The sequence below is a fragment of the Triticum aestivum genome, chromosome 3B (genome assembly GCF_018294505.1).
Source record: "Triticum aestivum cultivar Chinese Spring chromosome 3B, IWGSC CS RefSeq v2.1, whole genome shotgun sequence".
Taxonomy (NCBI): Eukaryota; Viridiplantae; Streptophyta; class Magnoliopsida; order Poales; family Poaceae; genus Triticum; species Triticum aestivum.
In genome coordinates this window covers 746,978,031-747,050,119 of record NC_057801.1, presented here as the reverse complement: position 1 = coordinate 747,050,119, position 72,089 = coordinate 746,978,031, and the positions used below count along the sequence as shown (strand labels likewise).

The 72,089-nt window shown below is 45.6% G+C and overlaps 1 protein-coding gene across 1 annotated transcript; it reads left to right on the top strand.

The window, feature by feature from the left end:
* The first annotated feature begins 53,012 nt into the window (after positions 1–53,012).
* On the top strand, positions 53,013–55,942 carry LOC123072160 (uncharacterized). Its single transcript, XM_044495720.1, has one exon. It carries the CDS (start codon positions 53,052–53,054, stop codon positions 55,635–55,637), a length of 2,586 nt encoding a protein of 861 aa, XP_044351655.1. The 5' UTR covers positions 53,013–53,051; the 3' UTR covers positions 55,638–55,942.
* The last annotated feature ends 16,147 nt before the right edge of the window (positions 55,943–72,089 follow it).

Genomic DNA, 72,089 nt, shown 5'->3' with positions numbered 1-72,089 from the left:
ACGGCAATGGAGCCGAACACTTACCTTGTCCCGCATAAAGCTCATGACTCCGAGGTGCCGGACTCTCTGCCGGACTCCGAACCTCCTGCGCCCCTGCCGGTCGAATCCGACTGGGCGCCGATCATGGAATTCACTGTTGCAGACATCTTTCAGCACTCACCCTTTGGCGATATCTTAAATTCGCTGAAGCATCTCTCGCTATCCGGAGAGCCCTGGCCGAACTACAGCTAGGATGGTTGGGATGCAGACGACGAAGAAATTCAGGGCCCACCCACCACCCACTTCGTAGCCACCGTCGACGATCTAACCGACGTACTCGACTACGGCGACGGTATGGACGACGATGCCGGAGACTATCAAGAACCAGTGCCTACAGGACACTGGAAGACCACCTCGTCATACGACATATATATGGTGGACACCCCAAAAGATGGGGACGGCGAAGAAGCAACGGAGGCCGATTCCTTAAAGAAACAGCCCAAGCGCCGGCATCAGCGGTGCCGCTCTATATCCCACCACAGCAAGAATAGAGATTCCGGCACAGGAGATAATAACACCCCAGAAAGTGCCGAAGACAACCCCCTCCAGCACGATCCAGCGCAGGAGGAGGCAGAAGCAAGCCCTCACGAGAGGGCGGCAGACGAAGAGGTCGAGGATGATAATTACTTACCTCCCTCCGGAGACGAGGCAAGCCTCGACGACGACGAATTCGTCGTGCCTGAGGATCCCGTCGAACAAGAGCATTTCAGACGCAGGCTAATGGCCACGGCAAACAGCCTAAAGAAAAAGCAGCAACAGCTTCAAGCTGATCAAGACCTACTGGCCGACAGATGGACCGAGGTCCTCGCGGCCGAAGAGTATGAACTCGAATGCCCCTCCAAAAGTTACCCAAAATGCAAGTTGCTCCCCCGACTAGAGGAGGAAGCGTACAAACCTGCATCACAAGCGCACAATACGGCAGACCGACCACCTCGTGGCCGCGACAGAGAGGCGTGCAAGCCCTCCACCAAAACCGTACCCCGGCACCGCTCAAAAAGCATGAAGCCACGGGGGAACGCGCCGGACTTGCGGGATATATTGGAGGACAAGGCAAGACAATCCAGATCTATCTATGGATCACGTGGGCGCCCTAAGACCCACAACGAATACCGTCGCGCCGGATACAGCTACTCCGGCCGGGCCGAACATAGCAGACAATGCTCTCTCGAGCTACGTCGCGATATTGCTCAATACAGAGGCGCCGCACACCCACTATGCTTCACTGACGAAGTAATGGACCATCAAATCCCTGAAGGGTTTAAACCCGTTAATATCGAATCCTACGATGGCACAACAGACCGCGCGGTTTGGATTGAGGATTATCTCCTCCATATACATATGGCCCGCGGCGACGATCTTCACGCCATCAAATATCTCCCGCTCAAGCTTAAAGGACCAGCTCGGCATTGGCTTAACAGCCTGCCCGCAGAGTCAATTGGATGCTGGGAAGACCTAGAAGCCACATTCCTCGACAACTTCTAGGGCACGTATGTGCAACCACCGGACGCAGATGACCTAAGCCACATAATCCAGCAGCCATACGAATCGGCCAGGCTTTCTGGACACGGTTCTTAACAAAGAAAAATCAAATCGTCGACTGTCCGGATGCAGAGGCCCTCGCGGCCTTCAAACATAACATCCGCGACGAGTGGCTGGCCCGGCACCTAGGACAGGAAAAGCCGAAATCCATGGCAGCCCTCACATCACTCATGACCCGCTTCTGTGCGGGAGAGGATAGCTAGCTAGCTCACAGCAACAACCTCAGCAAAAACGCTGACAGTCCGGATACCAAGGACCGCAATGGTAGGTTGCGTCGAAACAAAAACAAACGCTGCATTAACGGCGATAGCAATGAGGATACGGCAGTCAACACCGGATTCCGAGGCTCCAAGCCCGGTCAACGGAAGAAGCCATTCAAAAGAACCACTCCGGGCCCGTCCAATTTGGACCGAATACTCGACCGCTCCTGTCAAATACATGGAACCCCCGAAAAGCCAGCTAACCACACCAACAGAGATTGTTGGGTATTCAAGCAGGCAGGCAAATTAATCGCCGAATACAATGACAAGAGGCTACACAGTGATGACGAGGAAGAGACCCGGCCGCCGAACAACAGAGGACAAAAGGGATTCCCCCCTCAAGTTCGGACGGAAAACATGATATACGCAACGCATATACCCAAGAGGGAGCGGAAGCGTGCACTAAGGGACGTATACGCGATAGAGCCAGTCGCCCCAAAATTCAACCCATGGTCCTCTTGCCCGATCACTTTCGATCGAAGAGACCATCCGACCAGTATCCGCCATGGCGGATTCGCCGCATTGGTTTTGGACCCAATCGTCGATGGATTTCACCTCACAAGAGTCCTGATGGATGGCGGCAGTAGCCTGAACCTGCTTTATCAGGATACAGTGCGCAAGATGGGCATAGACCCTTCAAGGATTAAACCTACAAAGACAACCTTCAAAGGCGTCATACCAGGTGTCGAGGCCAGTTGTACAGGCTCAGTCACACTGGAAGTGGTCTTCGGATCCCCGGATAATTTCCGAAGCGAGGAGTTAATCTTCGACATAGTCCCGTTCCGCAGTGGCTATCACGCTCTGCTCGGACGAACCGCGTTCGCAAAATTCAACTCGGTGCCGCATTATGCATACCTTAAGCTCAAGATGCCAGGCCCTCGTGGAGTCATCACGGTCAATGGAAACACGGAGCGCTCCCTCCGAACGGAGGAACATACAGCGGCTCTCGCGGCAGAAGTACAGAGCAGCCTTCTAAGGCAATTTTCGAGTCCGGCCGTTAAACGACCGGACACGGCCAAACGCGCCCGGAGCAACATCAACCAAGACCACCTGGCATGTTCCGAGCACGCGTAGCAATGCAGCCTCAACCCCAGCCCTCGCACAATTGTAAGACAAACTCTCCGCGTACATAATTACGCCCTGGAGATACCATGGGCATAGGGGGAGAGGCACAACCACAACAGACCCAGAGTGCGGTTCGACCACACCAGGGGCTCCCAAGTGTGTCGCTCTTTTTATCTTTTATTTCTCTCTTTTTTATACAGAACTCTGTCTGGCGGCGAACCGGCCGAACTCATGATGCAACAGCCAGGGAGGGACAAAAGCCGCGACGAACACTCAGGTGGTCTCCATTACGAGCATTAAATTTGTTAAATACACCATTCCGCGGCCTACCCCTGGAGGGAGACGCCTTTAATTCGTCCAATCCCTTGCTTTCCGCACTATTTGTATCATTCCGCACTCATAGCAGCTCTTCTCGAATAAAATGCAGCACTTTTTGCCCATAATTGCATTACCTTATATATATATATATATATGTGTGTGTGTTCATTTACGACATGTTGCATCCGTACATTTTGGTACGGCCAAATACACCAGGGGCTTATGTTCCCCACATTATGGTGTGATAAAGTCCGAACACTTTCACAAGTGCGGCACCCCGAACTTATAGCATTATATGAATCGGCTCCGAATCATGTCTTGGGTCAATAGTTGGGTTTGCCTGGCTCCCATGTTTGGCAGCTTACGTTCCGTTCTATCGGCTAAGGTAGCACTGGGAGAACCACTGCGATTGCGCCCCGGTTGAGCCAGGTTAACGCCTCAGTGGAGAAAGCTAAAACTGACTGTCATGATAAGGCGAGAGACTGGTCGCTGTTCGAGAGGTCCTTTCGGGTCCTTAAAGACCTACGCCGCTTCGAGCGAAGTTCCGGATAATGTCCGATGAAGGCGTGGATAGCGCCCCGAATTCGGTCTTCCGAATACTAGGGGCTTCGCCGAAATTTAAAATTATAGAATTCTATGGCTAAGTGAGAGTGTTCAAGTACTATAAGTCCGGTTGCCTTGTTCGTTGTGTTGAGCGCCTCCCTAGATGGACCCAAAAATGGGAACAAGAGTGCTCAAGTTTATCCCGAACACCCCAGCACTCGTGGCATGGGGGCTGAAGCCGACGACTTGCCATCTCTCAGATTTAATAAACGGCCGCACAGAAGGTAATATTTTAAATTAACAAGCGTTTCTTAGCGCATATGAACAAAGTTTTCAGCGCACAGGATAACACATTGCGAATTTACTCAATAATTACATCCCTGGGGCACTCATCCGCAATTTTGCGGGCACCCTTCAGGACAATCTTATAGTACATCTCGGGCGTACGATATTCCTTGCCCGCTGGTGGCGCGTCAGTGATTTGCTTCTCCGCATCCAGCTTGCCCCAATGCACCTTTGCGCGGGCAAGGGCCCGACGAGCACCTTCAATACAGGCGGAGCGCTTGATAACCTCCACCCAGGGGCACGCATCCACCAACCGTCGCACGCGACCGAAGTAGCTCCCAGGCATGGCCTCTCCAGGCCACAGCCGGACTATGAGGCCCTTCATGGCCTGCTCGGCCACCTTGTGGAGCTCGACCAGCTGCTTCAGCTGGTTGCTAGGGGACACCGGATGGCCGGCCTCAGCATACTGAGACCAGAAGACCTTCTCCGTTGAGCTCCCCTCCTTGGCTCGGTAGAATGCGGTGGCATCAGACACGCTGCGAGGCAGATCTGCAAACGCCCCTGGAGAGCTCTGAATTCGGGTAAGTAACACATAATTTACATTCACATGCTTGCTTTGCATGAAAAATGCCTTACCCGCCGCTATCTTCCTCACCAACTCAATCTCCTGAAGGGACTTATGGGCATCGGCCTTGGCAGTCTTGGCACTTTCGAGAGCCGAGGCAAGCTCGGACTCTCGAGTATTTGAGTCACGCTCCAAACTCTCATGCTTTTCCATGAGAGCCTGGAGCTCTTGCTGAACCACCGCCACCTGCGCCTCCTGCTTTTCTCGCTCTGCCCGTTCCGCGGCCGCATTGCGTTCGGCCGCAGACACGGCCTCCTATAGGGTCGCCACCTCGTTCGTGGCCCCTGCAGTACCCATGTTATCCTTGTTATTTTTTGTTGCAACCTAAATCCTTTTCTGTAAGGTACAAGTTCAAAGTGGTGTTACTCACCTTCTTTGTCCTGGAGCTGCTTCTTGGCGCGGCCGAGCTCTTGCTCGGACCGCTCGAGCTCCTGCTTCAAAGCATCGACCTCCGCAGTCAGTGCGGCAGAGGTCAGCAGCGCAGCCTGCAACCCATATTGACATAATTTTTTTTAGCAACCCTGCGTATATCTTCTTTTTTTCAGATCCTCAGTCCGGCTTTTCTTTCCGAACACCGAACCGAGCATCAGGGGCTACTGTCTATGCGGTATTACATTGCATATTTTTTAACTTCTTACCTCAAAGCCTGATAGAAGGCTACTACAGGCTTCGGTCAGCCCGCTCTTGGCAAGCTGTACCTTCTGAATCACCGCACTCATAATAGTGCGGTGTTCTTCCTTGATGGAAGCGCTCTGTAGCGCCTCCAACAAATTTTCCGGCGCCTCCGGTTGGACGGAAGCCGCCGGCGTCACGGTCTTGCCCTTCGTGCGAAGGGGCCGCCGGCAGGACTCCGGAACCACTGCGGGTTCTGATATGGAGTCCGGCGCAAAGTCCGGGAGGACGCCTTGTGGCGCCTCCGGAGCCTCCCCCTGATGGGTCCCTTCTTGGGATCCCACCTCGGCGTCCTTGGTGTCGCGAGGGGTGGAGGCAGTCGGGATAGAATCTACATCCGACGGAGCCAACGACCCGCTCGATGAAGCGGGGAGATCATCATTGGCTGGACTACAGGCAGCATGCGGCATCAGAATGACACTATGTGACACAGAAAAAGAAATTATAAATCACTCAGGAATCCGGATACTTACGATCTCACTGGAGGCCTGGCCCTTGAAGGCCATTCTTCCTCGCCAACGTTGATGTTGGCGGAGCTGTCCGGGGGAATAGTCCTTCCCCTCTTGGACCCTTCGGCCTCCCCTGTTGGGGAAGCCTTCCTCTTCCTCTGTCCCTCCTCTGGGAGAGAGTCCTCTTTCTCCTCCTCATTTTCGGGGGAGGAGTCCGCCCCGGAGTCGTCGGACACCTGAAAACGGGAACTCTTTCGAGCACCCGTGGCCTCCTTCTTGGCCTTCTTCTCCGGCACCACGTGCGGTGCCGGAACCAGCAGCCTCGCTAGACGGGCGTCTACTGGGTTTTCTGGCATGGGAGCCGGGTAGATAATCTGCTCCGCCTTCCTCATCCACTCCTGTCAAAGTAAAAGGGGAAATTAAAACCCGCATAGAGTCAAACTATGAAAAGCAAGTGTCCCGTAAAGGGGTAGAATCACTTACCTCGTCGGCTTGGCGCTGCGAGCGAAATCCGCGATCTTCAGTCAAGGATGCAGGGGCTTCGGCGCCCTTAAACAGCACCCTCCACACGCCTTCGTACGTCGTGTCGAAGAGCCCGCTCAGCGCCTGGTGCTGTTCCGGATTGAACTCCCACAGATTGAATGCCCGCTCTTGGCATGGGAGAATCCGGCGGACGAGCATGACTTGGACCATGTTAACCAGCCTGAGCTTCTTCACCAGCTTCTGGATACAGGCTTGGAGTCCCGTCAGCTCCTCCGAACTACCCCACAGCAAGCCCTTCTCTTTCCAGGAGGTGAGCTGCATGGGGATACCAGATCTGAACTCGGGGGCCGCCGCCCACGTAGGGTCGCGCGGCTCGGTGATATAGAACCACCCCGATTGCCACCCCTTGACGGATTCCACGAAGGCCCCTTCGAACCAAAGGACATTGGGCATCTTGCCCAACATGGCGCCTCCGCACTCCGCTTGAGTGCCCTTCACTACCTTCGGCTTGACATTGAAGGTCTTGAGCCACAAGCCGAAGTGGGGCTGGATGCAGAGGAAGGCCTCGCACACGATGATAAACACCGAGATGTTGAGGATGAAGTTTGGCGCCAGATCATGGAAATCCAGGCCGTAGTAGAACATGAGCCCCCGGACAAAGGGGTGAAGTGGAAAGCCCAGTCCGCGGAAGAAGTGGGCAAGAAAAACGACCCTCTCATGGGGCCTGGGGGTGGGGATGAGCTGCCCCTCATCGGGCAGCCGGTGCGCGATGTCGCCGGACAGGTAGCCGGCGCATGCGCAGTCTTTCGATGTGCTCCTCCGTAACGGAGGAGGTCATCCACTTGCCTCCCGCTCCAGACATGACTGGGGAAGGTTGAGACGAGATGTGCGGGCTTGGGCACTGGAGCTCGAGTGCGCGGAGATGGATAAGCAAAGGAGGAAGAAGGCGTAGGTGAAAAGGAGAATCCTTATCCCTTATATGGGGGGGGGGGCGAAGTCTACGCGTCCCCCACTGGCCTGGTAAAACTCGCTTATCCCCCAAGCGTCACCATCAATGGCGCTGTTGGGTTACCCACGCCCGTATTGATGAGAATCCCGGATTAAGGGGGAACACGATCTCTGCTTCGACAAGACGTGCCAAGGAAACCACTTCGCTAAATGCGCTGAGGTGGTAGAGTAAAAAACGATTCAAGTAATGGCTTGGTAGTGGCGTGACGTCATGCCGCAAAAAACGTCAGCAGATTGAACTTGTGTATATATTATTCTCTCTACGGTGGAATGTGGAATTTATTTTGTAGAGCCGGACACTATCCTGGTGTTCACAATCTTCTATCATTCGTAGGAGGAACCCGCCTTGCAATGCCAAGCAATATACGCACCGGACTTATCGTCATTGAAGCCTGGTTCAGGGGCTACTGAGGGAGTCCTGGACTAGGGGGTGTCCGGATAGCCGGACTACCATCATCAGCCGAACTATCATCAGCCGGACTATCATCATCGACCGGACTCCAAGACTATGAAGATACAAGATTGAAGACTTCGTCCCGTGTCCGGATGGGACTTTCCTTGGCGTGGGAAGGCAAGCTTGGTGATACGGATACGTAGATCTCCTACCATTGTAACCGACTCTATGTAACCCTAGCCCTCTTCGGTGTCTATATAAACCGGATGGCTCTAGTCCGTAGGACAACAACAACCATTACAATCATACCATAGGCTAGCTTCTAGGGTTTAGCCTCCTTGATCTCGTGGTAGATCCACTCTTGTAAACATCCACAATATCAATATCAATCAAGCAGGACGTGGGGTTTTACCTCCATCAAGAGGGCCCGAACCTGGGTAAAACATCGTGTCCCTTGTCTCCTGTTACCATCCGCCTAGACGCACAGTTCGGGACCCCCTACCCGAGATCCGCCGGTTTTGACACCGACACCGTTGTTCCTAATGATAAAGATGAATTGATCCCGCAAAGAATTATTACAGGCTATAGGATGGTAATTGATTTCCGTAAGTTAAATAAAGCTATTAAGAAAGATCATTACCCTTTACCTTTTATAGATCAAATGCTAGAAAGGCTATCCAAACACAGACATTTTTGCTTTCTAGATGGTTATTCTGGCTTCTCTCAAATACATGTGTCCGCGCGAGATCAATCTAAAACTACTTTTACTTGCCCTTTTGGTACTTTTGCTTATAGATGTATGCCTTTTGGTTTATGTAATGCACCTGCTACCTTTCAAAGATGCATGATGGCTATATTTTCTGATTTTTGTGAGAAGATTTGTGAGGTATTCATGGATGACTTCTCCGTCTATGGATCCTCTTTTGATGATTGTTTGAGCAACCTTGATCGAGTTTTGCAGAGATGCGAAGACACCAGTCTCGTCCTAAATTGGGAAAAGTGTCACTTTATGGTTAATGAAGGCATTGTTTTGGGGCACAAGATCTCCGAGAGAGGTATTGAAGTTGATAAAGCCAAAGTTGACGCTATTGAAAAAATGCCATGTCCCAAGGACATAAAAGGTATAAGAAGTTTTCTTGGTCATGCAGGTTTTTATAGGAGGTTCATTACGGACTTTTCTAAAATCTCTAGGCCTTTGACTAATTTATTGCAAAAAGATATCCCTTTTGTCTTTTATGATGATTGTGTAGAAGCATTTGAAACACTTAACAAAGCTTTGATCACTGCACCTATTGTTCAGCCACCTGATTGGAACTTACCTTTTGAAATTATGTGCGATGCTAGTGATTATGCTGTAGGTGCTGTTTTAGGGCAAAGAGTCGATATGAAATTGAATGTTATCCAGTATGCTAGTAAGACTCTTGATACTGCCCAAAGAAATTATGCTACTACTGAAAAAGAGTTCTTAGCAGTTGTGTTTGCATGTGATAAGTTTAGACCTTATATTGTTGATTCCAAAGTTACTATTCATACTGATCATGCTGCTATTAAATGTCTCATGGAAAATAAAGATGCTAAGCCTAGACTCATTAGATGGGTTCTCTTGCTCCAAGAATTTGACTTGAATATTATTGATAGAAAGGGAGCTGAGAACCCAGTTGCAGATAACTTGTCTAGGTTAGAGAATGTTCTTGATGACCCACTGCCTATTAATGATAGTTTTCCTGATGAACAATTAGCAGTTGCCAATGCTTCTCGTACTGCTCCTTGGTATGCTGATTATGCTAATTACATTGTTGCTAAATATATACCGCCTAGTTTCACATACCAGCAAAAGAAAAAGTTCTTTTATGATTTAAGACATTACTTCTGGGATGATCCGCACCTTTATAAAGAAGGAGTAGATGGTATTATTAGACGTTGTGTGCCTGAGCATGAACAGGAACAAATCCTATGCAAGTGTCACTCTGAATCTTATGGAGGACACCACGCGGGAGATAGAACTGCACACAAGGTACTATAATCTGGTTTTTATTGGCCTACTCTCTTCAAAGATGCTCGTAAGTTTGTTTTATCTTGTGATGAATGTGAAAGAATAGGTAACATTAGCAGACGTCAAGAAATGCCTATGAATTATTCTCTTGTTATTGAACCATTGATGTTTGGGGCTTTGATTATATGGGACCTTTTCCTGCCTCCAATGGTTGTACACATATTTTAGTTGCTGTTGATTACGTTAGTAAGTGGGTAGAAGCTATTCCAACTAGTAGTGCTGATCATAACACTTCTATTAAAATGCTTAAAGAAGTTATTTTTTCCGAGGTTTGGAGTCCCCAGATATCTTATGACCGATGGTGGTTCACACTTTATTCATGGTGCTTTCCGTAAGATGCTTGCTAAGTATGATGTCAATCATAGAATCTCATCTCCTTATCACCCGCAGTCTAGTGGTCAAGTAGAGTTGAGAAATAGAGAGCTCAAATTAATTTTGCAAAAGACTGTGAATAGATCTAGAAAGAATTGGTCCAAAAAACTTGATGATGCATTATGGGCCTATAGAACTGCATACAAAAATCCTATGGGTATGTCTCCATATAAGATGGTTTATGGAAAAGCATGTCATTTACCTCTTGAACTTGAACATAAAGCATATTGGGCTACTAAAGAGCTCAATTATGACTTCAAACTTGCCGATGAGAAGAGGTTGTTTGATAGTAGCTCACTTGATGAATGGAGAACCCAAGCATATGAGAATGCCAAGCTCTTCAAAGAAAAATTCAAACGCTGGCATGATAAGAGGATACAAAAGTGCGAGTTTAACGTAGGAGATTATGTGTTATTATTCAACTCTCGTTTAAGATTTTTTGCAGGAAAACTTCTCTCAAAATGGGAAGGTCCCTACTTTATCGAGGAGGTCTATCATTCCGGTGCTATAAAAATTAACAACTTCGAAGGCACAAATCCGAGGCTGGTTAATGGTCAAAGAATTAAGCATTATATTTCAGGTAATCCTATCAATGTTGGAACTAATATTATTGAAACCATAATCCCAGAGGAGTACATAAGAGACACTTTTCAGAATGTTCCAGACTCCGAAAAGGCATAGGTACGTGGTACGGTAAGTATACCGACTCCAAAACAACTCTAATGGCAATTTTTATCAGTTTTGGATTATTTAAGAATTTTAGGAAGAAAGAAGTAGTCCGAAAGGGACACGAGGCTCCCACGAGAGAGGAGGGTGCCCCCCCCCCTGTAGGGCGCGCCTCCCTGTCTCGTGGGCACCTCGTGTGCCTCCCGGACTTCGTTTTCTTGTATGTTATGTATTTTGGTTGGTAAAAATTCATTATATATACTCCCGAAGGTTTTGACCACCGTATCACACAATTATCCTCTGTTTTCGTTTCGAGCTGTTTCTGTTTCAGATCTAGAGCATCATGCCATCTCCAAGCACTCCCAAGGACAAGTTTTTTTGAGAGTGTTATCAACCCCTATATTGCGGAGGTGCTGCATCACCCTCAAACCATTGAGATACGTGAGGGGGTGCTGCACATCCGCGATGTGGAGGGACCAAGGCGTACCGGGAGCATGGAGACAAAGCTCGAAGCCATGGAGCAAGAAGGTTTCAAGTGTCAAGGGATGGTGGATCCTGGACTCAACGCCAACCAGATGATGATCACGGAGTTCACCAACAACCACAAGCTGGATGCCAAAGTCATCGGGGAGACCATCTTCAAGCTTCAAGAGAAAATCGAGCACCTCCAAGCCCAGATTTATGACCTGCAAAACCAGAACTGTGAGTATGAATATAGATTCAAGCGAATGAGTTTGGCTGCAGATTTAAGGATCCCGGAGACTCGATCATCCTTTTATGAGGAAAGCCTATGCCTTGGAAGACGGACGACAAGCCTACATCATCACCACCTCCATCACCTCCAAAGAAATAATCACATGGGTATGGGCACTCCTCTTGGCAACTGCCAAGCTTGGGGGAGGTGCCCCGGTATCGTATCACCTTCACACCCCTATCTTTACTGCTTTATTTAGTTCGATCCTTTTAGTAGTATCTTGATCTAGTAGATTGAAGTTTTGATATCAAGTAGTTTTGAGTTTTGCTTAGTGATATCTTTATGTAAGCGAGTCTGTGTGCTATCTATAATAAAGATTAGTGTTGAGTCAAGGGCTTTGCTATGTTGCTATGATCTTGAGAAGGTAGAAAGAACAAAAGAGTTCATATTGATCTTATGGATAGTGATAACTTCACACATAAAAAGTATGAGGCATAAAAATTGTTGAGAGTTGATGAACGTAGCCTTGGTCATCATTGCAATTAATAGGAAGTGATAAGGAAAGAGGGGTTCACATATAGATATATTATTTTGGACATCTTTTATGATTGTGAAGCACTCATTAAGTATGACATGCTAAAAGAGTTGATGTTGGACAAGGAAGACAACGTAATGGTTTATGTTTTCCGACATCTCAGTTAAAGTATATTGTCATTGACCTCCCAAACATGTTGAGCTTGTGTTTCCCCCTCTTGCTAGCCAAAATTCCTTGCACCAAGTAGAGATACTACTTGTGCTTCCAAATACCCTCAAACCCAGTTTTGCCATTAGAGTCCACCATACCTACCTATGGATTGAGTAAGATCCTTCAAGTAAGTTGTCATCGATGCAAGCAATAAAAATTGCTCTCTAAATATGTATGACTTATTAGTGCAGAGAAAATAAGCTTTGTACGAACTTGTTGTGGAAGTAATAAAAGCGACGGATTGCATAATAAAGGTCCACATACAAGGGGCAATATAAAGTGACGTCCTTTTGCATTAAGATTTCGTGCATCAACCCTAAACGCGCATGACAACCTCTGCTTCCCTCTGCGAAGGGCCTATCTTTTACTTTATGTTTTTACTTTATGCTTGAGTCGAGGTGATCCTCACCTTCCCACTTTTTCATTTTATCCTTTGGCAAGCTCCTCGTGTTTGAAAGATCATGATACATATATCCAATTGGATGTAAGTTGGCATAGGCTATTATTGTTGACATCACCTAAAGGTGAATACGTTGGGAGGCAACACAATAAGCCCCTATCTTTATCAGTGTCCAGCTGAAACTCTATAACCACAAGTATTGAGTGAGTGTTAACAATTATGGGAGACTACGAGATAGTTGAGTATGTGAGCTTGCTAAAAAGCTCCATTATTGACTCTTTCTGATGTTATGATAAATTGCAATTGCTTCAATGACTGAGATTATAGTTTGTTAGTTCCCAATGAAGTTTATGAACCATACTTGACATTGTGAATTGCTTATTACTTGAGTATAAGAAATCATATTACAAAGTCTATATATGTTGCTGTTATTAGAATGATCATGATGCCCTCACGTCCGTATTTTATTTTTATCGACACCTCTATCTCTAAACATGTGGACATATTTCTCGATCTCGGTTTCCGCTTGAGGACAAGCGAGGTCTAAACTTGGGGGAGTTGATACGTCCATTTTGCATCATGCTTTTATATCAATATTTATTGCATTATGGGCTGTCATTACACTTTATATCTCAATATTTATGGCTATTCTCTCTTATTTTACAAGGTTTACCATGAAGAGGGGGAATGCCGGCAGCTGGAATTTTGGCTGGAAAAGGAGCAAACATTGGAAACCTATTCTGTACAACTCCAAAAGTCCTGAAACTCCATGAAACAACTTTTTGGATTTATTAAGAATGTATGAGCGAAAGAAATAGGCCAGGGGGCCCACACCCTGTCCAGGAGACAGGGGGCGCCCCCCCTATAGGGCGCGCCCCTATCTCCTGGGCCCCCTGGTGGGACTCCGGCGTCCATCTTCTGCTATATCTTCACGTTTACCCTGGAAAAAATCATGGGCAAGCTTACAGGACGAAACTCCGCCGCCACGAGGCGGAACCTTGGCGGAATCAATCTAGGGCTCTGGTGGAGCTATTCTGCCGGGGACACTTCCGTCCGGGAGGGGGAAATCATCACCAACGTCATCACCAACTGTAATGCATCTAGTGCCACCCCTAGTTGGTTTTGGAGTATTGACGACAAAGTTGGTTGAGGGACTAATGCGTTTGTGAGAATTGCAAGATAACGCAGGTAGTGTCCCTCATTGATTGGGTTTACCTACCGGAGATGACCCCTAAAAATGTATGAAGACATTGAAGACAATGGTGGTATGAGAAGATATTCATATTGAAGACTATGACATGAGAAGACATTGCGTGAAGACTATGGAGCGCGAAGACTGTGTGGTTTCGTTGTTTCCTTTTCTTCTTTGTTGAGTCATAGGAACCACCATACTGTTAAGCGGGGTCCAAGTGAACTAAGTCAGAGTGACTGAAGTGATGCTCAACCCAAATCCTATGTCTTCGAGCGAAGACAATGAGAGCAAATCTTATCCAGAGCTGGATGAGTCAGCTTTGCTTGTAGCCCAAGTAAAGTTGTCGCGTGTGTTTGAAATCTGACCGTTGGAACACGTGTCAGTTCCTTAGTGACCCAGGGTCATTTCAGACAAATCAGGTCGGGTTGCCTTGTGGCTATAAATAGCCCACCCCCTACACCATAAATTGGTGGCTGCTCAGAGTTAGTATACGACTTTTGTCGTTTGAGAGCAACCCACCTCGAAGCATTTGAGAGAGATAAATCCTGGCGAGGACAAAGCCCAAACACCCAGAGCCAAAGAGTGTTAGGCATCACTAAAGTCTTTCTGTCTGTGTCACCTGAAGACTTATTACACTTTAGGACTGTGTATCCTCCAGCCGGTTAGGCGTCGCGTTCTGAGCATCCAAGAGTCATTGTGGATTGCCGGGTGAACGAAGTCTGTGAAGGTTTGGAAGTCTACCTTGAAGACTTACCAGAGTGATTGGGCGAGGACTAAGTGTCCTTAGCTTAAGGGGAATAAGGTGAAGACACGGTCTTCTGAGTTGAATCTCAGCCTCCCTAACCAGACGTACAGTTGTCACGGCAACTGGAACTGGTCCAACAAATCTTGTGTCTTCAACAAGTGACTGGTTCTATCTCTTCCCTCCTTTACTTTAAGTTTGTCTTCGTGAAGTCATTGCTTATCTGTCTTATCTGATTGACTTCATTGCTTGACTACTATTGTTGATTGGCTTCATACTATCTTCCATCCTGATCCTACTACCTAGCTGCTATTAGTCTTCGTACGTTAACACTATTGCATACTTGACTATGGCTTGCTTGTTGTAGTTTATCTTCCGCTGCATATCAATTAGGTCATTTCTATTGTATATCTTCAAAACTTCCACGTTTTGAAGACTTAGATAAAAATCGCCTATTCACCCCCCTTAGTCGATAACTAGCACTTTCAATTGGTATCAAAGCAAGGTACTCCCTTGTTCTATGTGATTCGGTTTAACCAACTAGAGTTTCAACTATGTCGACTGCAGGATTGAGGAATGTATCTTGCCCCACCTTTGACGGTCATGAGTATCCTCGGTGGAAAGCCATGATGAAGAAGCGACTCATGGCTATGGACAGCAAACTATGGACCGTCACCGAGATTGGTCTTACCGATCTATGCAAGATGGCGGAGGTTGATGACATTCGCAAGTACACTCTACTGAACCTCACAGCGAAGGATGTCATCTGCTCCTGCCTGTCCCGAAATCAGTTCAGGAACGTCATGCACCTCAATCACGTGAAGCTTTTGGGACCGGCTTTCTGAGGTCTATGAAAGTCATCTTAATTGTCATGATCCTTGGCTTGATGACTACAAGGTGTCTCTTAAAGAGATGACCTTTCCACCTGAACCGTCTTCATCTTCACCATGCCTCAAGGCAGGGGGTGCTAAGGTAACTGAATGCTATCTTTCTGAAACTAGTGATGATGAATCAGGTGATGAATTTGGCCCCAGCTATGTCAAACTTGCTTCCCTTGCCACTAAACAACAAAGAGCTTTGGAAAAGATTCAAAACATGCTTAGTAAGAGCGATGATATGTTGGGTGAAGAAATGGATCAGTCAAAAGCTTTGGCTGAGAGTCTTCAGAGACTTCATTCTAAGTTTGACGCCCTTCAAGATCAACATAATGCTCTCTTGTCTGATCATGAGAAACTTTCTTTTGAATGTCTTCAAAGAGAGCAAGATCTTGAAAAGATAAGGGTGGATTATGAAAATCTTCTGAGGAAGCACGATTCATTTCTTGTCAACAAATCAGCGCTGCTCAGGATGAATTTGAACCACCATGTCTAAAATGCATTGAGCGTGATAATGCTGCTTCTGTTGCTGAATGTTCCACTGCTGCTACTGTTGCTCTGTCTTCAACTTCTGATGTGGTAACTAACCCCTCTGCTGAGGATACCACTGCTATTGTTGATGAAAATGCTAGGTTGAAGACATTGCTTGAAACAGGGATGTATAAAAGTCTGAAAGGGCATCAGACACTTTGTGATGTCCTCAAAAAGCAGATTTTGAACCGAAACCCTACGAAAGAGGGTGTTGGGTTCGAGAGGAAAATGAATGCTGATGGTTCCTACTGGAAGCCTGAGCAGTATCCCAAAACCACATGGGTTGCTGCAAAGGAACCTTCAGTGGATCCATCCACTTTATCTGTATTTACCTGTGCTAATCCTATTATCATTGATGAATCCTTTGATGCAAACTATAAACTGTTCAAAAATCAGAATGGTGAAGTGTTTGCCAGGTATATTGGTACTAACTGCAGGAATGGACCTCCTATGAAGAAGATCTGGGTTCCCAAAAGCTGTCTTGAGAATCTTCCAGTGAATGTCATCATGACACCACCTGGGAAGAAGACAAACCCCAGACCAAAGGCATCATATGGTCCAACGGCTTCATATGAACACAGGACTCACTTGAGTCACCCTAACGCCAATGTTTTGCAGGGAAATCATACTCAGACTCATGAATATGAGCATGTGTCTTCAAACCGCTATGTTCATAGAACTAAGAACTTTTCTGCTTATTCACATGAGTATCATTCATCTTCTGCAAGGCTATTTGCTAGGGCTTCAAAGCCGAAATTCTCAGATGCTGCACTTAGACTCATTGCTTCTAAGCCACCCCTGAAAATGTGGGTGGTGAAGAAGAATTAACTCTCTTTTGCAGAATGTGGTCTCCAGCCAGCAATCAAAGGCGTCCGATATAATTGTTGGGGACCTAAAACACAAAGGGACGCATGATAAAATGACTTACTATGTATTCCACATATGAATCGCTTACCTGTCATACTGTGTGCTAACTTTGATCTAAGCTGTGATAATCCTAGTGTGCATCAAATGCTTATGCTTCACAACATACCTTGTGAAGCCTATCCTTCTAACTGCACTGTAGGGCATGTCACCAAAAGCTTCAGAATGGATTATTGACAGCGGATGCACTAATCATATGACTGGTGATCGAAGTCTTCTCATGGACTCAACCTTACGTCCATCCGACAAGAGTCAAATCACATTTGCTGACACTGGTAAAGGCAAGGTATTGGGTCTAGGTAGAGTTGCAATCTCAAAGGATCAACACATGGATAAAGTGATGATTGTTGAATCCCTTGGGTTCAACTTAATGTCTATCTCAATGCTTTGTGACTTAAACATGATTGTGATATTTGGAAAATATCGTTGCCTTGTACTAATGGAATCTGACAAGTCTCTAGTCTTTGAAGGGTATAGGAAAGGTGATCTATACATGGTAGATTTCTCAGCAGGTCCACAGCTTGCCGTATGTCTTCTTGCAAAAGCTTCAGAATGCTGGCTTTGGCATCGAAGGCTGGGGCATGCTGGCATGAGGAACTTACACACTCTCGTCAAGAAGAAGCATGTCATATGCATCGAAGGTGTCAAGTTCAAGAAAGATCATTTGTGTGGTGCCTGCGAAGCTGGGAAGATGACGAGGGCCAAGCACCCCTCGAAGACAATCATGACGACATCTCAACCCTTTGAGCTGTTGCACATAGACTTATTTGGTCCTACTCACTACTCCACCCTCACAACAACGGCGTGTCTCTATGGCTTCGTCATTGTTGATGACTACTCAAGATATACATGAGTGCACATAATTCTCTACAAGACTGAAGTACAAGATGTCTTCAGACGATTCGCCAATCAAGCAATGAACAACTATGGCATCAAGATCAAGCATATCAGAAGTGATAATAGCACTGAATTCAAGAACACCAGCCTTGATCTTTATCTGGATACAATGGGAATCACTCATGAATTTTCTGCTCCTTACACACCTCAGCAAAATGGCATTGTTGAGCGCAAGAATAGAACCCTCATTGAGATGGCTCGAACAATGCTCGACGAGTACAAGACACCAAGAAAGTTCTGGCCTGAAGCTATTGATACAGCTTGTCACATCATCAACCGTGTCTACATCCATAAGCTTCTGGGCAAAACATCCTATGAGCTCCTTACTGGCAAGAAGCCAAATGTCAGGTACTTCAGAGTCTTTGGTGCTAGATGCTGGATCAAGGATCCCCATCACAAGTCAAAATTTGAACCCAAAGCTCACGAAGGCTTCATGCTTGGCTATGGAAAGGATTCGCACTCCTACAGAGTCTTCAACCTCTTCCACTACAAAATCGTTGAAACAGTGGATGTGCGATTTGATGAAACCAATGGTTCACAACGAGAGCTCCTGCCAAGCACACTAGATGAAGATCCTTCCAGTGAATCTATCAAGCTGATGGGAGCTGGTGAAATCATGCCCTCTGAAGCACACCCTGAAGATGAACTTATCATTTATGCACCAAACCAACCTGAAGACAATGCTCAAACCGAAGACAATCCTCCCAATGATGACAATGATCAGCATGAGCAAGGTTTTTGTCCAGTTCATCCTCGTGTTGCAAATGAAGTACAAATCGAGAAGATAATTGACAGCATCAATGCACCTGGTCTGCTTACTTGCTCAACAGCAACACAGTTAGCAAACTTCTGTGGGCACTTTTCATTTGTGTCAATATCAGAACCCAAGAAAGTTGCTGAAGCTTTTATGGAACCTAAATGGATTCAAGCCATGCAAGAAGAACTTCAACAGTTCAAGCTGAATAATGTTTGGGAACTTGTCAAGCGACCTGACCCTCGCAAGCATAACATTATTGGAACGAAATGGATATATCGAAACAAGCAAGATGAGCATGGTCAAGTCGTCAGAAACAAAGCACGTCTTGAGGCTCAAGGATATACTCAAGTTGAAGGAATTGACTTCGATGAAACATTTGCTCCTGTTGCTAGGCTTGAAGCTATTCGCATACTGCTAGCCTATGCTAATCATCACAACATCTTGCTATATCAAATGGATGTGAAGAGTGCATTTCTCAATGGCAAGATTGAAGAAGAAGTATATGTCGCTCAACCACCTGGCTTTGAAGATCCAAAACATCTGATATGGTGTACAAGCTAAACAAAGCACTGTATGGCCTCAAACAAGCTCCTCGCGCATGGTATGATACGATCAAAGACTTCCTGGAGAGCAAAGGCTTCAAACCAGGATCCCTCGATCCCACACTCTTCACGAAGACATATGATGGCGAACTGTTTGTGTGCCAAATATATGCGGATGACATTATCTTCGGCTACACCAACCAGAAGTATAGTGATGAGTTTGGATACATGATGCAAGATCAATATCAGATGTCCATGATGGGAGAACTGAAGTTCTTCCTTGGTCTTCAAATACGTCAGTAAAGCAATGGCATCTTCATATCTCAAGAAAAATACCTCAAAGATTGTCTGAAGAAGTCTGGAATGGAAGACTGCAAAGGTTATACGACGCCAATGCCAGCCAAACACCACCTTGGTCCCGACGACAATGGTAAAGAGTTCGATCAAAAGGTATACTGCTCCATGATTGGTTCTTTACTTTATCTATGTGCATCTAGGCCAGATATTATGCTTAGTGTTTGCATGTGTGCTCGATTCCAAGCGGCACCAAAGGAATCACATCACTTAGCTGTGAAGCGAATTCTTCGATATTTGGCTTACACCCCAACACTCGGATTATGGTATCCCAAGGGCTTAAAATTTGATTTGGTTGGATTCTCGGATGCTGATTATGCTGGTGACAAGGTGGATCGCAAGTCAACATCAGGAACATGTCACTTTCTGGGACGATCACTTGTCTGTTGGTCTTCAAAGAAGCAGAACTGTGTATCACTCTCAACTGCTGAATCTGAATACATTGCTGTTGGATCTTGTTGTGCTCAGCTTCTATGGATGAAGCAAACTCTCAAGGACTATGGCATCAACCTGAAACAAGTACCTCTTTTCTGTGACAACGAGAGTGCCATCAAGATAGCCAACAATCCAGTCCAACACTCGAAGACAAAGCACATTGAAATTCGTCATCACTTTCTCAGAGATCATGTCATGAAGAAAGATATCGATATCATTCACGTCAACACTGAAGAGCAACTTGCAGATATCTTCACAAAGCCCTTGGATGAGAAAAGGTTTTGCAAGTTACGGTGTGAGCTAAATATCTTGGAATCCTCTAATGTCCTGTGATCAGGCACACATCCTAACACTTATGCATGTTGATGACTTAGATGTGCAACACACAAAGTAATGTATATCTTCAATCAATGAAGATTTACACTCTGAGTGTGAATACATTAACATGGAATTTGACTTCGGAGTGCCACGATAATTGTGCGCCGTGTCTGGGTCTAATACTTCCTATACGGTGGGTAACGCCACCACCAAATTTCTCTGTTTGAAGTGTTTCACTCATGGCGTTACTTTTGCAAAGACTTCGCATTTGGTTTGTCTTCAGTTTCAACTTATCTTCATGATTTTCTGCGCTATGATGATTTGATTGCATATATATATATATACTAGTGTTCTGTCCTCTACAGCATTCACTTATAGCTATGTCTTCAAGTTGAATCTTTTGAACTAAGTGAATGTGAGCGGACCCCAACCTCTCTATGCTTTCTATCTCAAACTCTATATGTCCAAATCATATGCATTCTATTGAAACTGTCGAATGTCTTCTCTGCGTAGTCAGCAGAAGACACAGAGACAAACATCAAGTCCTATTTAAATGATTCATCTTTATTGTCGATATCCGGAGAAGCCGGAACAACTCTCCAACATGCCTGACGGGCGTGGGAACGTGGGACAACTCTGAGTATATTGCATGCTTGCCACGTGTCCCACGGATGTGAACAGACAGGGCACCTGTGTAATTGCACAGTGCCGCACACCTACTTATAAATACGTGGCCCCTGCGGTCAAGAAAACCTTCTTCCACCTCTCCACCTCGTCAAAACCCTAGCGCCACCGCTAGCTCTCGACGACGCCGGCGACGAAGCGCTTAGCTGCCGCGACTTCTCCGACGCTGTCCTCACGCCGGCCGCGGACATCGTCCTCTCCGCCGTCGTCGTAGGTGTCCTCCATCGCCAAGTTAGAGCATGATGGGCTGAACTGCTCGGTCTCCTATTCATCCCATCTAGCAGTTCCTCGTGCGGTAATTATAACTCTATTTTTACCACCTTTTTGATCTTCATAGATTCATCCTATTTACCGAAAGTGGTTTCTACCTACTCAATGTTAGATCTATTCTGTCTGCATCTCATAATGCCTAGTCTATTCACTTAGATTTCCTATCTAGTTTGATTCCTCACTTGTACTTATTCACGGATTGGTACAAATCTGGAACCAACTCACCTCACATAAGTGAATGTCTTCGCATCATGAGGTCAATGTCTTCAAACTGATTTATCTTCAAAATCTTCTGAGAATGCATATGACCTCTTCCCTTTCCCTCGCATCTCTAATGCTGTCACAGGTACATGTCCGTGGGAGAATCCCTTGGTTCTCATAGTCTGCATTTGTTTGTAGAATACTTACAGCATCATATATTTCTCCAGAAGCCAGTTCCTGCTTGACCAGCAAGCGAAAGTCTCTAAAGCCATTGAACGTATTGAAGCCATTCAGTTTGAAGTTCATGGCTGCAGAAAAATCAGCAAGGAAGGGTGGCAGACAGCACCGAGAAGGAACATCCAAAGATCTGCCTGATGACCTAGCAGAGCTCTACAAGACAGATCCTGAAGAGACATATCATCAGCGCAAGACACGAATCCAATGGATTCGACGCTATTGGGCTAAAGAGTGGTTCAAGTACAAGTTTGTAACCAAGGAATATGCAGAGAAGAATGCAATCAAGAGTCCTTGGGGCGATATTCTCTATCGAGGTCTTCAACCCAAGAACAGAGTTGAAGCTATTGCACAAGATTTCTATCCTTGCATGGTCCATGGACCACAGCCTGAAGAAGCTGACCCATCATCATTGCTCTTGTGTCGTGATGACAATCTCTTAAAGCGCAACTTCCAGTTTGCTAAGGCTTCAGCAAAGGAAAACAAGAAGTCATGGGGATTAGACTTCAATCCTGGCCCCTCTGCTCCCCGTGATGATGGCACACGTGAAGCTGAAGAAAATAGAATTGGCCCCTTTGCAAACCTTGATGGCCTCATCTCCTACATCTTGGTACAAGGTGCCAAAGTGGACCATTCTGACAATGAGGCTGATTCTGATGAAGCCCCAGCTCCTCCTCTAAGGCCGCAGAAGCCAAAGAAGATTAAGGCTTCATCATCAGCTGCACCTCCAAAAGCTTCTCGTGTGAAGCCACTGGCCACTGCACCTCATGAAGCCAGTGTGCAGTCTGAAGATCAATCCCGCATCTCCAAGAAGACGGAGAAGAAAAAGCAACTTGTCAGGCATACTGGTAAAGCCTTGACTCCTGCCGCCATTCTGCGTGAAGAACCCATTGATCTGTCAAGTGATGAAGATCTTGCTGATGATGCCCTTGAGCAACTGATAAAGAGCAAGGAAGAAGCAGAAATCTTCAACAACTTGCCTCTCTTTGATGTGGCCATCATCCATAACTTCATTGATGAGTGGTTCGACACCCCCAATCTAAGCTTTGAAGATTTGCAGCTTCCCATTGGCCTCAGCGTCTCTTTCAATGGCGCCATTGCTTCTAAGCTGGCTCTTGCTCAGCGCATCATTGAGCTGAAGAACAAAATTGATTATGAGAAGGCTCAATTCAAGAAGCATGTGGCGAAGCTCAGTGTTCAAGACGTCAGAAACTTCAAGGTCATGTTGCATGAGCTTAAAGAAGCTTTTCTGAAGAAGCGCCAAGAAGCTCAAGGCTCTCGTGAGCGCATGAAGAGATTGGCTGATAAGTGTGTGCTTGCCTACAATGAGGCTGAGAAGCGCAAGTCACTTGGCCGTCCTGGCATTGACCCCAGGATGGCTGCAAAGAAAAAGAAGAAGCTTCCTGCTGACCAGCCTGCACCTTCAAGCCAAGAAGCCCCTCGCATTATCTTCCCAAGCAGCATGACTAGCTCGAAGCCAAAGGTCACCACAACCGCTTCAGAACAGAAGAAGACGAGGGCTGCCGAGGCTGAAGCCAGAAAGAGGAAAAATACTAAAGCCTCTGATGCCGCTCCCTCCAAGAAGAAGCGCAAGACCAAGAAGAGTCGGGCTGCTCCCACAGAGCCCCTTGTTGTTGAACCCATCTCAGTGGTTCGTCCCGCATCTGCATCCCAAGAACTTCGCATGACTATTCATGAGCCTGCTTCCACAGAGGCTCCTGAAACTGAGGAGATTCCAGCAGCTGAGCCCGCCGCTGCTGAAGACATTGGTCAAGATGACAATGTTGAAGATGATGAAGTTCTTCCTCAAATTGAATATAATGTGGTATCATCGCCTGTTCGTACGAACAGTGAAATCATCAGCATTGGTCGTTCTCTGACGCCAATTGCTCAGGATGCTTCATGGCTGATCGCCCGCAAGAACAAGACTCCCCAAGTACTCCCCAACAACAACAAACCACACCATCCGTACAAGTTGAAGAGGATGAGGACCTGCCCACTCCAGCTCAACAAGTGGAGCTTGAAAATCCTGAAGCTGCCACAACCAACGCAAGTGAAGCCGATGACGTTGTCATGGCTGACGCTAATGTGGAGCTTGAACCAACCACTGCACCTGAAGCTAATGAGGCCACTGCACCTGAAGCTAATGAGGCAACTGCTCCTGAAGCACCTGTTGTGCAGCCTGAAGCCTCAGCTGCTGCCACTGCTCCTGTTCCGCCACCAAGGCCCTATACAATCGAGCAAGCATACAACCACGGCGAGCTAATCACAGTAAGATGGCCCGTTCTGGTCCCTCCGCCTATTGTCTCTGGTCCTCAATTTGATTATCACATTGAGCATAGGCCTCAGGTCCAGAAGCCCAAGCCAAGACTGCCAAGGTTTCCTGGTACTGCCACATCTGTCGGGTCTTTCAATACAAATGGCTTCAAGAGCCACAACACATTCTTTGACAGCTCAAAGAACCCCTACACAAAGCCAAGAATATCATCAGATCGATTCTAGAGTCATCAGCAGCGAAGCTATTACTCCTGTGTTCTATATGATCAAGGGCGCATTTTCCCTCATATGCGCCTTGACACTGAAGCCATTGCTGGACTGCCATGCTTAGAAGAAGCACTTGATTGCTTTCGTGATGTTGGTCTGCTCAACTTTGTGATAGACAAAGAACACTGGAATGAAGAGCTATTGCTTCAATTCTATGCTACTCTACACATTCGCGGTTATAACAGAGATACGAAGACATGGGTTCTCGAGTGGATGACAGGAAATGTTCATCATGAAGCCAAAGCTCTTGACATCATTGATCTTACAGGCCTATCCACTCCCGGAGAGCTCTATGAACCTGGTTGTCAAAACCACCGCAATGCATTGGAGAGCATCTTCCATAAGCTTGAACCCAATATGAGCCAGATGTTGAGCATGATGAAGCCTTTGACACATGATGCTGAATATCCAACGGAGTTCCTTGTTGATGACCTTGAGTATCTGCCGCACACTATATATCATATCATCAGGCGGACTCCATGGCCGATCAAAGGACATTCATCAGCTGCAAAACTTGAAGGAGCCATGAAGACATTGGTCTTTTACATCCTCAATGGAATCAGCTTCAATGCACATGATTTTTTCATCAGGCAACTTGCTGCTTCTGGATCTGATCTGTTTGGTCTGAAGTTTTATGCTCCATGGGTCATGCGCCTCATCAAGCGACACTCATCTATCAACTATCAACCATCTGCTCGCAATCATGTGATCTTCCTACCAGAGGTTGATATGTCAGTTGAAGCCATATATTCTGACCCTGCCAAGAAGCCTCTTTGTCTTCAGAATGCCGAGCACCAAAGCTTCACTCAACCCATTGAAGGTGTTCAAGCAGCAACTCGAATCTATCCATTGGCTGGAAACACTCATCTGCCTCATCGAGCACCTACTGAAGCCACTGAAAGCACCATCGCCCAAAGGCCTCGGAAGCGTTCTCGCGTTCTCAATGACCGAGAACTTCTTGTGGCCCTCCATCAGAAGCAAGATAAGCATCATTTTTGGCTGAAGCGTCAGATGCAAAGCCTCTTGGTGGATGTAAATTGCATTCGAAACCTTGCCACCAAGAATGCCTTTGTTGCTCATGAAACTTGCCGGCGATCATGGAAGAGCTTGACCCTGCTTAGTGCTGAAGTAGAACTTCAAGACGATGGCTTCACTGAAAGATTCAAGTTTGACTCCACTCCTCCACGAAATGTTGTCCTACGAAGAACTCCATCTCTTGAAGACTCTGATTATTCTTCCTCCGCTGCAACTGTCAATGCCAGAGTAATCGATGACGAAGATGATGCTACTTCACCACCTCCTACAACTGCACACATCGACACTGCACCAAGTTCGTCTGCACCGCCAACCAACGACGATAACCCTACTGCTTCACCTACTCATGAGGACGAGTAGATGCTCTATGTCTTCAAACCTTTTTGGTCCTTACTGACAAAAGGGGGAGAAGCGTATGAGTTGACAGTCTTCAAGCGGGTTCATATCACTAGTAGAAAAAGGGTCAAATGTGAGACACATTAGTCCCGGTTTGTAACAGAACCGGCACTAATGTGTCCATTAGTGCCGGTTCCAACGGCTAGCCGGGAGGAGCTCTTTAGTACCGGTTCGTGGCAAACCTTTAGCACTGGTTCGTGCCACAAACCAGTACTAATGAGAGTGGTGGCAGGATGTTGTCAGAGTGGGGCCCTTCCAGCACCTTTAGTACCGGTTCGTGGCACGAATCGGTACTAAAGGTCGTCCTATATAAATCCTTCGTCCACCCGCACTCTTTTCTTCCCCCTTTCCCCTCTCCCTCTCCTCTGTTCTTCCCTTCTTCCTCTCGAGTTCATCACAAAATTTGCCCCAAATTTGTCAAGATTTGCAGGCCCTCATCCATTCAAATGATCACCAAGGTTAGCAACTTTGTCCTTTCATCTCTCATTGCTAGATTAGCTCTTGCATTGGTTTATATAGTGATTAATTGTGGGTTTTAGTAATTTGGGAGGAATTATATGTGGTAGTATTTGATTTATATGTAATTTGAGGTCAAAATAACACTTAGTTTGCATATGTAGGTGTGGTTTACTTAGTGCCTTCTAAATCTCCGTCGTAACCACCGTCGATCGCCCACACCGTCCCGTCGCCGGCACCACCTTGTGGTGAGCCTCTTGTTCATGAAATTTTATATAACAGATTGATGTTTGTGTGATTTGGATATATAGTTACTCGTATAATAATTATCTTACCCGTACGTTGTTTGTTATACATAGTGCCATGGTTTTGATATCCGTCCCCGTCGGCCCTCGTCCTTGTTATGATTCGGATGTGGTATATTCTCTTTTAAAACTATTTGTTGCATTTCGTGTTTATGACAAATTATGCCCATCAAGTTGACATAGATATTTTTATCTAGGAGGTATGTGAACCGGAAATTCCAACCGACCCTATTGTCGAGAGGTTAAATTTAGTTGAAAGAGAAAATGAGTACTTGAAAGAAAAAGTGAAAAGAATTGAGGGGGAGAAGATGGAATTGGAGTTGCATGTTGTCGATGTCGTTGATGATCACAAGATCAAGATGGAGAAAATGCGCTTGAAGATTAGAAAGATTAGAAAATATGCCATCGATAGTGAGGCTTGGTATCATTATGCTGTTGGATCAATTGTTACCTTAGTTGCGATCTTGATCGCATTTGTTGTTGCATTTAAATGCTTTAGCTAGAGAGTTATTTGTTTGTTGCATTTAAGTGTTGTATGAACTTTATGTATGAACTTGTATTAATTTGGTCTATTCGGTGTTGTGTAATGAAGATGAGCCGGCAATGGATGTACGATGACCGATGCTCTCCCCAGTTCGTTGAGGGCGTGCATACTTTTCTGCTTGCGGCTGAGGCAAACAAGCGGGCGGATGGTTTTATGCCTTGTCCATGTGCTGGCTATAAGAATGGTCGCAATTACTCTACGTCAAGAACCATTCACGTCCACCTGTTTGAGTCCGGTTTCATGCCCCACTATAATGTTTGGACCAAGCACGGAGAAAGAGGGGTTATGATGGAAGACAATGAAGAAGAAGAGGACGACGACAGCTATCCTGGCCATGGGTTCCTTGAATACGATGATACAACAATGGGGGAAGAAGCTGAGCCGGTAATGCGGGAAGAAGCTGAGCCGGCAATGCGGGAAGAAGCTGAAGAGGAGGCATCAGATGAGCCCGTTGATGATCTAGGTCGGGCCATTGCCGATGCAAAGAGAAACTGCGCAAGTGATTTGGAGAAGAAGAAGTTGCAGCGCATGTTAGAGGATCACAAAAAATTGTTGTACCCGAATTGCATAGGTGACAAGAAAAAGCTGGGCACCACACTGGAATTGCTGCAATGGAAGGCAGAGAATGGTGTATCTGACAAGGGATTTGGAAAGTTGCTGGTAATGATAAAGGATATGCTTCCAAAGGACAACGAATTGCCCGAGAGTACGTACGAAGCAAAGAAGGTTGTCTGCCCTCTAGGGTTAGAGGTGCAGAAGATACATGCATGCCCTAATGATTGCATCCTCTACCGCGGTGAGTACGAGGATTTGAACGCTTGCCCAGTATGTGGTGCATTGCGCTATAAGATCAGCCGCGATGAGCATGGTGATGTCGAGGGCGAGCGCCCCAGGAAGAAGATTCCTGCCAAGGTGATGTGGTATTCTCCTATAATACCACGGTTGAAACGTTTGTTCCAAAACAAAGAGCATGCCAAGGCGATGCGATGGCACAGAGAAGACCGTAAGAAAGACGGAAAGTTGAGAGTACCCGCTGACGGGTCGCAGTGGAGAAAAATCGAAAGAAAGTACGGGAAGGAGTTCGCAGATGAAGCAAGGAGCGTATGGTTTGGTCTAAGCGCAGATGGCATTAATCCTTTTGGGGAGCAGAGCAGCAACCATAGCACCTGGCCTGTGACTCTATGTTTGTATAACCTTCCTCCTTGGTTGTGCATGAAGCGGAAGTTCATTCTGATGCCAGTGCTCATCCAAGGCCCTAAGCAACTTGGCAACGAAATTGATGTGTACCTAAGGCCATTAGTTGAAGAACTCTTACAACTGTGGAATGGAACAGGTGTACGTGCGTGGGATGAGCACATGGGGGAAGAATTTGACCTAAAGGCGTTGCTGTTCGTGACCATCAATGATTGGCCTGCTCTCAGTAACATTTCAGGACAGACAAACAAGGGATACCGCGGATGGACGCACTGTTTGGATGATACCGACAATATATATTTGAATAGTTGTAAGAAGAATGTGTACCTGGGACATCGTTGATTTCTTCCGAGCAGGCATCCCGTAAGAAAGAAAGGCAAGCATTTCAAAGGTGAGGCGGATCACCGGACGAAGCCTCGCCACCGTACTGGTGCTGATGTACATGATATGGTCAAGGATTTGAAGGTGATATTTGGAAAGGGTCCTGGCGGACAACCTGTTCCAAAGGACGCTGACGGACGTGCACCCATGTGGAAGAAGAAATCTATATTTTGGGACCTGCCATATTGGAAAGACCTAGAGGTCAGCTCCGCAATCGACGTGATGCACGTGACGAAGAATCTTTGCGTGACCCTGCTTGGCTTCTTGGGCGTGTATGGGAAGACAAAAGATACACCTAAGGCACGGGGGGACTAGCAACGTATGCACGGAGAAGACGGCATACATCAGGGTCATGCAAGCTACGCTCTTACCAAAGAAGAGAAGGAAATCTTCTTTGAATGCCTGCTCAGTATTAAGGTACCGTCTGGCTTCTCGTCGAATATAAAGGGAATCATAAACATGGCAGAGAAAAAGTTCCAGAACCTAAAGTCTCATGACTGCCACGTGATTATGACGCAACTGCTTCCGGTTGCATTGAGGGGGCTTCTACCGAAAAACGTTCGATTAGCCATTGTGAAGCTATGTGCATTTCTCAATGCAATCTCTTAGAAGGTAATCGATCAAGAAATCATACCAAGGTTACAAAATGATTTGGTGCAATGTCTTGTCAGTTTCGAGTTGGTGTTCCCACCATCCTTCTTCAACATCATGACGCACATCCTAGTTCACCTATGCGAAGAGATTAACGTTTTGGGTCCTGTATTTCTACACAATATGTTCCCCTTTGAGAGGTTCATGGGAGTCTTAAAGAAATATGTTCATAACCGTGCTAGGCCAGAAGGAAGTATCTCCAAGGGCCATCAAAATGAGGAGGTCATTGAGTTTTGTATTGACTTTATTCCTGACCTTAAGCCGATTGGTGTTCCTGAATCGCGGCATAAGGGCAGACTGGATGGAAAAGGCACGCTAGGAGGGGAACAAATAATATGTATGGACGGACATTCTCTCACTGAAGCACACTACACAGTTCTACAGAATTCCGCCTTGGTGGCTCCATATATGGATGAACACAAGAATTTGCTACGCTCCAAACACCAGGAGCGGTCTGATGACTGGATTACACGTGAACAAACCAGGAGTTTCGCCAGCTGGTTGCAGACACGTACCATGCATGATACCTCTATTGAAGATGACTTGTACTTGCTGTCCCAGTTACCATCTTCGGATATAATGACTTTCAAAGGGTACGAGATAAATGGTAATATATTTTACACGATCGCCCAAGATAAGAAGAGCACCAACCAAAACAGTGGTGTCCGCTTTGATGCAGAAACCAAGATGGGAAAGGAAACATATTATGGTTATATACAGGACATATGGGAACTTGACTATCGACGTGATTTAAAGGTCCCTTTGTTTCGGTGCAAATGGGTCAATATGACACGAGGCGGGGTAACGGAAGACCCGCATTACGGAATGACAACAATGGATCTCAACAATCTTGCGTATGCAGACGAACCATTCGTCCTAGCCAATGATGTGGCACATGTTTTCTATGTGAAGGACATGTCTACCAAGCCAAGAAAAAGAAAAGATAAGGAAGCGAATGCACCGTACGATGAGCCAAAGCGGCACATAGTTCTTTCTGGGAAGAGAAACATCGTGGGAGTGGATGACAAGACAGACAAGTCAGAAGATTATGAAAAGTTTGATGAAATTGCTCCATTCACAGTGAATATGGACCCGAGCATCCCGTTAAATGATGAAGATTTTCCATGGTTACGGCGCAAAGGGACACACGCGAAGAAAAAGTTTCACACCCAAAGATCTGGGATGTGATCGGCTTCACTAGCTATCATCACTTTCTTCTGTGTTTCGCACCCAGAGGGGAATCTCTGTAATAGTTAGGGTAGTTATGTGTTTTGGCATTTGAAACGCGAAGAAATTTTATGTGCAAACAAATTCACACTAATTTCAAATAATTCAAAATTTAAACTATTCAAATTTGAAAACTACGGGCACTAACAGAAAGTTTGTAATTTTTTGTACCTAAAGAGGTTGTGTCAGCCTCTGGTCAGGCTATGGCCCCACCATCACCATTTAGTGCCGGTTCGTACCACGAACCGATACTAATGAGGTTGTGTCAGGTAAGGCTGGGGCCCCACGAGCACCTTTAGTACCGGTTCATGGATGAACCAGACGTAAGCTGTTTTTTAGTCCCACCTCGCGAAGTGAGAGGGACTAGGAGCGGTTTATAAGCCCTGAGTGCAGAGACGATGAAGAAGAGGATCAATGCTCATGTTGCTTAGATTCAAGCCTTCAGGAATATGGTAGACTGCACGGAGCTATGCGCAGAGCAGTTTACACTATTCCGAAAGGCTTGAAGCAAATTAACGAGAATTGCACCTCTTTTTTATTTTTAATAACTTATTACAACTCCGGACTTCTTCTGTTATGGCAAAAACTAATTGCACGTCGACATTTCTTTTTTTAAGTTATAACTCCAGACTTTGACCATCAAGTTTTGCAGAAAAGAAAAAATAGCAGAAAAGAAAGAAAAACTATAGCTGAAAAGAAAAAAACTATATAAAAAACTACTCAAAAATAAATAGAAGAAAATAAATATAGCAAAAAAGAAAAAACTACTCAGAAATAAATAGAAGAAAAAATAAAGCAGAAAAGAAAAAAATTATATTTGCTATTTTTCAATCGCTTACAAAATGACTGTGAAATTGAAAATCACTACAAAATGAACTCTGAAAATGTTGAATTTTGGCAAACTAGATGAAAAACTACTCACAAATAAATAGAAGAAAATAAATATAACAGAAAAGAAAAAACTATACAAAAAACTACGCAAAAATAAATAGAAGAAAATAAAGCAGAAAAGAAAAAAACTATAAAAAAAATTGGGGCACTGCCCTGTGGGCCTGATAGGCCACAGGTGTGTAATTACAGGCCTTAAAGGCCCAGCAGACTCACAGGGCAGCGCGCAGAGTTTAGGCCCACAAGCCTGCTATACGGAGTTTGAAGTGGTAGCCGCGGCTGGGTTTATAAACCAGTGCGGCTGCCCTTCGCCCGGCGAGGTGGGACTAAACTTTGGGGTGGCAGCGCGAGGCCTTTAGTACCGGTTGGAGCCACCAACCGGTACTAAAGGGGGGTCCTTTAGTACCGGTTTGTGCCACCACCCGGTACTAAAGGGGGTCGCTTCCCGCCGCTTGGGCTGGCCAAAACTGGCCTTTAGTACCGGTTGGTGGCACAAACCGGTACTAAAGGTCCCTCCTATATAAACAACACTTGCGAAAATTTCATTCTCCCTCTATTTCTTCCTCTGTTTCCGTCGTCTCCGTCGCTGTCGCCGCCCCCGTCCCCGTGGCCGCCCTCGTCTCCGTCGCCACCCCCGTCCCTGTCGCCGCCCCCGTCCCCGTCGCTGCCCTCGTCTCCGTCGCCACCCCGGGCCCGTCCCCGTCGCGCCGTCCCCGCGTCGCCGCCCCGGCCCGTCACCGCCCCCCCGCCGTCGCCCCGCTGTGAGCTCTCCCCCTCTAACCCCTCTCCCTCGCCCCCTGCGGCCACCATGGGCGCCGCTCCTCCCCGAGCCCATACACACACACACAAGCATGATGAACACACACACACACACATACGTATGAATTAATGCATGTATATATTAGTATATACGTATTTTGTATGTTTAATTAGTTTAGATTATTTAGATTATTATTTTTTCACTATTATATATGCATGAATGCATGTTAGATGGATATAATTATTGTTTAATTAGTATGGAAATTTTTATATAATGTTGTTTTTCAGTTTTTTAATGGATGTATAGAAGTTGTGTTTTCTGTTTTTAGTGTTAGATGCTTAATTAGTATGAAATAGTATATAGATTTTTGAAATAGTAGAAATGTTAGAAATTTTAGTTATCAAATTCCAATCATTAAAAAAATGTTACTTTTTGCGGGCATATAGCTAGTATTTGTTCTCGACGATGCCCGGCCCGCATCCTCGTCGTCGACCCATCCGCGACGACGTCCAGCCGACCCATGTCCGGGACTGGGCTCCGCCGGGCTGGCACTGGGAGGTGCTGCCTGGAGGGGCGCGCCGCTTGATGAGGAACCCGGCCCCGGGTCCCGTCGTCGACCCTAATCTCGTTTGGTGGCGTTCGCGTGGGCCAGTTTCGGTGCGGAGGGACCCGGCCCCGCCGGAGGTGGTATATCGCCGTGTCAGGGAGGAGGACGAGCACGTCCATCACTACATGGTTGCGTTAGAGGGCGGCAGGTTCTCCAATACCTGGCAGTATCTTCGGGGATCTCACTTCAGCTATGATCCTGTGAGGGTTCCTTCACTTTGGGTGTCCACCGCCCGCGCCGCAGGAACCGCGAGTGTCCTAGATTCTTCTGTAGTATTCGATCTTTAATTAGCTAGCCAGTGATGTACAATTCAATATTATATATTATTCGAGACGATGTATTCGAGATTATATCTATTATTCTAAACGAAGTATTTGAGATTATATCTATTATTCGAGACGATGTAATTTGAATACTAAATTGTTTTATATTTCTTTTGGATTAGTTAAATAAAAGCTACGGCAGACAATACCGACAGAGAGGGAGAACAGACCATGTTCGATATGATACGCGGGCCAGATGATGATCAGAATGAAGAAGATTATGACGACTCCGAATTTCTAAACAACACCGGAGAGGGTGATATGATATTCGATCGCGACGACCGAATTGATGAAGTCATGAACTACGATTATGACGATGACGAAGAACATTGATCCTGAAACAACAAAGACCGGCGAGGTATATATTTTTATATAAGCAGGTATCTGGTGATCATCACATGTTTTAAATGACTTGAAGATATATTAACAAATCGATGTTTGTTCTTTCAGCCATCCAGATCGAGCAAATCTTCAGGCAAAAGGACGAAATGAGGCCCGAACAAAAAGTTGAAGGAGGGCGTAAAGTACAATATCGAGGCAGTCAGACCTAATGGCGAACCATTAGCACCTAAGAAGATTGCGGACAAGTTCGTTCGTTAGTGCGGAGTTCTTGTGAAGGACCAACTCCCGATCTCCCTTCAAGAATGGAGAGAGCCAGCAAAAGACAAAAGACAAAAAGGCAAAGAGGACGCTGCTCCACGTCCAGATGTTACTTTTGTCGACAAGAATCAAAAAGATCTGCTTTGGGATACTCTCATGGAACATTTCACCCTACTAGATCATTTCACAGAAGCAGATGTGCAGAAAGTCAAGGATGCTGCTCTTAGGAAGATGGCGGTTGCATTCAAGAACCACAAGAATCGTGAATGGGACAAGTACGTCAAGGGAGGAAGGAAGACTCCAGTATTCGAGGGAACACTAGAGAACCAACGTGCTCATTGGGACGATTTTGTGAAATTCAAGGATTTGGAATTAGCTAAGGAACGGTCGAGAATAAACAAGAAGAATGTCGAAAAAAAGGATAAGTTCCATAAGCTGGGGCCAGGTGGCTATGCGGTGGCAATGCCTAAGTGGGATAAGTCTGAGAAAGAGATGGAGGATGCAGGTGTCACTCCGGTTACTAAGAGCTAGCCCCCCAGGTGCAGGACTTGGTTCTATGCGCATGGGGGGGGAGTTGGACCCGAAGACAGGCAGTGTTTCAACAAAGGCAAGTCTGAAGGGAGCCGATGATGCGATACTTGTTGCAATAGAAGAGGCACGATCGGGGGTGTTCCAGCCCAACAGAGAGAACGACGAGCTTACGCGTGCCCTGGGAAATCCTGAACACCTGGGAAGAACACGAGGCATGGGCGCTATTCCGTGGTATGAGGGGTTTTCAGACTGGAACACCGACTACAGAACCAGTGCGAGAAAGAAGATTGCGGAGGAGAAGAAGAGGAAGATGGAGGAGGAGCAGAGGAAGCGGGACTATGAATGCCTTCAAGGCCTAGAAGCAAGTCAAGTGGAATTGGCAGTCAAATTCCAGCGGCAGCAGGAGCAGATCGACTCACTTACCCAGCAAAGGGGGTCTCAGCAGCTGCAGCTTCTAGCGAATGATCCAGCATTGGATAGCACCGCCCCATCCATGCCGAGAAGCAGCGCGGGTTCCACCCCGGACGATGCAATGCTGGGTAGATACCCCGTCGATGACATCACGGAGAACACTAACTGCGAGCTACACGTCAAAATAGCAAACATATCCATGAAGGTGGCGGACGCCGTTGCTTTTACAAATCCCCCCGAGCCAACCTTCCATTGCAACCCGATTCCAGCGGGCTATGCTCGTGTCTTGGTTGATGAGGTGGTGGACCCACCATATTCGGAGCTACAGCTTGACATTCCTAGAGGTGACGACAAGTGCTTTCTCGGAGAGGCCAAACATCGTATCATCCTATGGAAAAAGGATTGCATCATCTTTCGAAGGCCACCGACACCGCGTCAGCCAACTCCTCGTCGAAGTCCGCCATCGAGTCAGCAGTCTCCCGCTCCTGCAAGTCCACCAAGTCCGGCAAAGTGTCAGGCCACTCCTCCTCCAAGTCCGGCAAAGTGTCAGGCCACTCCTCCTCCTCCAAGTCCGCCACAGCATCAGACGTCCACTCCTCCTCCAAGTCCGGCACAACCTCAGGCCACTCCTCCTCCAAGTCCGGCACAGCTTCAGGCGGCCACTCCTCCTCGTCCAACTCAGCCCTGTCAGCCGTCTCCGCCGCCTCAGCAATCACAGAAGAGACACCCCGCAGCTATGGTGCGTAGCGGTACGAGTCGAGGTAGTACATGAAGTACATGTGGAGGCAAGCGATATAAATATGGTCCAAGCCTCACGCCTCTTCCACAGAGGGCTTATGACAGGTCCGAGGAGGAAATCGCAGCCATATCGAAGGCCGAGGTGGAAGCCCATTTTGCACCAAAATCGCCACCGCCGCCAAGGGAGAAAGTGCCTGAGGAAACGATTGACCACTTCATTCGTATGGCTCAACCACCAGCTCCCAAGCCTGTTGACACATACTATGAGCGCCACATCAGGAAGTTAAATCGAGCACGTCTACGTAAGGAGGCGAGCTCAGGATTGAGCAAACAAGAAGCAGTTGTCAAAAAATGCGGGAAAACCATTCCCCAGCTGGGAGAACAGGCAGCGCAATCGATCCCCTCGCTTGTTGTGCCAACAACACGTGACAGTACGCGCGCCCAATATTATTGTGGGCAAACAGTTTATGTTCCTGAGGTGGGCAATGTGGTAATAACGGAGGAGCATATAATGCAGGTTGAAGTTCTCAAAATCACTGTTGGACAACTCCTCGAGATCGAGCCCATGCCTGTCCTTAGAGAGGATGAAATAAAACGGAAATATGTCTGGGGCCAACCTTTGGTCGAGCCAGACAAGGTCAAGAACCTCCCAAAGAGAATGTATGAATTGCATCAATGGTACATGAACATTACCAAGATTTTAGATCGATTGTCCCTCATGGTGAATGTCAAGGAGGATCATTACTTCCATGAGAAAGCTCTGTCCGTTGAGTATTCTGAACTGTTTTAGTTATACAATCAAGACGCACTCGACAAATCTATCGTCAGTTTCTATTGTCTGTAAGTGATTTCTTTCTGTAATTTAAGTCTCAAGCTAGCTGTAGTGATCCTTTTGATCAATCATTACCTGTAATTATCCTCACTATATTCTTTTCTGTGGTATTATGCAGGATGAAGATGTATGAAATGAGAAAAGCTGGACGCTATGGCATTGGTTTCATTGACCCAAACACCGTTAATGAATACACATGGCGGATAAATCAACATCATCAAAAGGACGTAGAGGACAACATGCTAGAGTTCTTGAAGCGCCTCAAATACAATGAAGATATACTACTTCCTTACAACTTTCAGTGAGTCACACTGTCTTGTACTACAAATTCTCTGTTTTTGCCTACTAGCTAGCTACATGTTTTTGGTTACATATGCCCGCTTAATTAAGACATGCAAACGTGTGTGCATGCAGATTTCACTGGGTGTTGTGTATCATTAAAGTTGACGACGGAACAGTTGAAATACTGGACTCACTACTCAAAGTTAAAACTGACTATAACATCTTGTTTGGGATAGTCAACAGGTAATTTCAATCATTATTAACTATATATCTCGGCCTATTTAGTTCGTCATTTCATGATATGGACTATTTACTAACCCCTTTATTCATTTTCTTTGTCGGCGGGCAGGGCTTGGGCAAGGTTCATCAGCGTCACGGATGGCGAATGGAAAAAAAAGCTTCAATGGTTTCGACCCATGGTAAGTAATTAAGTAGTACTAGCTAGCTAGCTAGCTGCCATCTCTTTAATTATCATGCTTGATTAATTATTATCTGATCAAATTCCATTCTCGTAAAGGCCCTGAAGCAGGTGCAGGGGACTGATCTGTGTGCATTCTGCGTTTGCGAGAACATTCGCATGATGGCGTCCGAAAGGAGCAGATCTCAAAGACAGGAATGGGTACGCTTGTCAGAACACTATTCACAATTTTTACACCATTATCGATATTTAGTCACACAACTAATACACATGCATATTGATCTCCTTCTTAACAGTTCAGAGAGGTGTGGGAGAAGCTCCTAGAAACGGAGCGCGTAGAAGCACTTCAAGAGGAAATAGCGGGATTTTTGCTCGACCAGGTCATAAATCCGAAGGGAGAATACTATTACCCGCTACCGCCCCCATGAAAACCACTTCCAATTGTCATCATGCTCCGAAGGCACCAATTAGGCTAATGCCACTGGCTCCGAAGGCAACATGCATATGTAGGAGAAATTGTATATAGCTAGCTATACATTTGTGTATGTGTGAATTAATTAATATGGTGGTTTGTGAGACATTGATGATATATATATGCATGATTGGTTCTACTAGAAATTCTATTTATATATATATATATGCATAACGTGTACAATGTGTAGTATCGTAAAATACCAGCAAACGAAAAAGAATTAAAATGGAAACACAAAATTAAATGAAAAATAAATCATAAAACTAAAAAAACCCCAAACCTTATAGTACCGGTTGGTATTACCAACCGGTACTAAAGGGCTCCAGCCCCCTAGAGCTGGCTCGTGCCACGTGGTTGCCCTTTACCACCGGTTCATGCTGAACCGGTACTAGGGGGGGGGGGCTTTAGTGCCCACACTTTAGTGCCGGTTATGGAACCGGCACTAAAGGTCCTTACGAACCGGTGCTATTGCCCGGTTCTGCACTAGTGTATGGGCGGTTGCATTATATTTTGCCTAGTGCTTACAACTCTTGCCTTTGATACACTTCGTTCTTTGAGTTGTAACACTTAAACTTGATGGTCGTCTGCTACTTATTTGCTTTACTGTGTTGTGATGATAAATTCCGCATGTGCGATGATAACTTCTGCACTTATATCATCCTGCAGACGTCCATTTTTCATTATGCATGTCATCCTATTTGCTATATCATTTCATGCATGATGAATTATCTTCATAAGTTGAAGTGGATCTCCACAAGTACGACCTGCCATGTGCATTTGCATTCCAAAAGCAAAATTACTTATATGCACATCTTTAGGGGGATCCCTTGCTACTTATGAAGACAATTCCTATCCTTTACAATTTCACATACTTTATCCCCGTTGAAAACTTCAACCAGTTTGTCATCAATCACCAAAAAGGGGGAGATTGTAAGTGCATCTAGTGCCACCCCTAGTTGGTTTTGGAGTATTGATGACAAAGTTGGTTGAGGGACTAATGCGTTTGTGAGAATTGCAGGATAATGCAGGTAGTGTCTCTCATTGATTCGGTTTACCTACCGGAGATGACCCCTAAAAATGTATGAAGACATTGAAGACAATGGTGGTATGAGAAGATATTCATATTGAAGACTATGACATGAGAATACATTTGCGTGAAGACTATGGAGCGTGAAGACTGTGTGGTTTCGTTGTTTCCTTTTCTTCTTTGTTGAGTCATAGGAACCACCGTACTGTTAAGTGGGGTGCAATGAACTAAGTCAGAGTGACTGAAGTGATGCTCAACCCAAATCCTATGTCTTCGAGCGAAGACAATGAGAGCAAATCTTATCCAGAGCTGGATGAGTCAGCTTTGCTTGTAGCCCAAGTAAAGTTGCCGCGTGTGTTTGAAATCTGACCATTGGAACACGTGTCAGTTCCTTAGTGACCCAGGGTCATTTCGGACAAATCAGGTCGGGTTGCCTTGTGGCTATAAATAGCCCACCCCCTACACCATAAATTGGTGGCTGCTCAGAGTTAGTATACGGCTTTTGTCGTTTGAGAGCAACCCACCTCAAAGCATTTGAGAGAGAGAAATCCTTGCGAGGACAAAGCTCAAACACCCAGAGCCAAAGAGTGTTAGGCATCACTGAAGTTTTTCTGTCTGTGTGACCTGAAGACTTATTACACTTGAGGACTGTGTATCCTCCAGCCGGTTAGGCGTCGCGTTCTGAGCATCCAAGAGTCATTATGGATTGCTGGGTGAACGAAGTCTGTGAAGGTTTGGAAGTCTACCTTGAAGACTTACCAGAGTGATTGGGCGAGGACTAAGTGTCCTTAGCTCAAGGGGAATAAGGTGAAGACATGGTCTTCTGAGTTGAATCTCAGCCTCCCTAACCAGACGTACAGTTGTCACAACAACTGGAACTGGTCCAACAAATCCTGTGTCTTCAACAAGTGACTGGTTCTATCTCTTCCCTCCTTTACTTTAAGTTTGTCTTCGTGAAGTCATTGCTTATCTGTCTTATCTGATTGACTTCATTGCTTGACTACTATTGTTGATTGGTACTATCTTCCATCCTGATCCTACTACCTAGCTGCTATTAGTCTTCATACGTTAACGCTATTCCATACTTGACTATGGCTTGCTTGTTGTAGTTTATCTTCCGCTGCATATCAATTAGGTCATTTCTATTGTTTGTCTTCGAAACTTCCACGTTTTGAAGACTTAGATAAAAATCGCCTATTCACCCCCCTCTAGTCGATAACTAGCACTTTCACCAACGATCCTCTCATCGGGAGGGGGTCAATCTCCATCAACATTTTCACCAGCACCATCTCCTCTCAAACCCTAGTTCATCTCTTGTATCCAATCTTGTATCCAAAACCACAAATTGGTACCTACGAGTTGCTAGTAGTGTTGATTACTCCTTGTAGTTGATACTTATTGGTTTACTTGGTGGAAGATCATATGTTCAGATCCTTAATGCATATTATTACACCTCTGATTATGAACATGATTATGCTTTGTGAGTAGTTACTTTAGTTCCCGAGGACATGGGTGAAGTCTTGCTATTAGTAGTCATGTGAATTTGGTATTCGTTCGATATTTTGATGAGATGTATGTTGTCTTTCCTCTAGTGGTGTTATGTGAATGTCCACTACATGACACTTCACCATTATTTGGGCCCAGAGGAAGGCATAGGGAAGTAATAAGTAGATGATGGGTTGCTAGAGTGATAGAAGCTTAAACCCTAGTTTACGCGTTGCTTCGTTAGGGGTTCATATGGGCCCATATGTTTAATGATGTGGTTAGGTTTACCTTAATACTCCTTTTTGTAGTTGTGGGTGCTTGCAATAGGGGTTAATCATAAGTGGGATGCTTGTCCAAGTTAGGGCAGTACCCAAGTGCCGGTCCACCCACATATCAAATTATCAAAGTACCGAACGCGAATCATATGAGCGTGATGAAAACTAGCTTGACGATAATTCCCAATGTGTCCTCGGGAGCTCTTTCCTCATTACTAGAATTTTTCCAGGCTTATCCTTTTCTACATAAAGGATTGGGCCACCTTGCTGCACTTTATTTACTTTATTTACTTTTTGCTCGTTACTATTTATCCGATCACAAAACTATCTATCACCTACTATTTCAGTGCTTGCAGAGAAAACCTTGCTGAAAACCGCTTATCATTTCCTTCTGCTCCTCGTTGGGTTCGACACTCTTAATTATCGAAAGTACTATGATAGATCCCCTACACTTGTGGGTTATCAATGTTAGGGTCATGCTAGTGGATAATTATGAAATTGAGAAATAATTTTGTTGAAGTTAGCAAGTCCCGTAGCATGCACATATGGTAAAAGTTGTGTGACAAAATTGATGCATGAGGTGCTCTTTTGATTGTCTTCCTTATGAGTGGCAGTCGGGGATGAGCGATGGTCTTTTCCTACCAATCTATCCCTCTTGGGGCATGCGTAATAGTACTTTGCTTCGAGGGATAAGTAGACTTTTGCAATAAGTATATGAGTTCTTTATGATTAATGTGAGTCCATGGATATACGCACACTCATCCTTCCACTTTGCTAGCCTTTCTTATTACCGCGCAACTTTCGCCGGTATTGAACCCATTATTTACCTTCCTCAAAACAGCCACCATACCTACCTATTATGGCATTTTCATAGCCATTCCGAGATATATTGCAATGCAACTTTCCACCGTTCCGTTTATTATGACACGTTTCATCATTGTCATATTGCTCTTTGCATGATCATGTGGTTGACATCGTATTTGTGGCAAGGCCACCTTCATAATTTTCATACATGTCACTCTTGATTCATTACATATCCTGGTACATCGCCAGAGGCATTCATATAGAGTCATATCTTGTTCTAGCTTTGAGTTGTAATTCTTGAGTTGTAAATCCATAAAAGTGTGATGATCTTCATTATTAGAGCATTGTCCCAGTGAGGAAAGGATGATGAAGACTATGATTCCCCCACAAGTTGGGATGAGACTTCGGACTTTATAAAAATAAAATAGGCCAAAGAAGCCCACCAAAAAAAGGAAAAAAAAGAGAAAGGCCAAAAAAGGGAAAGGCCAAAGAAAAAAAAAGAGAAAAAAAAGGAAAAGAAAAAGAAAAAAAGAGAAAGAAAAAAATAAAATGAGAGAAAAAGAGAGAAGGGACAATGCTACTATCTCTTTTTCCACACTTGTGCTTCAAAGTAGCACCATGATCTTCATGATAGAGAATCTCCTATGTTGTCACTTTCATATACTAGTGGGAATTTTGTCATTATAGAACTTGGCTTGTATATTCCAATGATGGGCTTCCCCAAAATGCCCTAGGTCTTCGTGAGCAAGCGAGTTGGATGCACACCCACTTAGTTCTTTTTGTTGAGCTTTCATATATTTATAGCTCTAGTGCATCCGTTGCATGGCAATCCCTACTCACTCACATCGATATCTATTGATGGGCATCTCCATAGCCCGTTAATACGCCTAGTTGATGTGAGACTATCTTCTCCCTCTTTTTGTCCTCACAACCACCATCTTTTACCACCTAAGTGCTATGTCCATGGCTTACGCTCATATATTGCGTAAGAGTTGAAAAAGCTGAAGCGCGTTAAAAAGTATGAAACAATTGCTCGGCTCGTCATCGAGATTGTGCATGATGGGAGTATTTTGTGTAATGAAAATGAAGCATGGCCTAACTATATGATTTTGTAGGGATAAGCTTTCTTTGGCTATGCTATTTTGATAGGGCATGATTATTTGTTAGTATGCTTTGAAGCATTATTATTTTTATGTTTTGTAAGCTTTTATCTCGAATCGTTTGGATCTGAACATTCATGCCACAATAAAGAAAATTACATTGAGAATTATGCTAGGTAGCATTCCACATCAAAAATTCTGTTTTTATCATTTACCTACTCGAGGACGAGCGGGAATTAAGCTTGGGGATGCTTGATATGTCTCCAACGTATCTATAATTTTTTATTGTTCCATGCTATTATATTACCCCTTTTGGATGTTTATGGGCTTTATTTTACACATTATTATCATTTTTGGGACTAACCTACTACCGGAGGCCCAGCCCGTATTGCTGTTTTTTTGCCTATTTTAGTATTTCGAAGAAAAGGAATATCAAACGGAGTCCAAACGGAATGAAACCTTCGGGAGCGTGATTTTTGGAACGAACGTGATCCTGAGGACTTGGAGTGCAAGTCAAGAAGCAGCCGAGGCGTCCACAAGAGGGTAGGGCGCCCCCCCCCTATAGGGTGCGCCGCCTGTCTCGTGGGCCTCTCGGGCGGCCACCAACGTACTTCTTCCTCCTATATAACCCTATGTACCCCGAAAACATCCAGGGAGCACCCGAAACACAATTTCCACCGTCGTAACCTTCTGTATCCGCGAGATCCCATCTTGGAGCCTTCGCCGGCGCTCTGCCAGAGGGGGAATCGACCACGGAGGGCTTCTACGTCGACACCATAGCCCCTCCAATGAGTTGTGAGTAGTTTACCACAGACCTTCGGGTCCATAATTATTAGCTAGATGGTTTCTTCTCTCTTTTTGGATCTCAATACAATGTTCTCCCCCTCTCTTGTGGAGATCTATTCGATGTAAACTCTTTTTGCGGTGTGTTTGTTGAGATCCGATGAATTGTGGGTTTATGATCAAGTTTATCTATGAGAAATATTTGAATCTCCTCTGAATTCTTTTATGTATGATTGAGTTATCTTTGCAAGTCTCTTCGAATTATCAGTTTGGTTTGGCCTACTAGATTGATCTTTCTTGCCATGGGAGAAGTGCTTAGCTTTGGGTTCAATCTTGCAGTATCCTTACCCAGTGACAGAAAGGGTTGCAAGGCACGTATTGTATTGTTGCCATCGAGGATAAAAAGATGGGTTTATATCATATTGCATGAGTTTATCCCTCTACATCATGTCATCTTGCTTGATGTGTTACTCTGTTCTTATGAACTTAATACTCTAGATGCAGGCAGGAGTCGGTCGATGTGAGGAGTAATAGTAGTAGATGCAGGCAGAAGTCGGTCTACTTGTTGCGTACGTGATGCCTATACATGATCATGCATAGATAATCTCATAGCTATTCACTTTTCTATCAATTGCTCGATAGTAATTTGTTCACCCACCGTAATACTTATGCTATCTTGAGAGAAGCCTCTAGTGAAACCTATGGCCCCCGGGTCTATCTCTTATCATATTTGCTTCCAATCTACTTTTATTTGCATCTTTACTTTTTGCATCTATATTATAAAATACCAAAAATATATTTATCTTATCATACTATCTCCATTAGATCTCACTTTCGCAAGTGGCCGTGAAGGGATTGACAACCCCTTTATTGCATTGGTTGCAAGTTCTTTGTTTGTTTGTGTAGGTGCGTGGGACTTTTGAGGAGCCTCCTACTGGATTGATACCTTGGTTCTCAAAAACTGAGGGAAATACTTACGCTACTATTGCTGCATCACCCTTTCCTCTTCAAGGAAAACCAACGCAAGCTCAAGACGTAGCAACCACCTATCGGAACCACAGATAAAAAATCTTCGTGTCTCCAAATTGCGTTTGTGCACTCCAATCCCATCCCTTTACATTTTTGCAATTTGCATGCTTTACTTTCCGCTGCTCATATACTCTTGTCATGCTTGCTTGATATGTAGTGTGAATGTTAAAACTTGTGCCAAAACTCCACTTCAACTTAAAGAGATTAAAAACTGCAACTTTTCTTAATTGAGTCTATTCACCCCCCCCCCTCTAGACACCTCTTCTCGATCCTTTCAATTGGTATCAGAGCTTTGTTCTCCATTGCTTTGGTTTAATCACCATTGGAGGAAGATGGATGAGTCTAGTTTGGGGAGTCTTAGACATAGAGTGCCTATACTTGATGGAGAGTATTTTCATGAGTGAAAAAATGAGATGCTTGTGATTTTCAATGAATATCATTTAAACAAGTACATTACTAGCCCTTGTGCACCTCATGTTGATCCTATGCATCCTACCCTTGATGAGTCAATTGACATGATTCACAATCTTAGAACTATTAATCTTATCACTAGAGGTTTGACTAGAAACTTGATAGGTTGCTTGCCTACTCTTAAGTGTGCCTACACCATATGGAAATTTCTTGAGGAACGTTTTACAAATTATTCCTTACAAATTCTAGATGAAATTCTCCATAAGTCTATTGCCTTGAGTAAGATGAATTCCAATGATCCTAAGTTTGGTGATTGTCTATTTGAGCTTACAAATCTTATGCGTGCCAAAGGAGATGTTGGAATTATTAGCAATATTATTTCCGAAGCTATTAGAATTCATAAAGAAGATCATTGTCAAACTCATTCTAATGAGAACCACCCTCTCTAGGAATTGATCCATCATGTGACGATGTTGAACATGGATACTATGATGAGGATGATGATAGTGAATTTGATCTTGATGATGCAATGAGACACTTTGGTCTTATGGCAAATCTTCGGGGATACATGGCAGGAGGAAAGGAATGGGTTCTTGATAGTGGATGTACCGATCACATGACCGGAGATAAAGATATGTTTCGTGAGCTTGCTGAAAACAACGGCCCTCGAAAGTATGTCACTTTTGATGATAACTCAAAGGGTAAGGTGGTTGGCCCTGGTAAGGTGGCCATCTCACATGATAGCTCCATACAAAATGTCATGCTTGTTGAATCTCTTGGGTACAATTTACTTTCAGTATCTAGACTTGCTGATTTCGGTTTCAACGTCCTATTTACTAAAGTAGATTGCCAAGTGTTTCGAAGAGATAATCATAAAATGGTCTTTACCGGTATATGTAGAGGTGATCTTTACATTGTTGATTTCACTAAAAAGGCTCAACCTAGAACTTGCTTAATTGCTAAATCCTCTAAAGGTTGGTTGTGGCATAGACGGTTAGGTCATGTGGGCATGCAAAACCTTGACAAGCTTATTAAAGGTAATCATATCCTTGGCATTAACAATGTCATATTTGATAAGGATAGACTTTGTAGTGCTTGTCAAGCAGGTAAACAGGTTGGAGGAAGGCATCCCGTGAAGAACATCATGACCACGAGGAGACCGCTCGAGCTACTTCACATGGATCTTTTCGGTCCCAACGCTTACAAAAGTCTCGGTGGAAATTCTTTTGGTCTAGTTATAGTTGATGATTTTTCAAGATTTACGTGGGTGTTCTTTCTTGATGATAAATCGCAGGTCCAAAAGATCTTCAAAAACTTCCCTAGGAAGGCCCAAAATCAATTTGAAGTGAAGATCAAGAAGGTTCGCAGCGACAATGGAACGGAGTTCAAGAACACAAATGTGGACACCTTTCTTGATGAAGAAGGGATTTCACATGAGTTCTCGGCTATGTACACACCTCAACAAAATGGAGTTGTTGATAGGAAGAACCGGACGCTCATCGAAATGGCGAGAACGATGCTTGATGAGTACAAGACGCCAAAGCACTTTTGGGCGGAAGCGGTTGAGACAGTTTGTCATGCGACAAATCGCTTGTATCTTCACAAGCTACTCAGCAAGATGACATACGAGATCCTCACCGGTAACAAACCCCAAGTTGGATACTTTCGAGTATTCGGCTCAAAGCGCTACATTCTTGATAAGCGTCGTCGTTCTAAATTTGCCCCTAAATCTCATGAAGATTTCCTACTTGGTTATGGCTCAAACTCTCACACTTACCGTGTCTACAATAATTTCACCCGAAAGGTTGAAGGAGACAGTAGATGTGAAGTTTGATCAACCTAACGGCTCGCAAGTAGAGCAATTGCCAATTGATGTAGGAGACAAAGACCCTTCAGAAGCAATCCAAGACTTGTCTATTGGCAAGATTCATCCAACGGAGGTGAAGGAGAGTACCTCGTCCATCCAAGTGGAAGCTTCCACCTCAAGACAAGGTGAACCAAGAGTTGATACGGAAGCATCCACAAGTGGGACACACCAAGACGAAGAAAACGAGGAAGTACACCAAGATGAACATCAACAACCTCCTTCTCCACCATGAAAAGAGAACGACAACGTCAACAATGAAGAAGTCCAAGAAAAAGAACAAGATGAAGAAGATGTTCCACCCAGATCCAAGCAAAAGCTTCCACGAGTTCGAGCAAGAGTCGCCAAATACCATCTCGTCGAGCAAATATACAATGATATCCAAACTGGGAGAATCACTCGCTCTAAAACTCGTTTCGCTAACTTTTGTGAACATTATTCATTCATCTCTAGCATTGAACCTATGAAGGTTGAAGAAGCATTGGAAGATCCGGATTGGATAAACGCCATGCATGAAGAGCTACACAACTTTGAAAGAAATCAAGTTTGGACATTGGTTGAGAAGCCCGACAACAACCACAACATCATTGGTACCAAATGGGTGTTTCACAACAAGCAAGATGAAGATGGACAAGAAGTTCACAACAAAGCACATCTCGTTGCCCAAGGCTACACTCAAGTCGAAGTTATGGACTATGGTGAGACATATGCCCCCGTTGCTAGACTTGAGTCCATTCGCATCTTACTTGCCTATGCTAACCACCATGATATCACCTTGTACCAAATGGACATTAAAAGTGCTTTTCTAAATGGTGAAATAGAGGAGAAAGTTTATGTTAAGCAACCTCCAGGCTTTGTCAATCCTAAGAAACCTAATCATGTCTACAAACTTCACAAAGCTCTTTATGGTCTTAAACAAGCTCCTAGAGCGTGGTATAAATGCTTGACAAAGTTCCTTATTGAAAAAGGCTTTGAAATTGGAAAAAATGATTCTACTCTTTTTACTAAAAGGGTTAATGGAGAACTATTTGTGTGCCAAATCTATGTTGATGATATTATATTTGGTTCGACTAACCCTCACTTTAGTGAGAAGTTTGGAAAGCTAATGTCAGAGAAGTTTGAGATGTCTATGATGAGTGAACTCAAATTCTTTCTCAGTTTGCAAATCAAGCAAACTAAGGAAGGTACCTTTGTCTCTCAAACAAAGTACACCAAGGACTTATTCAAGAAGTTCAATATGCAAGAATGCAAAGGTATGACTACACCCATGCCTACTGGTGGACATCTTGATTTGACCAAAGATGGTGAACCGGTTGATCAAAAGGTTTACCGCTCCATGATTGGTTCATTGATATATCTATGTGCCTCTCATCCCGATATTATGCTAACTGTGTGCATTTGTGCACGATATCAAGCGGCCCCTAAAGAATGTCATCTTAAGGTTGTGAAAAGGATAGTGAGATACTTAATACACACACCAAATTTTGGCATTTGGTATCCTAAGAGGTCTTCTTTCAATCTTGTTGGTTACTCCGATTCGGACTATGCCAGAGACAAGGTTGATAGAAAGACCACTTCGGGTACTTGTCAATTTCTTGCTAGATCTCTTGTGTCTTGGTCCTCCAATAAACAAAACTCGGTATCCTTATCCACCGCCGAAGCGGAATACATTGTCGCTGGTTCATGTTGTGCTTAATTACTTTGGATGACCCAAACTCTCAAGGATTATGGGATATATGTGAAACATGTTCCATTGCTTTGTGACAATGAAAGTGCTATCAAGATTGATCACAATCCCGTGCAACACTCTCAAACTAAGCATATTGAAGTTCGTCATCACTTCATTCGAGATCACGTTGCCAAAGGGGACATTAATCTTAAGCATGTTCGCACCGATAAGCAATTAGCGGATATATTCACCAAACTGCTTGATGAGAAAGTCTTTTGCCGTTTGAGAGGTGAATTGAACATCATTGATGCTTCAAACTTGGAGTAGGAATTCCATTTGGATACATGCAAGGCATGAGCCTTTGACCAATCCTTGATATTTCCTTCATGTTGCTATTTATATGTCTTGGATATATTTGCACCCTTGCATGTCTTCTAACCCGTGTAGGTACTTGGATGAATCTAAACCTATGAGATTGCAACCCACTCACATCTTGAGAAAAATTCTACATCACCAAGTCTCTATACAATGGTGGTTGAAGACAAGGAAGCATGAAACCCTTCAAACATATCCTTTGGAAAATTCTATATTGAGTTTTATGTTTGTCATTTTGGATACACAAGTGCTCTTCCTTGCAAGACTAACTCATGTAGGTAGATGAACTCAAATTCCAAGTGGAGCTCCCAACTCTTGATGATCTACATCAACCTTGAGCAACCCACACAAGTTCAACTACATGATTACGATCAACACCACCACCCAAGGTATGTTATTCCATCTTAGAGAAGCTTTACTCCAAGTCATGAGTCAAAGCAACTCAACAAGATGAGAATACATCAAAATGCTTAAACGAAAAATGGTAACCCCATTTTGAGCTTAAACGATGAGTATGACCTATGATCAAGTGATCTCACTTGACTCCTAAGTCAATATACCCTAACATAGGTGACTTTGTCGCCGAGCAATTCTAGATGAAGTTCTCTTGTGTTCTTTTCTGCGCTCTTGCATTTGTCTCATGCATATTTGTTTCCCCTTTCAAAAAATACTTCATCTAGATTTCTTTTCTGATTTCTTTTTTTGTTCTGCATTCCCTGCATCCAATTCTTTGCAAATCTTTCAGGTAATTCCTTGCAAATCCTTGTGAGATCTTACTTGACTAGGGAGCTGAGGTGACAAGTGTTTCCTCTGTGATGAACTCGGTCACACCGGTTTGTTGTTTTCGGTCCAACCGAATTCTTTCGGTGCAACCGAAGCACACAACTCGGTGCCACCGATTTCACTGCAGGAAAGACAGCTTGCCACTTGTTCCTGCATTCTTTGTGATCCAGCTCCACTCAATGATTCTTGTCCTCTACCAGCATCACTTTCGACTTGCTGCTTTGCTCTGTGACTCAAGGACCAAACCCATTTGTAACAAAAATCCAGAAGAACCCTTCTTAGAAATTGATGTCAAAGGGGGAGAGAGAGATCACATCAAAGCTTAATCATTTCTACAGGGGGAGAGAGAGTAATCATCAAAGACCCCAGATGCTTGGTGTTCAAGAGGAGAGAAGTCACATGTCTTTAAAAGGGGAAATACATGTTCATATTTGATTGTTTGTATTAACTCTGTTTCTTTTATTTGCTTTGATTTTATGTTTCCTATCTTCTCCCAGTACCCCATGCTAGATTCAGGGGGAGAAAGACATCTAATGGAAAGAAATCCTTGAGTTCATTGCACATCTTTACCTTTGGGGACATGTCTATATCCAATGGGGTACTCGGTACTCACTCTCTACATGTCATCCCAGTCTTGGTACTCTTGTGGTTTCTTTTGTTTGCTCTGGCTAGTAGGTGTATCTGTATTATCTAACCTTGTTTACGCAGGTTCATTCCTTCCTAAGCCAACTCGAGACCACAAGGTAAGTATATGCATCACAGTCATGTGTATGAGGATCTCTTGTTGATGTACATACTGTTTGCAAGAAGGACTCATGAGCATGAAGGTACATTTCCTATATTCACATCATTTGCTCTGATGCATATAGCCAAGATACATGTAACACATTGCTTACTCTGTCATGCTTATGCATTCACATGCTCCTATATTCCATATTTACATGATTGCATACATGTAGGGGGAGCCTATGCATGTTACATGTCTTTCCAAAGCTTTACTTGTTATTCTCTATATCTTTACCTAAAGCTTTGATGTATGTTGTCATCAATTACCAAAAAGGGGGAGATTGAAAGCACAAGTGATCCGTGGGTGATTTTGGTAATTAATGTCAACATATCTCTTGTTGGACTAATACTCTTATCTAGTATGTTTCAGATAAGTTCAACAATGGAGTGGCATGGACTAGAGGATGTGGAACCCCTTCAAGATGCTAAGGACAAAGGATGGCTCAAGCTCAAAGCACAAGACTCTACATTTTACTTTTAGTGATCCAAGATCACATTGAGTCCATAGGAAAGCCAATACTATTAAGAAGGGATGAGGTGTTGCTTAATGGCTTGCTCGTTCAAAGTGCTTAGTGATATGCTCCAAAGCCCCCAACCACTTTCTCACATCCACATATGTCCCAAACCAAAAGTCAAACTCGGCCCTACCGAATCTTTCTATCCGGCGCCACCGAGTTCTCTTGACATAGCCACTGCCAGAAACCCTAATCAAGTCGGTCTCACCGATGGGATCTCGGTCTCACCGAGATGGGCTTGCAAACTCTCTGTTGCCTATTGCAATAATTTCGGTCCCACCGAGGTATGCAATCGGCCCCATCGAGTTTGCATGGCAACTCTCTGTTTCGCTTATTACCCAAATCGGTCCCACCTAGTTTGTGTAATCGGTCAAACCGAGTTGAGGCTTTACCCTAATCCTAGCACATCGGTCCTACCGAGTTGATCATATCGGTCCCACCGAAATGCCTAACGGTCACATTATGAACTAAATCGGTCTGACCGAGTTTCACGATTCTTTGTGTAATCGGTCAAACAGAGTTGAGGCTTTACCCTAACCCTAGCACATCGGTCCTACCGAGTTGATCATATCGGTCCCACCGAAATGCCTAACGGTCACATTATGAACTAAATCGGTCTGACCGAGTTTCACGATTCGGTCCCACCGAGTTTGGTAAGTTGTGTGTAACGGTGATTTTGTGTGTAGGCTATATATACCCCTCCACCCACTCGTCATTCGTGGAGAGAGCCATCAGAACATGCCTACACTTCCAACATACATTTTCTGAGAGAAACACCTACATTTGTGTTGAGATCAAGATATTCCATTCCTACCACATAAATCTTGATCTCTAGCCTTCCCCAAGTTGCTTTCCACTCAAATCTTCTTTCCACCAAATCCAAATCCTGTGAGAGAGAATCGAGTGTTGGGGAGACTATCATTTGAAGCACAAGACCAAGGAGTTCATCATCAACACACCATTTGTTACCTCTTGGAGAGTGGTGTCTCCTAGATTGGTTAGGTGTCACTTGGGAGCCTCCGTCAAGATTGTGGAGTTGAACCAAGGAGTTTGTAAGGGCAAGGAGATCGCCTACTTCGTGAAGATCTACCCGAGTGAGCCAAGTCCTTCGTGGGCGACGGCCATGGTGGGATAGACAAGGTTGCTTCTTCGTGGACCCTTCGTGGGTGGATCCCTTCGTGGGTGGATCCCTTCGTGGACTCGCGCAACCGTTACCCTTCGTGGGTTGAAGTCTCCATCAACGTGGATGTACGATAGCACCACCTACCGGAACCATGGATAAAAAATCTCCGTGTCTACAAATTGCGTTTGCACACTCCAATCCCATCCCTTTACATTCTTGCAATTTGCATGCTTTACTTTCCGCTGCTCATATACTCTTGTCATGCTTGCTTGATATGTATTGTGAATGTTAAAACTTGTGCCAAAACTCCACTTCAACTTAAAGAGATAAAAAACTGCAACTTTTCTTACTTATAGTCTATTCACCCTCCTCTAGACACCTCTTTTCTCGATCCTTTTAGGTGCCACAACAACGTTTTCTGAAACGGTCGCCATGACAATGTTTTCTAAAATTTCCGCCACGACAACATTTTTAAATAGTTGCCAAGGCAACGAAATATTGGCTATCGGGATGCTTCAACAAAAGATTGAACATGATCATGGAGGATTCTCGACGCCCAGGGCTATACCGTATCATGTTTTATGGATTGACTGAGATGTTTATTCCTTTGTTCTTTGCACCCTTTAGTTGCGCACTAGTCAATTATTAAGGTGACCTCTCACAGTAAATATCAAGTCAAAAGGTACTCTTCCCAATGTTGCAACCGTCCATAACATGTGGCCTTTCGAAGTAGTGCATGCTACCATGAGTACAAACGAGAAGTGAAGTGTAAGGCGGGTAAGGTAGGACTTCACAGCAGAAACACTCGGTTCCCTTGAAGTTTTAGGAGAAACTTTTTGAGCTCGGAGCACAAAGCATCGAAAGTAGGGAGGAAGGGGGTTGAGATTTATTTATGGTTGCAACGACGAAGAAATGAGGTATACCCGAGCCCCGTCGGCGGTATAGGTGGCCAAACGGGCCAGCCCGCGAGCACGCCGACACGACCCGCCATGGGCCAGGCACGACACGGTCTAAACGGGCCGTGCCCGGCATGCGGCACGCCTTGGGCCGTGCTTGGGCCTGGAGCCTGGGCACGCGGGCCGGCACGACATGACTCATTTATCTTTTTTATATAATTTTCCATTTTTATATATGTGTACCTAAAATATAGCGCAAATAGGCCTAAAAATCAGCCCAACATGCTGAAAATATACAACCCAACGTGCTAAACAGATCAACGTGCCGGACCGTTTACTAATTAGGCCGTGCTTAGGCCTGGAGGTGCAACACGTGGGCCGGCACGACACGGCCCGTATAATAAACGTGCCTTGGCGGGCCAGCACGATTGCACTGGGTCGGCCCGTTTGGCCAAGTATGGTTGGCGGACATATGAGGGGCCACTTTTGGTTATGTAGATGTTCTAATGGTTACGATGGTGCTAATGGTTATGTAGATGTTCTAATGGTTACGGGGCCTGAGAAGTCATGTGCTTTTCCTCCGGTCAGCCGTGCTCACCCTGTGCTGTCCAGCACCTGCGACCTGCCGCTGTCCGCGAAAACGTATCACCCTGGAGTTGCCCCGAGTTGTTACAGAATTGACCGGCGCGGACTTCCCAGCGGCGACCGGCGACTAGCATCCCCACGGCACGCAAACGGACCGACTACGGAACGGATTCAGATCGTGCCGTGTGACACGATTTAAAAGCAGTAACGCCTCACCGTGAATCTCGGCTGCGGTTGCCCATCCCAACCCAGAGATTAGCGCGTGGAGCACTATCAATTAGCCAAACCCCCCAACCCCAAACCCCCAAAGCTCCCAAATTTTCCCTCCCTCCCCCCCACCGCCGGCGCCGCCGCCCCGCCCCGCCCCGCCGCAGATTAGAATGCCGGCCCCCGACGGCTACGACCTCCGCAACGGCGAGAAGCAGGGCCCCACCTTCCTCACCGTCCCCGTCCCGCCGCACGCCCCGGCGCCGCCGCCGCCGCCCCCCTGCGCCGCCTCCCCGCCCAGCCCCGTCCCGCGGCTCACCTTCCGCCACCTCTCGCCCTGCGCGCGCTGGCACGACTGGGCCAGGTCGTCCCTCGCCGACCCAGGATTCGCGCCCGTCCTCCGCGCCGCGGGCGTCCACGACGCCGTCGCGGCATCCACCGCCGCCGTCGCCCCCGACCGCCACGCCCTGTCCGCGTTGCTCTCGCTCTGGCACCCGGGCTCCCACGCCTTCCGCCTCCCCGCCGGCCCCGCCACCTTCTCCCTCGAGGACGCGCTGCTCCTCGCCGGCCTGGCCCCGTCCGGCGCCCCGCTCGACCGGCCCCTCACCCCGACCGAGCAGGACATCCGCGCCCGCCTCGTCGTCGAGAAGGAGAAGATCCAGGCGCTCCACCCGTGCGCCCGCAAGGCCCGCCGCGTCTCCGCCGAGGTCTGGCTCGAGTGGTTCGAGAGCCGAATCCGCCCCGGGGAGGACGACGAGCTGCGCCGCCTCGGCTTCCTCGCCTACTGGCTCGCCTTCTTCGTCGCCCCGCGCCTGCGGTCCAAGGGCGCCGAGCTGCCGGAGCGCGTCTTCGCGCTCGCCGCGCGGATCAGCCTCGGGGAGCGCATCGCGCTGGGGCCGGCCGTGGTGGCCAATCTCTACGCCGAGATGGACAGGATTGTCACTACCGGGGTGGAAGAGGGGGCGAGTGGCCGCGTCGACGTCTGGGCGCCGCTCTGGCTGCTGCAGGTGTGGCTGTGGGAGCGCTACGACCGCCTGCAGCCGCCGGAGCTGAAAGCGCCGGAGTTCCCTCTCTCCAATGTCCGGGCGCTCTATTGGTCTCGGAGGAGGAGGAAGACCACAGAAGAGGAGGCTTTGCGTGTTCTGCAGGAAGAGGATTCTTTCGAGTGGAGGCCTTACCTGCGCAATTCGCTCGACTGGGCTGAACCTGAGTGGTTCAGCAAGGAAACAATCTTGGTGAGCTCCAGAGGTAAGGATATGCCAGAGTGGTTGGAGGATTACATTGCGATTATGAGGCAAGCCGTGTTGACTGGATCGTATGGCGATGATATGGATAGTTCAGCAATGTACAATCCCCACATTGTCGCGAGGCAGGTCGGTTATGATCAGGACGTGCCTTTTCCTCTTGTACATGGGTTTGATTCCAAGGGGATCAAGTTGTGGGTACCTGGCATCTGTAGACGCGGCGTTGCTAGCAAGGAATATGTTGCGTGGTTGAATGGCGAGTTTGTGACGCACCAGGAAGCTGACCGGTTTGTTAGGCCAGTTGACGAAATAGGCGCTGGCTCATCTCCAATGAATGCAGATACAGCAGCTGGTAAATCTGGAGAAAGTACAATGCAAGATAACAGAAAACGCGTCGGAGAAGGGCAGCAGCTAGCTCAGGGGAACAAAGCAGAGGTGATTGTCCTAGACCGTAGTAGTCCATGTGATATGGACTCCAGTGCAACCGCGGTGAAAAGAAAGAATGGGAACAGAAAAAGACGAGATGAACTCTCTGAAAATGGTGATATGCGCAAGAAAAGTAAGATATTTGCCAGCGAGTGCCATGAAGGTCTGCAGCAATATGATGACGGACCTTCCATTGTCGGTTATCCCGAGAAGAATTCCTTGCAATTTGACGGCCAGAAGTACCATGGTCTCCAAAATGATCCTAATTGTGACATTAATAGATGTGATGAGCTGCCACAGCCTGAGAGTGACGATGAATGCATTGTTCTTGAACCAACATGTGAAGTGATAAACCTCGATGATGATCAGGAAGATGAGGACAGGCAACTTGTCCTCGTGCTACAAGAGTTTGTGCGCTGTGGGCTTTTCTCACAATGGGAGGAAAGCTCTGATGAAGATGAGGATGAAGGAGGTGAAGGAAAGAAAGAGACGCCGAAGAAGAGCAATATTGACCCTTATGCTGAAGCAGCCATGAGGGAGTACCCTCGGTTCTTTGAGTTCATTCCCCAGAGACCACATTACAGAGGGTTGGTGAACACCAGTGACACTATACGAGATCTGGCGTGCAGTGGACTGTGGCTCATGTTGGTTGGCTTGGCTAGGGAGGTGCTCAAGACATCCTGTGACACAGAAGCTTTGGAGGTTGCATATTTGATGAAAAAAGCTCGGCAACTGGAACGAAATGGGTTCAATGTGAAGCATCTCATTGCCCGTCTGAGGGAGCCACAGGCCCGACTTAGAAGGCTTGAGGATTCCAGGGCAAGGCTCGAGGATGCCCGGACCAAAGAGCAAGAACCAAAAGATGTGAAGTCACTCTCAAGCCATCTGAGTAATCTGAAACACAATGTCCTAACAATGCAGAGGCACTTGGAGGGAAAAAAGCAAGCTCGTAGTGCATCTGTGCGTGATGAGTCGAGCGAAGGAATTGATCTAGCCAGCCTGGAGAAGGAAGTAGAAGCTGCAGAAAAATACTGTCAGGCGATGAAGGATGAAGTAGCTGCGATGAGACTGAAATACGCTGGCATTTGACGCTTTTTTGGTCTGTAAATAGTGCTAAATAGTAGTCGCTGGATTCGCAGTACGCACCTGGTAGCTGATCCGCGGAACTTGAGCGGATTTTAGGTTATGATGGTTCAGGTTCCAGTGGAACTTTGGAAAGGTGGCGTACCTCAAACACAACCCCTGTAACGTGAGTTGGCTGAAGCACGTTCCTTGTTTTTGCTCCTGTAACAGGGCCTTTGTGTTAGCAGAACTGATAGTTTATTAGAGCTTGATTGTTATCCATGGAATAGACATCCTACCTTTCGAGCACAGCTCTGCATTTTGCCTTTATGATTTTCTAACCGTGTCTCAAATTTCAAACCTGAGTTTGTTATCATCATCATATAAGGTGAGTGATCCAACATGTGATTATCAGATCACCAGTAGCAACAGGCACTTACTCATAAGATTGGAATTCAAATGAACAATTTATTTGGTAGAGCATAGACATTTATGTTCTCTAGTTTCATGGAGCGAGAAAGGTTTTTCAAGGGAAGAAACAAAACAGCTTGCACAGCTTGAACTATAGTAAGTAACCCGGCCTTGAATTGGGGCATTTGATCGGATTTCTACCAGAGCCGGGTTTCCTGACGCGCTGGCCTGAAAACAACTTGCCCAGCTTGGACTAGTGGCGGAAACGCCTGTATTTAACCTTTTTTTCTGAAAGACTCAGCATTGCTCGCATTCATTGATAATAGCAGGAAGCAACGAAAAATAACAAGGTGGTGAAGGTCCTAAGACAAGAAGATCCGAAGATCAAAAGAAAAAGAAAAACATCAGCCCTAATAGTTGCAGCACAACACTCCATACAATCCATCCTGGACAACGCAGCTCCGACTCCGACGATGAACTATGAAGGGAAAGTAGGCAAGGATCACCGACCGAGCCACCTGTCTCGCATCATCGTATACCATCGGCCCCACCATGGCTTCGACTTCACAACAACAGACAGAGAAGAAGGGCCGACTACCATGACCAAGGTCACGCCTCCGACATTGCTCACCGCCGTCATCGTTGCCACAGAAGCCACCGTGCACGTCGAGTTGTAGGAAGCACCAAAGGGATCAAAGTCTTCAAGGCGGCGCCCTAAAGAGGGGAACAACGTTGAAGACGACACCACCGCCAACCCTGCAACAGGATCTGGGCTTTCACCCGAAGGGCTTGATCCGGGAGCAGTGGTTGTGAGATCCCCGACGACGCCTGCAAGGAGGATAGCGATGCCCACAGGCGCCGTCGCCGCCGGCCGGCCAGCACCGGCCAGGCTTTCACCCGGAGCAGCCACTCCCATGCAGTAGGCCGAGGTCGACCCGTACCTCCATTGGACCGCGCACCCTGCACATAGCAAGCACGCCACCGATGTGCAGGGCCACCAGCAAGCCTCCCAGACGACGGGCCTGCAGAGACTAGATCGGGTCCTGCGCCCCGCATCCAACCGCAGTCGGAGCCTCCGTGCTCCTACAAGCGACAAGCGGGCACCACCACCAGCCGGCAATGCCCCTTCCGGGCCGGCAGCCGCGGATAGCCTAGCAGATCCAGCCCGCCAGCACTTGGCTGCCCCCTCGCGCCCCAGCGCGGCCACGCCCGCCGTAGCCCTTGCGTGCCGCCTCGCTCCCTCCAGCGTCGGATCCCGCGCACCCGAGCCGTCGCCGCGAAATCGAGGCCCCTGGCCCGAAGCGACCCTCCTCAGAGCTGCTAGATCCGCGTCCTCCCCGACACAGCCATGCTGCGCCGCCCTACGCGCACCTCCCCATGCTCGAACGTGGCCGCCCAGCCCGTGCATGCACTAGCACGGGAGCAGCGCCCTGGATCCCGCCGAGATGAGCAGCGCGCTCTGCCGGAGCTCAGGCAGGAGGAGGAAGTGCTTCGTTGACGATGTCCTGGACTAGGGGTACTCACCACATCGTCTCCCGATCAGTGGGTCAGGCCAAGGGCGCCCATGCAGGTTCACTAATGGGCCATTTCGGGCAACCCATGACATATACAAGGAAGATTCCACAAGACTTGATGATCAAGACAAGGACTCCTCTCCACCGATGTAGCCGACTAGGACTCTTGTTATCCTAGGCCTCCGATACATAATATAAACCGAGGCCAGGCTAGTCGATAGATCATTATGACATTCATCATCATACCCCTAGGGTTTAGACCACAACTTACGATATCGAGGTAGATCAACTCCGTACTCGTTACATCATCATCAAGAGGGCCCGAACATGGGTAAACATCGACTCACTTCTTCTTGTTACCATCGATCCAAGATCTACAGCTCGGGACCCCCTACCCTGAGGTCTGCTGGATTTCTCTCCGACAATGGTGTTTTCATTGAGAGTCTGTCATGTGATCACCGCGTTTTGATGGGAATTTAGATCGGCTCCGGCGTGATCTACACGTCGGGACCGAACCTCATTGTTGACGTCGGCATCTTTGTTGCCGGCTTGACTAGAAACACCACATGTCAGATCATTAAGATTGGACATGTGCCCTCATCAACTTCAACTCCGATCTCTATCAAGATCATGGAAAATCGTCCATGGAACTCGGGGGATCAACGTCAACATTACCCTTGCATGATTGTGTAATTTTTTTAGACATCGGACTCATGTTTGCCGTCCCCGCATCCTCGAGCGTCGCTTTGATGATTGCTTCGATGGAACTCCGCGGAATTGAGTCTATAACAACCCTGCAAAATTTCGTCGCGTTCCGATGGAGGAATCTCCGGCGTTCTCCGATATATCGAAGCCCTGTCAAATCTGGACGGGAATCTGGACGAGTTTGGGCTGATGGGTCCTGCAGTTAGCTCGGACATCTTTTGGAATCCAACCGTTCATCAGCTGCGGAATTCCCATATCAAGCACCTCTCAAAATTTCAGCTCGATCCGACCATTCAAACTTCGGGAAGCATCTAATTAGTGCATCAATTTTCGGATCTGTTTTCTGCGCGAAAACGAATCCGATCCAAGTTCATTTTTTTCATAAATGGGTTAGCGGACATCCTTTTTGAAGGAAATTCTTATTTAGGTATTGTGTTTTGTCCTCAAGCACATGCCAACAAATTTTGAGTTCCGAGGCTATCCTCACTGTCACGCCTTGTCAAACTAGCCCGACAATGTTGCTCCATGGGTGCCGACCTGCACCAGCATTGACTGCGTCATCGCTCCATCGAGCCGATAACAACCATCTTGGATCATCACCTCGGCGAGCCTACCAAGTGTTTGGCATCATGAAGGACAAATAATAATCAAGACAAGATCGTCACCCCATGGATTACACGGGTCGGGCGCGCCGGTATTGTCGCGCGGTCATTTCATCAAAACGACATTGACCGTGTCGCAAGTTACGACCTTCATAGCATCACCACTTTGTTGCTTCTTCAAACCGGTGTCCACCATGTCGACCAGCTTCGACACCTCGGCTGGCATGGGGGCTGCAACGTCACCTTACCGACCTGCCCCGTTACCTCGGCTAGACCGGGGGCTTTGTTATCTCGTCATCAACCTACTCCAGGGACTTCAGCGTCACCAGTTGACCAACTTCGTCACGTTAGCTGGACCGGGGGCTTCGCCTCGTGATGACCCACAAGTGTAGGGGATCTATCGTAGTCCTTTCGATAAGTAAGAGTGTCGAACCCAACGAGGATCAGAAGGAAATGACAAGCGGTTTTCAGTAAGGTATTTTGTGCAAGCACTGAAATTATCGGTAACAGATAGTTTTGTGATAAGGCAATTCGTAATTGGTAACAAGTAACAAAAGTAAATAAGGTGCAGCAAGGTGGCCCGATCCTTTTTGTAGCAAAGGACAATCCTGGATAAATTCTTATATGGAGAAAAGCGCTCCCGAGGACACATGAGAATTATCGTCAAGCTAGTTTTCATCACGCTCATATGATTCACGTTCATTACTTTGATAATTTGGTATGTTGGTGGACCGGTGCTTGGGTACTGCCATGATAGAGGCAAAGGTGTCCCGTCTTTCGATGAGATGGTGGCTATCGTTTTGGGGGAAGTCGACTTTGATGATCCGACTACGAACGTGCGTGGACGTCGCGCCTTAGCAATCGCTAAACCAACTCCGAGAGGTTATTGACCACGCCGGAGCACGATCAACCTGACCACGAAGGTCTGTTTCCCGCAGGCAAATGAAGAACAAGCAAGAAACTAAGATTGCAATCTGGATATTGCGAATATAAGAGGAAAGCTTTATTGATCAAGGCGGGGTTCTGTGATGCCTTTGTCTGGTCGTTGAACACAAACGAAGTACGCGAAGTTGCAGCTATGGCGAACTTTAATCTAAACAAAACCCAAAGTCTAAACGGTGCCCTAAGGGATGTATATATGGAGGAAGAGGGGGGAATTTCGTGGCCCTTGGTGGAGGGGTCCGAAACCAACCCTATCTCTTGTTTCCCCACACATACGGACTCTAAAAATAGCCTATACTTATGTATTTTGAAATTACATGGGCCTGGCCCAATAAAAAGGTGACGCAACACCTAGAATAGCCTCTGGACGAAATTTATGAAGTGGCATCTTGTATATTTCGTCCAAGGCTTCATGCACTCGTTATGGTGGCTTCAAAGACCTGAAATCATCACTTGTAACTCCGTTCTTGTTCCCCTTGCGCACGCCATCATCTCCATGCTTGTTTTTGCTCCAATGTTCATCCTTCTCCAAGCTAGGCCCTTCATTTGTAAGCAAAACAAATGTATCCAATTTAGGTAGCATCATATTCTCATGAACATTAGAATCATTACCAAGAAACAAACGTACCTGGTAATTTAGTTGGCGTGCGCGAGCTCTAGTAATTGGTCCAATATGTACAGCAGTAGGGGCTGTGGGTGTAACAATGGTATTGATGTCCCCATCATCCTCCCCTTCTTGAAATGAAGTCGTCCTCGACGGAAGTTCATCTTCCTCACCCAAATAAGGCTTCAAATCTGCAATGTTAAAAGTGGGACTAACCCCAAAATCTGCGGGCAACTCAAGTTTATATGCATTATCATTTATTTTCTCTAACACCTTAAAGGGACCATCAGCACGTGGCATTAGCTTTGATTTGCGCAAATCAGGAAATCTATCCTTATGCAAATGTAACCAAACAAGATCTTCAGGTGCAAACACAACATGTTTTCTACCCTTATCTCCAGCAAGTTTATATTTAGCATTCATACGCTCAATGTTTTCCTTACTTAACTCATGCATTTTTAAAATCAATTCAGCACGTTGTTTAGCATCAAAATTAACCTTCTCCGAAGATGGAAGAGGCAACAAATCAATAGGTGCACGAGGTAGGAAACCATACACAACTTCAAAAGGGCACATCTTAGTGGTAGAATGCAATGAACGATTATAAGCAAATTCAATATGAGGCAAGCATTCCTCCCATGTTTTCTTATTATTCTTCAAAATAGCCCTAAGCATAGTAGACAATGTTCTATTAACTACTTTAGTTTGTCCATCAGTTTGGGGGTGACAAGTAGTACTAAAAAGCAATTTAGTCCCCAACTTAGCCCATAAACATCTCTAAAAGTGGCTAAGAAATATAGTATCACGATCTGAAACAAATAGTATTTGGCACACCATGCAAGCAAATAATTTCATGAAAGAACAAATCAGCAACATTAACAACATCATCGCTTTTATGGCATGGTATAAAGTGTGCCATTTTTGAGAATCTATCCACGACAACAAATATGCTATCCCTCCCCTTCTTTGTTCGAGGTAAACCTAAAACAAAGTCCATAGATATATCCTCCCAAGGAACACTAGGTACATGCAAAGGCATATATAAACCATGAGGATTGAGTCGTGACTTAGCTTTTTGACATGTAGTGTAGCGAGCAATAAAACGCTCAACATCCCGTCTCATCTTTGGCCAAAAGAAATGTGTAGCAAGTACATCCTCCGTCTTCTTCACGCTAAAGTGTCCCATTAATCCTCCTCCATAAGCCTCATGCAACAACAAAAGACGAATGGAGCTAGCTAGAATGCATAGCTTGTTAGCACGGAACACAAATCCATCATTAACGATGAACTTGTTCCACATTCTTCCTTCTTTACAATTCTGCATTACATCTTTAAAATCAACATCATGCACATATTGATCTTTGATGGTCTCCAAACCAAATATTTTGAAGTCAAGTTGTGAAAGCATAGTATAGCGACGAGACAAGGCATCAACAATAACATTTTCTTTTCCCTTCTTGTGTTTAATGACATAAGGGAAAGACTCAATGAATTCAACCCATTTAGCATGTCTACGATTCAGTTTAGCTTGACTTTTAATATGTTTCAAAGATTCATGATCACAGTGTATAACAAATTCTTTGGGCCATAAATAATGTTGCCATGTTTCTAAAGTCCGAACAAGAGCATATAATTCTTTATTATAAGTAGAATAATTCAGACTAGGCCCACTCAATTTTTCAGAAAAGTATGCAACATGTTTGCCATCTTGTAATAACACACCTCCTAATCCAATTCCACTAGCATCACATTCAAGCTCAAAAGTCTTATTAAAATTAGGAAGTTGGAGTAAAGGAGCATGTGTCAACTTATCTTTCAATAACGCGAAGGCTTCTTCCTGTGCGGTACCCCAAATAAAAGGCACATCTTTCTTTGTAAGCTCATTGAGAGGTGCAGCAATGGTGCTGAAATCTCTCACAAAACGCCTATAGAATCCAGCGAGGCCAAGAAAACTCCTCACTTGTGTGACCGTTTTGGGCTGCGGCCAACTCTCAATAGCTTCAATTTTGGCTTTGTCAACTTCAATTCCCTGTGGAGTAACAACATAGCCAAGAAAAGATACTCGGTCGGTGCAAAAGGTGCACTTCCCAAGGTTACCGAACAAACGTGCATCACATAGAGCAATAAAAACAGCACGTAAATGTTCCAAATGTTCTTTCAAAGATCTGCTATAAATCAATATGTCATCAAAGTAAACTACCACAAATCGTCCAATGAAAGCACGTAAAACTTCGTTCATTAATCTCATTAAAGTACTAGGTGCATTAGTTAACCCAAAAGGCATGACTAACCACTCATATAATCCAAACTTTGTGTTAAATGCTGTTTTCCATTCATCTCCCAATTTCATACAAATTTGATGGTATCCACTATGCAAATCAACTTTGGAGAATATTGTAGAGCCACTCAATTCATCAAGCATATCATCTAGCCTAGGAATAGGATGACGATAACGAATAGTAATATTATTAATGCCTCTACAATCAAACCACATACGTGATGTACCATCCTTTTTCGGCAGTAGAATAATAGGAACAACACAAGGACTAAGGGATTCGCGTATATAACCTTTGTCGAGCAACTCCTGTACTTGACGCATAATCTCCTTCGTCTCCTTTGGATTGGTACGGTATGGTGCACGGTTGGGTAATGGTGCACCGGGAATTAAGTCAATCTGATGCTCAATCCCTCGAATGGGAGGTAATCCCGGTGGCACGTCTTGTGGAAAGACGTCAGCGAACTCCTGCAAAATGTTAGTGACAGCAGGAGGCAAAGAGGAAGGCACGTACTCGAATGAAAATAATGTCTCTTTGCACACAAAAGCATAGCAAACAGATTTGCTGAAATCTAGCTCATCAGTATCAGATTTAGTGGCAAGTAAACATGCACTTTTCAATTTAATTTCAGAAGCAACACTAGATGCTTTACTATTAGGCTTTATTTGTTGCTCAAATTCTTTTGCCACAATCTGATTTTCACTCTTATTTTTTTTTCCTGTTTTGCTTTATTAGCTCTATTAATATCATCCCGCAAAATGGAATCATGAGTCATAGGAAGCAAAGTAATATTTTTATCCTTATGAACAAGAGTATACTGATTGTTTTTACCATGGTGTACAGGATTTTTATCAAATTGCCATGGTCGACCAAGTAATAAGGAACATGCTTGCATAGATACCACATCACAATCAACATAATCAGCATATGTAGAGATACTAAAATGCACACGAACAGTACATGTTACCTTAACCTTGCCGCTGTTGTTGAGCCATTGGATATAGTAAGGATGTGGATGTCGTCTTGTGGTGAGAGATAGCTTCTCCACCATCTCCATGCTAGCCAAGTTGTTGCAGCTCCCTCCGTCTATGATGACACGCACAGAACGCTCCTTCACAACTCCCTTTGTATGGAACAAATTGTGCCTCTGATTTTGCTTAGCTTGTGTGACCTGCACACTCAAAACATATTGAGCAACTAAACATTCATACCTGTCAGCGTCTTCAAGAGTCAAGTATTGCGTCTCATGATCAGAATCATATCCACCATGTTCTTCACGTGTAATAAGGGCCAAAGTCTCGTCATCATAGTCACTAGCAATCATCACACACTGAGATTTGCATTCTCGCGCATAATGACCTCTCCCCTTACAACGATGACAAATAATATCACTTGTGTGCCCTGTTGATGCCATGGAAGAAGAAGAGCTCTGTGTAGGTTCGGCAGGTGCGCTCTTGGCAGATAGTGGTGGTTGTGCCTGCTTTCTTGTATCACGGCTGGAGGTGGCACCTGATGGAGGTGTTGGTGCAGTGGAAGTAGAAGATGCACGCGGTGTCCATGAGGAAGGTCGACCTGCAGAAAAGTTAGTGCGCGCCATTGCTTGTCGATCCTGCACTTCATGTTCAGCTTTACAAGCAAGATGGAATAAACGAGTGATATTAGTATACTCCTTATACTCTAGAATGGTCTAAATCTCTTTATTTAATCCACCCATAAAACGTGCAAGCATAGCTTCATTCTCCTCAACAATACCACATCTAATCATGCCAGTTTGTAATTCCTGATAATATTCTTCTACAGAATTTTTCCCTTGTCTTAAGCGCTGCAATTTTTTAAGCAATTCACATTGATAATATGGTGGAACCCAATGAGTACGCATAGCAGTTTTCAAAGCAGCCCAAGTAGTTGGAATATGATATAATCTACAATGTTCAGACCACCATACACATGCAAAACTAGTGAAAGCACAAACAGCAGCAGCAACCCGTCTCTCCTCAGGATATTGTAAACATGTGAATCATTGTTCAGTTTCTAACTCCCAAGTAAGATATATATCAGGAACATATCTACCCTCAAATGATGAAATATTCAATTTCATTTTAGGAAGATGGTCATGATCTCGTACCTGAGGGAGAGCCCTACCATTGTGATTATTTGCATGTGGATGACCTGGTGGTTGTGGTGCTGGTGGTTGCACGTAGTTCTGATTTTGATCAACCTCATCCTCATAATATCCCGCATAATCATCCTCCGCATCAGCAGCAGGAGCCATAGAAGTATCAACAGCAGCACCAACAGTTTGGCCAGGCTGAAGAAGTACACGGCTCGCTCGGCGGAGGGTTGTTTCACGATGTGGAGGTAGTAGTAGTTGTTGTTGTTGCAGAGGTGCGGCAGGTGCAGCCGGTGGTGGAAGACGCGCAAGTAGTTCATTAAATCTGTTATCGAGCTTTGTTTCGAACGTCTTCTCAAGGCCAGTGATCTTGTCCATGGCCTCTTCAAAATTGTTCAGCACATCTTGCACCTGTTCAGTCATCATTTGCTGAAACTTATCATGAAGCTCCTTGTTCGTTAAGTTCTCCCAGTCAATCTCGTCGGCTTGTGATCCTGGCATGGTTAGCAGCAATAGAAGCACACAAGAATATGATCCTACAGACTACTAACAAGTGGTGGTGGTGGGTGTCACAAATTCGTCAAGCAAAACTCAAATTCTTACCAGTTCTTACCCAGCAGCAAGCGGTGATCGGCAACCGTTGTAGTCAAAACTCTCAAAGATTGGATAGAGCGATTACCAGGGAGAGTCAAACACACGACGTAGATGTATGTGGAGCTGGGAAGGCTTATAATATGGTAGCAAAAAGGTCAGCAATAATCAATTCAAAGATGCAAAATTGAATAAACGCTCAACGACGGTACTGTGCTGGTCCTAGGATAGACCGTGCTAGAGACGCGAGCCTAGAACACTAACAAAATCACGGCGCGACAAATAATCAAGGGAGGAGCACACTCTGATTGTTTTTTTTTGCCCCGCAACAATTTTTTTTCGAAAAAGTCTACAAATGGTCTAAAAACTGCCTAGCCAGAATTTTCCAGACTTAGTTTTTTTTTAAACTGGAATTATTTTTCTTGTACGGGTGGCACTGATGTTGGGAAGTCCGACTTGGTCACGACTCGGAGTATGGCGTGATCTGGAAATCAAAATCAAACCAACTGGACTCGGACTAGGACTGGTGGCGGAGATGAATCTGGTGGAAACTTGGACTTGTGGCGGATATATGTAGGGCGGTGGAACACGGACTGGTGGCGAATCACTGATGGAGGTGGACTCGGATTATCGTGATGGCGGTGAATATGTGGTATATGGCAGCGGTGGTGACGATGGTGGTATATGGCAGCGGTGATGACGATGGTGGTATATGGCAGCGGTGATGACGATGGTGGTATATGGCAACGGTGACGATGATGGTGGTATATGGCAACGGTGATGATGATGATGCGGCGGCGGCGTGACAACTTGTGAACAGAACTCGAAACTCTAAAGGACTAGACACTAAGACCAGCAACTCGATACGACGATGCAACCGCAAATTCAACAAAGCAAAAGACTGAAAAGACTATGCAAAGGCTCAGACTGGTTCGGATATGATGACCTAACCCTAATTTTTTTGTGGCTTTTTCGTGGACTATAGGTATGAAGAACAGACTCGATCTAAACTACGAAAAGCTGTAAAATCTCACCGAGCAACCTAGAAATCTGATACCACTTAATAGAGGCAAAGGTGTCCCGTCTTTCGATGAGATGGTGGCTATCGTTTTGGAGAAAGTCGACTTTGACGATCCGACTACGAACGTGCGTGGACGTCGCGCCTTAGCAATCGCTAAACCAACTTCGAGTGGTTATTGAGCACGCCGGAGCACGATCAACCTGACCACGAAGGTCTGTTTCCTGCAGGCAAATGAAGAACAAGCAAGAAACTAAGATTGCAATCTGGATATTACGAATATAAGAGGAAAGCTTTATTGATCAAGGTGGGGTTCTGTGACCCCTTTGTCTGATCGTTGAACACAAACGAAGTACGCGAAGTTGCAGCTATGGCGAACTTTAATCTAAACAAAACCCAAAGCCTAAACGGTGCCCTAAGGGCTGTATATATGGAGGAAGAGGGGGGAATTTCGTGGCCCTTGGTGGAGGGGTCCGAAACCAACCCTATCTCTTGTCTCCCCACACATACGGACTCTAAAAATAGCCTATACTTATGTATTTCGAAATTACATGGGCCTGGCCCAATAAAAAGGTGACGCAGCACCTAGAATAGCCTCTGGACGAAATTTATGAAGTGGCATCTTGTATATTTCGTCCAAGGCTTCATGCACTCGTTATGGTGGCTTCAAAGACCTGAAATCGTCACTTGTAACTCCGTTCTTGTTCCCCTTGCGCACGCCATCATCTCCAAGCTTGTTTTTGCTCCAATGTTCATCCTTCTCCAAGCTAGGCCCTTCATTTGTAAGCAAAACAAATGTATCAAATTTGGGCAGCATCATATTCTCATGGACATTAGAATCATTACCAAGAAACGAAAGTACCTGGTAATTTAGTTGGCATGCACGAGCTCTAGTAATTGGTCCAGTATGAATAGTAGCAGGGGCTGTGGGTGTAACAATGGTATTGATGTCCCCATCATGCCCTTTCTTGGACAAGCATCCCACTTATGATTAACCCCTATTGCAAGCATCCGCAACTACAAAAGAAGTATTAAGGTAAACCTAACCATAGCATGAAATATATGATCCAAATCAGCCCCTTACGAAGCAACTCATAAACTAGGGTTTAAGCTTCTGTCACTCTGGCAACCCATCATCTACTTATTACTTCTCAATGCCTTCCTCTAGGCCCAAACAATGGTGAAGTGTCATGTAGTCGACGTTCACATAACACCACTAGAGGAGAGACAACATACATCTCATTAAAATATTAAACGAATACCAAATTCACATGACTACTTATAGCAAGACTTCTCCCATGTCCTCAGGAACAAACGTAACTACTCACAAATCATATTCATGTTCATAATTAGAGGGGTATTAATATGCATTAAGGATCTGAACATATGATCTTCCACCGAGTAAACCAACTAGCATCAACTACAAGGAGTAATCAACACTACTAGCAACCCTCACGTACCAATCTGAGGTTTTGGGACAAAGATTAAATACAAGAGATGAACTAGGGTTTGAGAGGAGATGGTGTTGGTGAAGATGTTGATGGAGATTGACCCCCTCCTGACGAGAGGATCGATGGTGATGATTTCCCCCTCCCGGAGGGATGTTTCCCCGGCAGAACAGCTCCGCCGAAGGCCTAAATTGGTTCCGCCAAGGTTCCGCCTCGTGGCGGCGGTGTCTCATCCCTAAAGTTTGCTTATGATTTTTTCCAGGGTAAAAGACTTCATATAGCATAAGATGGCCACCGAAGGGCTGCCAGGGGGCCCACGAGGTAGGGGGCGCGCCCAGGGGGTAGGGCGTGCCCCCCACCCTCATGGACAGAGGGTGGCCCCCCTCTGGTATTTTTTTTGCTCAGTATTTTTTATTAATTCCAAAAATAACTTTCATGGAGTTTCAGGACTTTTGGAGTTGTGCAGAATAGGTCTCTAATATTTGCTCCTTTTCCAGCCCAGAATTCTAGCTGTCGGCATTGTCCCTCTTCATGTAAACCTTGTAAAATAAGAGAGAATAGGCATAAGTATTGTGATATAATGTGTAACAACAGCCCATAATGCAATAAATATCGATATAAAAGCATGATGCGAAATGGACGTATCAACTCCCCCAAGCTTAGACCTCGCTTGTCCTCAAGTAGAAGCCGAAATCAAAAAATATGTCCACATGTTTAGAGATAGATAGAGGTGTCGATAAAATAAAATACGGACATGAGGGCACCATGATCATTCTTATAACAACAACAACATATATATATGTATATATATATATGTGTGTGTGTGTGTGTGTGTGTGTGTGTGTGTGTGCGTGCGTGAGTGTGTGTGAAATTGTGTCTACAATAGCTTGCTGCAGAAACAGTTATCTCAGCCGCAACCTTATGTTTCGTGATTCGTGCTGGACTGGGCAGAGGAAAAGGATGGGCGATTTACCAGAATTTCTACGCGCTGGATGCCAGAGGAGTGATGCGCATGTGGGCCTGTGGGCGTGTGGTCCGGCTGAACATGCCAGGCATTTGTGGGCCATAGCGATCCAGTGTGCGCGCCCCTCTCCACCAGAGTGGAACCTCTACAGAAAGGGACTTTTTCACTATTCTGACTCTTTCAGCAAACTTTGTCACAAAATGAACTCGGCATGAAAGTATTTCACGATCTGACCCTTTTTAGCAACGCCATAGCCCGCGGCGTTTCTGCCCAACATAGCAACGCCGAGGTAGCTAGCGCTTCTGTCCTACCAAGAAACACCGAGGTAGCTCGCGTTTCGGACCAGATGAGAAACGCCAAAGGCCTTGGCGTTTCTGACCAAGAAACAAACGCCACAAGTCTTGGCGTTGCGGCCCTGGTTATCGAGTAGTTTCTTACCTTGGCGTTTCTACGAAGGCCGGAAACGCCGCTAGCCTTGGCGTTTCTGGCCCGGCGTCTCTGGCAGTGAGGAGGAAGACCCTGACGTGGCAGCGAGTGGGTTGGGTGCTAGTGAAGAAACGCCAAGGCCTTTGGCGTTTCTCATCTGGTCCGAAACGCGAGCTACCTCGGCGTTTTTTTGTTGGATAGAAGCGCTAGCTACCTCGGCGTTTCTACGTTGGACAGAAACGCCACGGGCTATGGTGTTTCTAAAAGGGTTAGATCGTGAAATACTTTCATGTCGAGTTCACTTTGTGACAAAGTTTGCTGAAAGGGTCAAAATAGTGATTTCGGACTATAGAAAGGGAAAGCGGCCTGTGTGTGCGTACGAGCAAGGAGTCACGTGTGTTTTTCTAATGTTGTTTTTATTATTTGAGGGACATGTGAGTTGACGGTGGGCATTGGATTCCATGCAACTGGGTGATCACATAGTAAGATCTGCTGTGGCACGTCTTTTTTTTTACTTGTGCTGACTGCTAAGGCTGTGAGGCACATATTGGATCCGTTTGCATGAGAAAGAATACCAATCTGAGGGAAGCAGTAGCACTGTGTGAGTGTGTATATTCCAGTGTGGCATGAAAGGTGCGCGTGCTGTCGTGGTAGGGCCTCTTTGAGCCAGCCGTGATTGAGTGTCGACTTGTTAATCACTCCGTATTATGCGTGGTTGCCACTGGCCGTCTCCGTGAACGTACTAATTTGTGTTTTACTCATCTAGGATGATATATACATGTTTGCATGGAGTTGACCCAGGTTATGAATCAGTGCAAACAACCACGGAACCGGAGGAAACATAAAACCCCGGTCAATGGCACGACGGAACTGGATGCCCATCATACCAACCCACGGACTGGTTGCTTCTGAAAAGCGACAGACCGAAAGACGAACAAATGGTTGAACCGCTCGATCATTATCATGGAACCGGAAGACGACAACATGAAGCCCCGCTCAATGGGACGATGGAACCGGACGCCCATCGTAACAATCCACGTATCGCTTGTTTCTGAAAAGCGACAAACCGAAAAATGAGCAAATGGTCGAATCGCTCGATCACTACCACGGAACCAGAGGGCGAAAACATGAAGGCCCGGTCAATGGGACCACGGAACCGGACGCCCATCATACCAACCCACGAACTGGTTGTTTGTGAAAAGCGATAGATAAAAAATGAGCAAATGGTTGAACCGCTCGATCACTACCATGGAACCGGAGGACGAAAACATGAAGCCCTGGTCAATGGGACGACGGAACCGGACACCCATCGTACCAATCCACGTACCGCTTGTTTGTGAAAAGCGACAAACCAAAAAACGAGCAAATGGTCAAACCACTCGATCATTACCACGGAACCGGAGGGCGAAAACATGAAGCCCCGGTCAATGGGACCATAGAACCGACGCCCATCGTACCAACCCACGAACCGGTTATTTGTGAAAAGCGATAGATCGAAAACGAGCAAATGGTCGAACCACTCGATTACTACCATGGAACCGGAGGACAGAAACATAAAGCCCGGGTCAATGGGACGACGGAACCCTACGCCCATCGTACCAATCCACGAGCTGGTTGTTTATGAAAAGCGACAAATCAAAGAACGAGCAAATGGTTGAACCGCTCGATCACTACCACGAAACCAAACGCACACGCGACGCGCTTGAAGTTTGCATACTATGTGCGCAACGAATATTTTTAGCTAGCTATGCTTTACAGTAGTCGCAGCCTCCTCCTCAAATGCAACACAGCCTCCTCCTCAATCTCGCAGCCACCCACTGCACGTCGGGCACGCGTTTGCCGACAACATTAAGTAGACTGTCCTATTCCTTTTTTTAGCTGAAAGACCGTCCTACTTGGTTTAAATACAATAGAACGGTCCAATGAAAAGAAAAAATAACAGGGCCATACAACAAGTAAAAAATAACAGGGCCATACAACAAGTAAGTAAAGTTCAAGCATTCAGGCCATGCATATCCCTAGACTCATCTGCATCCTTTGCCTCAGTATCGGAGTCACGTCAGTACAAAACGGGGAAATACTCATTGGTTCCTGGGGACATCTGTCCCCTGAATCTCACCCCACATCCGACCCTGCCTATTAGTTTTTTTTTCTGTGCCAGCGTTTCGTATTGCAACGTTCTCTCGTGCTCCTTTTCTGGTATTTTATTCCTCCTGACCTGTTCCGCTGCATGTCCCACACTCATTTATCCATCTACCTCCTCCCCAACTGTACCTGACTATTTTCCATATTTCGACAAACTTTTTTTTAAAAAACGCGTTCAAAATCAAATTTGACCGTATTTGAATTCGTTTTTAAACCGTAAGAAATTAAAAAAATATTTATATACGAAAAAGTTGCGCATTTTCTATAGCTTTTCAACGCCGTATCATTTGCGTCAATCCGACAAACCGTTTGCAAAAAATCGCGAAAATACGTTTCGCCCAGAATTTCACCGTTTTCAAATTACTTTTAAATCATATAGAATTAGAAAAAATAATTCATATACGGAAAATGCGGATTTTCACTAGCTTTCCAACGCCATCTTATTTGCTCAATTCCGACAAACCGTTTGAAAATTGAGTCCAAAATACGATTCACATTTTCGGTTTTGAAAAAACGGTTTTTTCAAAACTGCTCTTAAACCATAATGATTTTGCAAAAACATTCAATATACTTGAAATATGGTTGTCAAGAGCTTTCCAACGATATATTACATGCCCCGTTCCGACAAAAAAATTACAAAAAGTTTTTGAACTAAAGAAGACGATTTTTTAAACACAAGTGAAAGCATCAGTTCAACCGCTTCAAAAACATCAGTACAACCAC

Coding starts and splice junctions, on each gene's coding strand:
- LOC123072160 (XM_044495720.1), top strand. CDS start 53,052: ATGCCGGCCCCCGACGGCTACGACCTCCGCAACGGCGAGAAGCAGGGC.